Source organism: Nicotiana tabacum, chromosome 21 (assembly GCF_000715075.1).
Source record: "Nicotiana tabacum cultivar K326 chromosome 21, ASM71507v2, whole genome shotgun sequence".
Lineage (NCBI taxonomy): Eukaryota > Viridiplantae > Streptophyta > Magnoliopsida > Solanales > Solanaceae > Nicotiana > Nicotiana tabacum.
Window position 1 is genome coordinate 96,031,526 of NC_134100.1, and position 72,089 is coordinate 96,103,614.

Genomic DNA, 72,089 nt, shown 5'->3' on the forward strand with positions numbered 1-72,089 from the left:
CAACCACTTCTCAGGACGGGGGAGGCACTCAGACTCCCACCGCTCGCACACCCGAGCAGGTTGTTCAGGAACTTCAGACACCGGAGGCACCACCAGCCCATCCGGTTGTAGCTGCTCAGGACTATGTGGTTCCTGCTATGCCTGAGGATGATCAGCGTAGGTTGGAGAGATTTGGGATACTCCATCCTCTACCTTTCAGTGGCACAGAGAGAGAAGATGCCTAGGATTTCTTGGACAGGTGTCAGAGGATACTCCGTATTGCTGGTATTTTGGAGACTTGTGGGGTCTCATCCACTACTTTTTAGTTTTTCGGGGCTGCACTCAAATGGTGGGAGACTTACGAGAGGCGTAGGCCTGTTGGCGTAACACCCCTTACTTGGCATCAGTTCTCCCTGGTCTTTTTGGAGAAGTTCGTGCCTCAGTCCCGCAGAGAGGAGCTGCGTAGACAGTTTGAGCAGCTTCGTCAGGGTGATATGTCTGTGACACAATATGAGATGCGGTTCTCCGAGTTGGCCCGTCATGCTATCTGGTTGTTTCCCACAGACCGAGAGAGGATCAAGAGGTTTATAGATGGCCTCGATTTTCAGCTTCTGTTGCTTATCACCAGAGAAAGGGTGTTTGGTGTTACTTTTGATGAGGTTGTCGACATTTCTCGACAAATTGAGATGGTTCGCGGTCAGGAGAGGATTGAGAGGGAGGCCAAGAGGCCTCGTGGTCATGGTGGATTCAGTGGTGCTCCTTTTGGGGGTCAGTTCCAGCACGGTAGAGGTCGTCATTTCAGACAGGCTCAGTCAGCTCGACCATTTCACCGTGGTGCATCATCTGGCCATGGTTCTAATAGTTCTCATCAGGGCCACTCATCACTCGGGGCCCTTCCAGCTCAGAGTTCATCCCGTGCTCCACCAGTTCAAGGCTCCTCTATACCAGGTTCTTCTACCAGTTATCCCGATGCTAGGGGTTCCATTCAGTTCCCGCCACCAGCACCAGGGAGTTTTTTTGAGTGTGGGGAGTTTGGGCATATGTGGAGGCAGTATCCTCGTCGTCATGGAGGTCTATCTCAACAAAGGAGTCAGCCTTTGACTTCAGCACCAGTTACTTCACCACCCGCCCAGTCAGCTCGGGGTGGAGGCCGGTCATCTAGGGGTCGCCCTAGAGGAGGAGGCAGATTAGGGGGTGGCCAGGCCCGTTTCTATGCCCTCCTTGCTAGACCAGATGCTATTGCTTCGGATGCTGTGATTACAGTTAGTGTCTCAGTTTGTTATAGAGATGCCTTTGTATTATTTGACCTTGGTTCCACGTATTCATATGTTTCCTCGTATTTCACCCATTTTTTGGATATGCCTCGTGAGTCTTTAGTTTCATCTATTCATATATCTACTCCTGTGGTCGATACTATTGTTGTGGACCGCGTATATCGGTCATGTGTGGTGACTATTGGGGGTATGGAGACCTAAGTGGACCTTTTGCTGCTCAGTATGGTTGACTTCGATGTTATATTGGGTATGGATTAATTATCTCCATGCCATGCTGTTCTAGATTGTCACGCTAAGACCGTGATAATGACTATGCCGGGATTTTCGAGGGTTGAGTGAAGCGGTTCTGTAGATTATGTACCAAGTAGGGTGATTTCATATTTGAAGGCTCAGCGTATGGTTGAGAAGGGTTGCATGTCTTATTTGGCTTTTGTGAGGGATGTTAGTGCAGAGATTACTACCATTGATTATGTTTTGGTGGTACGTGATTTTCTGGATGTGGTTCTTGCAGACCTGCTGGGCATGCCGCCTGACAGGGATATTGACTTTGGTATTGATTTGGTGCCGGGCAATCAGCCCATTTCTATTCCACCATATCGTATGGGACCGGTGTGGTTGAAGGAGCAGCTTCAGGAACTCCTTAATAAGGGGTTTATTCGGCCTAGTGTGCACTGGTTCTATTTGTAAAGAAGAAGGATGGTTCCATGAGGATGTGCATTGATTACAGGCAGTTGAACAAGGTCACAGTCAAGAATAAGTATCCTTTGCCTCGTAATGATGATTTATTTGACCAGCTTCAGGGAGCGAGGGTGTTCTCCAAGATTGATTTGAGTTCCGGTTATCACCAGCTGAAGATTCGGATATTCTTAAGACAACTTTCAGGACCCGATATGGCCATTATGAGTTCTTAGTGATGTCTTTTGGGCTGACCAATGCCCCAGCAGCGTTCATGCATTTGATGAACAGTGTATTCCAACCCTATTTGGACTCATTCGTTGTTGTATTCATTGATGACATCCCGGTGTACTCTCGTAGCCAGGAGGAGCACGCTAAGCATTTGAGGATTGCATTACAGAGATTGAGGGAAGAGAAGCTTTATGCAAAGTTCTCCAAGTGTGAGTTTTGGCTCGGTTCAATAGTATTCTTGGGGCACGTGGTGTCCAGTGAGGGTATTCAGGTGGATCCAAAGAAGATAGAGGCGGTGCAGAATTGGCCTAGACCGTCCTCAGCCACGAAAATTAGAAGTTTTCTTTGTTTGGTGAGTTATTACCATCGCTTTGTAGAGGGATTTTCTTCTATTGCATCGCCCTTGACCAAATTGACCCAAAAGGGTGCTCCATTCAGGTGGTCGGACGAGTGGGAGGAGAGCTTTCAGAAGCTCAAGACTGCTTTGACCACAGCTCCAGTGTTAGTTCTGCCATCAGCTTCAGGTTCTTACACCGTGTATTATGATGCCTCGAGGTTAGGCATTGGATGTGTTCTGATGCAGGAAGGTAGGGTGATTGCCTATGCCTCGTGCCAGTTGAAGACCCATGAGAAGAACTATCCTGTCCATGATCTTGAGTTAGCAGCCATTGTTCACGCCTTGAAGATTTGGCGCCATTATTTGTATGGGGTTCATTGTGAGATCTATACTGATCACCGGAGTTTGCAGCATTTGTTTAAGCAGAAGGATCTTAATTTGCATCAACAGAGATGGTTGGAGCTTCTTAAGGACTATGATATCACTATTTTGCGCCATCCGGGGAAGGCCAATGTGGTGGCCGATGTTTTGAGTCGCTGGGTGGAGAGTTTGGGGAGTTTAGCATATCTTCCAGCAGCAGAGAGAACTTTGGCATTGGATGTTCAGGCCTTAGCGGGCCAGCTTGTGAGATTGGATATTTCGGAGACGAGTCAGGTGTTGGCTTGCGTGGTCTCCAGGTCTTCTCTTTATGACCGTATCATGGAGCGTCAGTATGATGACCCCCACTTACTCATTCTTCAGGACAGGGTTCTGAGAGGTGATGCTAGGGATGTGACTATTGATGATGACGGCGTGTTGAGAATACAGGGCCGGATATGTGTGCCTAATGTAGATGGGCTTCGGGAGTTGATTCTTGAGGAGGCCCACAACTCGCGGTATTTCATCCATCCGGGTGCCACGAAGATGTATCAGGATTTGAGACAGCACTATTGGTGGAGGCAGATGAATAAGGATATTGTTTGGTTTGTAGCTCGGTGTCTCAACTGTCATCAGGTTAAGTATGAACATCAGAGACTGGATGGCTTGATTCAGAGATTAGAGATCCCAGAGTGGAAGTGGGAGCGGATCACCATGGACTTCGTAGTTGGGCTCCCACGGACTTCGAGGAAGTTCGATGCTATTTGGGTGATTGTGGATTGGCTGACCAAGTCCGCGCACTTCATTCCAGTTGGTACTACTTACACTTCAGAGCGGTTGGCTGAGATTTACATCCGAGATATTGTTCGCCTGCATGGTGTCCCAGTTTCCATCATTTCAAATAGAGGCACTCAGTTTGCATCGCAGTTTTGGAGGGCTGTGTAGCGAGAGTTGGGTACTCAGGTTGAGTTGAGCATAACTTTTCACCCTCAGATGGACGGGCAGTCCGAGCGCACTATTCAGATATTGGAGGACATGTTGCGCGCTTGTGTCATTGACTTTGGGGGTTCATGGGACCAGTTCCTGCCACTCACGGAGTTTGCATATAACAATAGTTATCAGTCGAGTATTCAGATGGCTCCGTACGAGGCTTTATATGGGAGGAGGTGTAGATCTCCGGTTGGATGGTTTGAGCCGGGTGAGGCTAGGATCTTGGGTACACACTTGGTCCAGGATGCATTAAATAAGGTGAAATTGATTCAGGAGCGGCTTCGCATGACGCAGTCTAGGCAGAAGAGCTATGCGGATAAAAAGGTTCGTGATGTATCTTTTATGGTTGGGGAGAAGGTTTTGGTGAAGGTATCACCCATGAAGGGTGTTATGAGGTTTGGGAAGAGGGGCAAGTTGATCCCCCGGTTCATTGGGCCTTTTGAGGTGCTTTAGAGGATAGGGGAGGTGGCTTAAAAGCTTGCCTTGCCACCCAGCTTGTCGAGCGTGCACCTAGTATTTCATGTTTCCATACTCTGGAAGTATATTGGAGATCCGTCTCATGTTTTGGATTTCAGCACGGTTCAGTTGGAGGGTGATATGACTTATGATGTGGAGCCGGTGGCTATTTTGGATCGACAGGTTCGAAGGTTGAGGTCAAAGGACATAGCTTCAGTGAAGGTGCAGTGGAAAGGGAAGCCGGTGGAGAAGGCCACCTAGGAGACCGAGCGGGATATGCGGAGAAGATATCCACGCTTATTCAAGACTCCAGGTATGTTTTTAGACCCGTTCGAGGACGAACGGTTGTTTAAGAGGGGGAGGATGTAACGACCCAGCCGATTGTTTCGGGAGTTATAGCCCCGTTTCCCCCATTTCTGCTTCTTTATGTGTCTAGTTCTCGTCGACAGATGTCTAGTTCTCGTCAGCAGGAAAAATTTGGCTGAAACAAATATTAAAAGATGTAAGGTTCATGATCTAATATATGAGCTGTGCTTGAGAGAGTTAGCTCAAAGCCAAAATGTTTTAGTCATGAATGACATTGTATATGGTAATGAGCCAAACCACGTTCCTACAAAATGTTATCTTCGCGGCCACACAATTCAGCCCAGTAAGCGATGGGAAAATGATGTTATTGACCGTGTTTCTTATAGGGCCCTTCTTAACCCTGGACATCATAATTTGAAAAGGGGGCAATCAGATGATGACGACAAGAATCTCTTGAAACAAACTCGTTCTATTTTCTCTTCTATTAGTCATCTTCCAATTTTCACTCTCGAATCAAAGCTTATTTATTTCAATTTTCTAAGAATCTTGGACTTGAGTCGCGTATCTCTTAATAATTTCCCTCCACAGATACTATCCCTCATTTGGTTGAGGTACCTAGTCTTGAGCGGGAGTTTTATCATGCCTCCAGAAATTTGCAGGTTATGGAATCTACAAACATTCATTGTTGATTCATCATCTACTATTTTTCCTGAGCAAATTTGGGAACTAATGCAATTAAGGCATCTCAAAGTGTTTAGTTTTTATTTTCCAAATCCTCCAAGTGTAGCTTTTGACGAAGAAGAGAGGTACTTGGTTTTTTCAAACATACAAACTATTTCTGGCTTGTCTCCAAGTAGTTGCACGAAGGAGGTTATTTCAGGGATTCGGAATGTCAAAAAATTTAATCTATGGAAATATAGATGACTATGAAAGTTCTAAAGAATCTAGACTTTTGGAAAATCTTGTCCATCTACATCAACTTGAAACATTGAGTTTATGTGTCGAAAGTTGGCACTATTCAACAGTGACCATTCCAAGTGCAAAAGCTTTTCCACCAATGCTCAAGAAGTTAAAGTTGCTCCGAACTGGTCTAATGTGGGAGGACTTGAACATCATAGGTGAGCTGCCTACCCTTGAGGTGCTGAAGCTGATGTTAAGTGCTTGTCGTGGCGAAGAATGGCAACCAACAGAAGGGGGATTTACTCGGTTGAAGCTGTTGCTAATTGAGGGTAATCATCTTAAGTACTGGAAAGCCCCGGCTGACAATTTTCCTGTTCTTGAGCGCCTCGTGATTAGAGATTGTACTGAGTTGGACGAGATACCTATTGAGTTTGCAGATATCCTCTCACTACAACTAATTGAGTTGCAAGGCTGTAAGCTTGAACTCGAGGCTTTTGCTGCACGAATTCAACACGAACAAGAAGACATTGGAAACAAACCTGTGGATGTTCGTACCTCCAATACATACCTTCGATGTAAGTATAAATTTATCAAGGTTACACTTTATTTATCATTTCCACAAGGTTATGTTATGCAATTATACTCAGTTCAATTGTAGTGCTTTTGCTTGCTTCGCTTCAAGTCGCAGTATCAGACGAACCTCTAGTTATGAACTAGGTGTTCCAAATCACTCCTAAACCTCACGGGATCTTTTTCAACCATACTCGCAAGTCATAAATCACCAAATGAACCTGATTGGACGTTTCACGGGAATATAAATTTTGCTAAATAGTTAATTAAAATAATTATCAAATTGTTGTGGTCAAAATAGGTATTTTCTTCTAGATCAATATGATAATTAAATTAGTCTAATAATTAAAAATAAAATGGTCTTGAATGCCCTTATTTTGAGTAGTTGTAGGTGATGTAGTTTACTTTGAAGATTTGAGGCTTCCATGCATAGAAATTTATAATGTGAGAGTTCTAGTTTTGGGTTGTATAAAGAAAAGACCCTAATATATATTACTTTTGTGACTTCATTCAGATGCTTTTGGTTATGAATCTTATGAACTTGATGATTGTCCATATTGATGATGATGATGACGACGACGATGATCATGGATATGATGAGCTCCATAACAATTCTACACTAATCGGTATCTTTATTTTTATTTGTTCTCAATGAACGGATGTTAGAAACAGCCTCTACCCTCAAGGTAGGGGTAAAGTATGTGTACACATATCGTCTTCAGACTACACTTGTGGGATTATACTGAATTTGTTGTTGTTATTGTTGTTTTCAATGAACGGGTAAGGATCACAGACACAGACTAACCTCTGTTTTGCTGATCAGCCATTTAAATTTTAGTTTCTCGTCTTGTTATTTTATAAACTTAAAAGAACAAGAGCACTTGTAGATTCTGTTGAACACCCGAGCACAACTAAAATTCTAAAATTTGGACAGACCAAAACTTTTGGAAAATGCATAAGATGAAGATCGAACAAGTTATATCGAGATGGTAACAGTAACATGTAATGAGAAAAGGGAAATAATAGATTAATAATTTGAGACTGTTATAGATTGTTGATGCTAGTTCATCGTTATGTTTTTTATATGTAAATGTATATCGTTCTTTTCGAAGAGTATTATGAAATTATACATCAAGATTTGCAGCTCACTTCGTGAATCAGAAATAAATCCTAGTTGAGATGTAACATATATAAACATTTTGCCTCACTAGGCATGAGTTTACCATGGCGCGAAGTTTCAATTATAGTTACGGATAAGGGTCTGATTTGCCCATCTACTATCATAAATAGGCTTTATTTACCCTCCGTTTAAATTTTTTATCAAAAATATCCTTACAGTTATACATTAGGTTTATATTTACCCCCTTCACATTAAAACGGGTTACATTTGCCCTTTGTTATACTTTAGGATCATATTTACCCCTCTACTCTTAAAAAATGGTTACATTTGCCATCCGTTATACTTTCTTGACATATTTATCCTTACAATTATACTTTAGGATCATATTTGCCCCTCATCCGTTAGATCGCCATGTCCCACCTTTGTTTTCCTGCATGGTACCTTTGCACTTGAAGTAGCAAGCCGCTTCATAGAAGCTCCTACCTCCACTCATTTGAAAGTCACTAGAAGAATTCTTCGTTACCTAAAAGGTACAATTGACTTTGGATTATTTTATTCTTCTTCTAGTGATTTCAAGCTTATGAGATTTTGTGATAGTGATTCTGTGGGAGATATTGATGATAGAAAAAACATAACTGATTTTGTGTTTTTCTTGGGTGATTCTGTTATTTCTTGGAGTTCAAAGAAACAATCCATTGTTACTATCTCGACTTGTGAGGCTGAATATATAGCAGCAACATCTATACATGTCATGCTATTTGACTGAGAAGATTATTGAAGGAGCTCAGTTTGCCAAAATTTAAGCTATAGAGATTTGTATTGACAACAAATCCGCACAGGCACTTGCCAAGGATTCAGTGTATCATGATCGAAGCAAGCATATAGATACAAAGTGTTACTTCATCAGAGAATGCATTGCCAAGAAGGAGGTAAATATCAAATATGTGAAGTCTCGTGATCAAGTGAATATTTTTACAAAACCTCTCAAACTTGAAGATTTTCAGAGATTGAGATAAAGACTTGGAATGAAGAAGAAAAATCAAAATTAAGGGGAAGATTTGATGGGTCCATCCCATGTGTAATATGGCCATTAATTTGGCTTCTTTTCAAGCAGGGGCCAAGTTTTCATGACATTTTCCATAATACCATATCTACTATAACAAATTTGTGGACCAAATTTTCATGACATTTTCCATAACATCATATCTACTATAACAAATTTGTGGACCAAGTTTTCATGACATTTGACATCATATCCACTATAACAAATTTGTGGATCAAGTTTTTATAACATTTGACATGACATCATATCCACTATTAGGCCAAGTATTTCTTGCTATAAATAGAAGAGCTTCTCCTCATTTGAAAACGCACCAAAACAAAGAGAAGCAATTGAAGTTAGAGAGAGTAATCCACATATTGTAGTCTGTGAGATAAATAATGAGTGTCAGTAATATTGTAGTGAGCTATTTTAAATAAAGAGTATTATTTCTTTCAAAATTATAGTAGTCTCTTGACACTACTAAGTTGTAATATTATAGTGATAATATTGCTCCGCTCGGGTATTGTATTTACCTTGTTAAAAGAGTTGGTGTCGTTGTTACTCTCTTGTGTTATTATTATTTTCCGTGGATATATTTTTGGGCGGAATTATTATTTTTCCCAACATCTTTCAGTCGCGATTTATGCTAGAATTTTTTACCAAAACAAAAAAAAGCTTTAGAAACTTGTTATCTGAAATATGCTATACTTATTTGAAGAGGATGAAAATTTTGAACACGGAAGTTTAATTTCTTCATATATACTTGAGCTTTGGAGGACACGACCCAAACTCATGATACGTGTTGTCCGCTTTGGCCTAATAAACCTCACATATTTTATCCCTTGGGCTATGTCATTGTCGAGCCCAAAAGCGCGCGTACCATATGGACTTCTGTTGTGCCTTATAAAGCTCTTCATTTTGCTCTCCCATTCCGATGTGGGATTCGTCTAAGGTGACATGCGCAATCCCTCTTCAAAAGCTTACTGGGACATCATTATTATCAAATTAAAGTTGCTATACCCTTCCTAAGATGGTTTTGATATATTATACAGTGCTGCGCACATGTGAGAAAATGAGGATTTGAGACACATTTTAAGGTTTCACACACTTTCATTTCTTGGTTAAGACGACACTCCAGGGGGCAAATATTTAGGGGTACCAGACTCAGTTTTATTTGTTGTCATGTGTCATGAGTCACCTATAAAGTAAAGACGTTTAAAGAGAATCACTAATTGTATGGTAAGATAATTCAGATTCTTACGCATTTAATCAAAAGAATCGAATTCGAGAACTAAGAATAGAAAGCTTTTTGGTGGGCCAGTTGATATCTCACCACGAAAAAAAGGACAGAGAAATTTTTATTCTATTCCAGAGATTGTTTTCGAGATTTCCCACCCTTTATCATATTATATCTTCTTGACTTATAATTCACGATTTATGCTAGCATTTTTTACTTAAACAAAAAAAACTTTTGAAACTTGTAATCTGAAATATGGTATACACATTTTTTACTTAAACGATTTATGCTATGGCTATATAATCATGTCATTAGGATTAGAATAAAAAATTTAAAGTTACATTATCATTTTTATATATATATATATATGAAAAAGAGTTATCACATACCTAGATTATAAATACCATTTCAGCCGGTCAGAGGTAAGCCATTTTCCTCTTGATTTTAATCTTGGTTATGTACCAAATGTTCTGTGCTTTACCCATTTGTTTGTGGATACTCATATTTGTGTTTTTATTAATTCTATTTTTCTCAAATGTATTCTGTTGCAGTGATTTTGCAGCTGGTTTCCATTTCCCAACACTCCTGTATTGCTAATCTGCCATTGAAAGGTTAGTTGCCCTTAATTACTCTTCATTTGATTAAAACTTAAGAGCAAAAGAGAACACTTGTTGTGGCTGATTAAAATTTTGGAAAATGCAGAATTCTTAAAGAGAGATGCAAAAAGTTTTATCAAGATCTTAACTAGTAATAAAAAGCGGAGAAACTAGGGATTTGAGGTTTGAAACTTTTTTTATGGTTTTCATTTGTCAATGTATTTGTTTCTTTTATAGGCTATTGGAAAGAGCACTTAAAAAATAATTCTTCAACATTTGCAGTAGTGTTATCAAAGGCGAAAAGCGCAAAAACGCTCTAAGGTCCATTGGGGCTTTAAGCACAAAGCCCAAATAAAGCGTGATCTTTAATGAAAAAAGGCGCAACTGAAAAAAAGTAAAAATATGTATATGTAGTTGAAGACTAATAATTATAAGCATGAATAACAAATATATGAATAAAGAAATTGATTTTTTTTGCGACAAAGCAAGATATCAATTGTTTAATATCGCATTTTCAGGATTACACTCGTTGGCAAGGAAAAATATGTCATAAAGCCTTGATGTGATACTAAAGCGCCCACAAAGCAAGGCGAAACACTCAACATGTTTTGAGCCTCGCTTCAGGGCTTAAGCGCGCCTTTGACAATACTGATTTGCAGTTCAAATTCTGAAACAAAATAAATCCTAACTAAAATACATCATTGATCCTAGCGATAGTACTAGTGTTATCCTCGTGTTCGCTATTTTTAGATCGATATTATTACATGATGTTTTTCGTGCTTTGTTTTTATTTTTTCTGGCTGTTGTTACAATTTCGTTTTCCGTAGTTTGTTTTCATAATTGCTGGGATTTTTCTGTATTGAACCGAGGGTCTTCCAGAAACAGTCTCTCTACCTTCATAAAGTAGAGGTATGGACTGTGTACATACTACCCTCTCCAGATCCCATTTGTTGAAATATATTAGCTATGTTGTTGTTGTTTAATACATCATGAGCACTTTATCTTCACTAAGCATATGTATCTATGTGTGTGTGTATAGTAGTGTTGTATTTGCTTCTTCCTTGAGCATATTGAATATGAATCTTGTGTTTGGATGACAAGTGAGGCTTGCTCAGTTGGTAAAAGTACCTCCATCGACCGTTAGGTCCTGAGTTCGAGTCACACTGGAAGGGAAGTGTGGAAACCGAATCTTTCATCGAAAAAATAAAAGATACAACTATTCACCCTCAAACGTATAGATATATAAAACATATGAGGGGGAATATCTGAAAAAGTTGGAAAATCCAGGTTATAACAATAAATTAAGTTTCCTAATTGTGAAACGTTTAATTACTCGAATGCATCAACAGCTTTTTGGCAGCTATCTAGCATTGGGTGTATTGGGATTTCTTATTATCTAATCTTTTTATACAATACAACTAATACAAGAGCGTGACTGAAAGGTATGACGTTCGATTAATCAGAAGCATTGACTTCGTGGAACTTGCAGCTTTCAGGTCATAATTGGAAAACAGTAGATATGGCTTATGCTAGTGTTGCTTCTCTTATGAGAACAATGGAATCGGTCTTGACATCCAATTCGCTAATGCAATCTCTAAGAGAAGAATTTAGCGGTCTTCATGACAAAATTAGTTCCCTTGAAGTTTTTCTCAAAATTTTTGAGAAAGGCAATGTTTCTGGAGAAATGACAGACTTGGAGATACAGATAAAAGAAGTTGCAAATGCTATTGAACACACAATTCAACTGCGACTAATAGATTCTGTAATGGCAGATGATGAAATGCAGAAAGAAATGGCAGATGAGAGGCTCTATGATAGCCTAAAACAAGTATCCGAGGAATCTTTGGTTCAAGACTCAAGTTTAGGAAAACATACTCCGAATGTGGAGAACATGAATATGGTGGGACGTGATGATCAAAGAAAAAAATTGCTAGAAGATCTGACTAAAGGCTTCACTAGTGAATCCAAGGTCATCCCGATTGTCGGGATGGGGGCATTGGCAAAACAACTCTAGCAAGAGAAGTTTACAATGATGCATCCATTCGACTTCATTTCGATGTTCGTGAATGGGCTACTATTTCGCAACAACACAATGTAAACGAGATCTTGCTGAGCCTTGTGCATTCTACAAAGGGTGATTCATTTTACATGGAAGGTGAGGCAGAGCTAGCAAACATGCTACAAAAGAGTTTAAAGGGTAAGAGGTACTTAATTGTATTGGATGACATGTGGAAGAGTGAAGCATGGGATGATATTAGACTATGCTTTCCAATTCAAAACAATGGGAGTCGAATATTGTTGACGACTCGTAATGCTGAAGTAGTTTGTTCTGCTGGTACAAAGAATCTTTCTTTGAAGATGGATTTCTTGAATCCATATGAGAGTCGGAACCTTTTTAAAAGTGCAGCGTTTACAAATGAAGCATTGTCATATGAGTTTGAGATCATTGGGGAGTAAATTGTAGACAAATGTCAAAGGGTTACCACTAACTATTGTCGCGGTTGCTGGGCTTGTGTCCAAATGTAAAAGGACAATAGAAGTTTGGGGAAATGTTGCTAAAGATGTAAAATCATTTGTCACAAATGATCCCGATGAAAGATGTTTACATGTGCTCTGGTTGATGTTTAACCAAAGAATTAGAATCTCAGTCAAAGCCTATTTTTAGAAGTACTCGGGTTACTGATAATCAAGAAATTCAATGTTCTCTCAGAAATAAGAAAGGAAATTAGAATAAGAAATGACAAAGTAATTAATAGAAAGCACAAGAAAGTAATTATATTCCAATAATAATCAGAATATGTCTATACAAATGACATTTCTTTCCCTTATATAGAGGTCTTCAAGTACAATGTCTTTTCCCTTTTAAGACCGAGTCATTATGAGCATTAATGACATTAATGAAACGTTATAATTAATAATCGTAACTGTTAGTGAAGATTCTGTAACATTTGTAATCATCCACGCTTATTAATTGAAGATCCATGAATCTGCCCTTTTTACTGTCTTGGTTCATTCCACCAGTGCCTCTTCATATAATTTAAAGAGATTCGAGCAACCATTTCTTTTCACCTCGTGGGTGATTTGTTCGTATCTACTGCGACTCGTGTCTCTTTTAGTGCTCCTCTCCAGCTGTCGCTTTTCTAGTGATCCACGTGCCTTGCCATGTCAACCACATAATTAACTCCACATGTAACATTTATTTTTACCAATACAGATAGTCCCCCCACTTGTCAATTATTCAGCAATTGAATATTTGGAAAGTGGATCACATTTATGGCGGGAATTTTTTGCCGCCGTTTCTCACATACCATTGCATCTTCCTCTGAACCAATGCGTCGTATGTCACTATCATTTAATGCATGCGACACTTGGCAGTCATCGATTGGTTCTGCAACTCTTCAGCGGGTTTTAGGGCTTTTTTGTGGCTGCATCAGTCACGAAGTGACTGTTTTCATAATGACGTTTACATCTTTACCCTCTTTACATGACGGTTGCTTCTGCATATAAATACATCCTTTGCCTTTGCTTTTACGAAAAACTTTCTTCAGTGTTCTTTACTCACAACTTACTCTTGTTCTTCATTACGTACTACTTCCCCATATAACTATGTCTTCTTCAAATCTTGATCCTTGAAAAGTCGTCATAGTAGATGAACTTCCCCCTTCTTCCGCTCCTATCAGGAGTAGGAGAGGTGGTAGGTTACGTAGTTTAGGGTCAGTGTCTGTACGTGGTTCTCCTTCTCAACCCAGTACTACTCCTCCATCATCTTCTAGAACTAGGGCTTCTTCTTCACATAGATCTTTCGCTAGAAGTAGGGATTCTAGTGAACCGCTTCGTGAACCTACTGTCGACGAGATTATTCCCGCTGAACTTTCCTTTGTCACTGATAGAGAATTAATTAAAAATCAGATCACTTTCATGACTTCTCATAATCGTGTTGATGTTTACCCTTCCTAGATTATTGAGGGTTTAGTTTCTATTGTGCGGAGAGATTGCTATTGGAAATTTGACTTCCCGATTCTGGCCCCCATGAAAATCAAAGGATCACTTCCTTTAAAGCTGGTTTTTCTTTTGTGTATACGTATCTTTTCACATTAGGTTTTAAGCCACCTATTAATCCAGTTATCATTGAGTTTTATCGTTTCTTCGATGTGTGTTTAGGACAGATTGGTCCTATTGTATGGAGGGTTATGGCATGCCTTAGATACTTGTCAATTTTGGCTTTTTTACCCTTCACCTTTTACCATATGATTCATCTTTACTCTCCCAAATTATTTCGTCATGGGATTTTTACTCTCGTGGCGAGGAGTAAGAGGGTTTTGGTTAGATCTGAAGACGACAAAGATCATGGCTGGTATGCCTGATTTGTTGCTGCTCCTACAAGTGGGTTAGTAGGTGAAGAGAACATGCCCTTCCCTGAGAAGTGGAACTTTGCACGTAAGTCTTTCTTTCAATCTTTTATTTCTCTTCTTTTTTTGTGAAGAACTTGTAATCTCGTAACTGTTTTACTTTTCTTTTTTAGCAACCATGGGAACTGTTGAGGAGATTCCTGATCTCCGTGGTTGGGTAGAGAAATTGTTAACTGTTGCTCCTATGGAATAAAGGTCCTGGAAATACCTTTCAAACAGATTTGGATGGAAAGTTAAGACTCATGGTAACTTTCTCTTTCACTTTCTTCCTTACTTCCATGTTTATTTTGGAACTTATTAACCCATTTCTTTGTTAGGGTTTCCCATTCGAGGTGTGAGTGTTGCTTCAATCACTGCTTCGAGGCTCTCTCTATCAAAGGCTCAAGAGATAATCTTGAGTTCTTCGTCAAAAAGAAAAGCTGATAGACCACAGAACTCTGAGGATGAAGAAGAATGGGATGAAGGCTCGTTGGTTCGTAAGACACGGGCTAGGAGACGAGTCATTTCAGATGACGAAGCTACTCCCCCTCCTAGTTATGTTCCTATGTCCGAGCCTGAAGATGCTACTTTAGTGACATCTGATGAAGAGACGCCTACTGCACCCCGTGACTCTACCTAACAACTCATTTTTCGTGAGTTTGATGAAGAAAGCTTTTGCTTTATATATGAGGAAACGCCTCTTGCCACTTTTCATGCCTCTGGTCCGATTGAACCTCAGTTACCCATTCCTGCTACTGCTGCCACTATTCTACCCGTGGTTATGTTGACTTCCTTGACTGCCCCTACTGTTACAACTTCCCATGTTGAAGTTGGTTCCTCCAGTAATAGTAGGGCAATGAAACAAGTTACCATCGGAATTCCTGAAGATGGTAATCTTTTGAAGAAATCTGGCCAAGCTGATGTATGGCTGAAACCACTGATTGGCCTAGTTGAGAAGTCAAAACTGGAAAATCACAGCTTTCTAACGTGGATGAATGATATTGTGCATTCGTCTTTAAAGGTACAAACCTTGTGTTTTTATTTTACGTGATTTATCTTTTACTGGTATCACATTCCTCTTTTTATTGCGTAGATCAATCTCATCGGAACGGAAACGATGAAAAGGATCGTCCACACAGAGCAGTTGATGAATAATTATCACACTGAGGCGGATAACTAGAAAGAACAGTTCGAGGGGCTTCAACTTGAGATGGAGGTTTTAGAGGAAGAAAAGTGCACCTTAGAGCAGCAAGTAAAAGTTATGGTAGCAGAACTAGCGGATGAGAAAGTGTCACGACCCGAAATTTCCCACCGACGGGACCGTGATGCCGCCTAACATTTCACTTGCTAGGCAAGCCAACTTAAAAAAAATCGTTAAACCAATTCCTTATTTCCATTCGGTAAATAACAATAATTAACTAAGATGAAATATAATAAGTGCGGAATATCATAAAACTATATTAATTACTACCACCCGGATCTGGAGTTAGAATTCACGAGCATTCTAGAATTTGCTACAAGTAATAGTCTTAAAGATATATATAACTGTCTGAATGAAGGAAAACAGTAGGACATAAAATATAGACGGGGAGTTCAAGGTCTGTGTACGCCGACAGATCTACCTTTAGTCTCCGGACAGCGGACTAGTAGCACATCTCGATCATCCTGAGCCGGTATCAAAATCTGCACAGAAAGTGCAGAGTGCAGCATCAGTACAACCGACCCCATGTACTGGTAAGTGTCGAGGCTAACCTTGGCGAAGTAGTGACGAGGTTAGGACAAGACACCTACATATAATATGAACAATATAATCCTGCTAGTGGCACCAACAGTAAATAAAGAAATAACATGGAAATAATGGGAAAGAAACATAAAGTGGGGGAATACAACATAAAGAGAGAGAAAAATGAAAAGACAGAATTAAATCCGAAAATCCTTAAACGAATTGAGCAATTAAAACAACAAGAAAAACTGCACGGCATCACCCTTCGTGCTTTTACTCTTAACCTCACCAAATAATAAATAAGACTGCACGTCATCACCCTTCGTGTTTTTGCTCTCTTCCTCACAATATAAATAAGACTGCACGACATCACCCTTCGTGCTTTTACTCTCTTCCTCACAATATAAATAATTCATGCACGACATCACCCTTCGTACTTTACACTCTTCCTCACAATATAAATAAATCATGCACGATATTACCCTTCGTGCTTTACACTCTTCCTCACAATTCACAGAATCAATAACAACGGATAGAGAGAGGTTTCACAAAGAAATCAATATTTCATCAATGATTACTTTCACAATTTAACATCTCAACCTCGAATCAATATTCACAATTTTATCAACCTTGGTGGAACCGGATAGGAGTCTCCCAACATTTCAACAACAATAATAAGTATGGATAACATGATTTAAGACTACAAATTTGCAAGAATGGAATTTCACTCGCATGCTACGACTCGACTACAATGCATAGATGCTCGTCATCTCAATTATACATCGTATTCAACAACAAAACACGTAGCAAATAATCACACAATACCTATTCCCTCAAGCCAAAGTTAGACATGCCACTTACCTTGCTCCGAAGGGCACTTAATTCTCAATCACAGCTTTTCCTTTGGATTTCACCTCCAAACCACTCGTATCTATTCAAACATGACTCAATAATATCAAATATTGCTAAAGGAATCAATTATTTTCTTAAATTAAATTTCCCAAATTTTTCTCCAAAAAGTCAAAAAATCGACCCTGGGCCTGCTTGGTCAAAACTCGAGGTTCGGACCAAAATCCTTTTACCCATTCATCCCCAAACCCGAATATATAATTAGTTTTGGAATCCGACCTCAAATTGGGGTCGAAATTCTCAAATTCCCGAAATTCCTAGTTTCTACCCTAACCCCTAATTCTACCATGAAAACTCTTGAGTTTTGGTTGAAAATTCAAGAAATGTAATGGGTAATTGAAAGAAAATGGTTTAGAATCACTTACCAACAATTTGGAGAAGAAATGGCTCTTGCAAAATCGCCTTTCACTGTTTGGATTTTGAGAAAATGAATTTTTGGCTAAAATCCCGTTTTTGGATTCTGTTAAGTACTGGGCGACAGTGTTCATCGCGTTCGCGAGAGCACTGTCGCATTCGCGAAGGGCACTGGCTGCCGAGCCTATGTGTTCATGAGACCCAGCCTGCGTTTGCAATGGTTACTCCCCCTGGCCTTCGCGTTCGCGAGACCCAGCTCGCGTTCGCGATGAAGGAACGGTTGACTCCCCCTCCCCAATGCCTAACACTACGCGTACGTGATGGGTTTGTCGCATTCGTGAAGTGTGACGCCCCCATCGCTTCGCATTCGCGACCAATCCTTGGCGTTCACGAAGAATAAATCTTCAGCAGCCCAATTTACTCTTCGCGAACGCGAAGAAGGACATGCTAGAACACCTGCTGCAGCAAAATACCAGATTTCCAAAGTCCAAAATATCCCGTGGCCTATCCGAAACTCACTCGAGCCCTCGGGGCTCCAAACCAAACATGCACACAAGTCTAAAAATATCATACGAACTTGCTCGCACAATCAAATCGCCAATATAACACATAGAACTACGAATTTAGCACAAAATCAAATGAAATTCTCAAGAACACTTTTAAAAATTTCTATTTTCTCCGTTTCTCACCAAATTTCTCGGACAAGTCTTAAATATCATAATGAACATGTACCGGGCTCCGAAACCAGAATACGGATCCGGCACTAACAATGCCAAACACCAATCAATTCTTAAAAATAATTAATTTTTCAGACTTTTAATTTTCATAAAAAATTCATAACTTGAGCTAGGGACCTCCGAATTCGATTCCGGGCATACGCCCATGTCCCATAATTTGATACGGATGCACCGGGACTGTCAAAACACGGATCTGGACCCGTTTACCAAAACTATTGATCAAAGTCAACTAAAATCAACTTTTAAGGCATAAATTCTTATTTTCAGCAATTTTCAACGTAAAAGCTTTCCAGAAACCTGCCCGGATTGCACACGTAAATCGAGGAGGGTAAAAATGAGATTTGTAAGGCTTAAGAGCACAGATTCGAGTTCTAAAGCATAAGATGACTTTTTGGGTCATCACATTCTCCACCTCTAAAACAACCGTTCGTCCTCGAACGGACATACAAAAGTGCCTGGGCTGGTGAAAATGTGGGGATATCTACTCCGCATATCGGACTCGGACTCCCAAGTAGCTGCCTTAATAGGCTGAACTCTCCACTGCACTCAAACTGAAAGGTAACTCTTTGATCTCAAATGGCAAACTTGCCGGGCTTGAATTGCCACCGACTCCTCCTCGTAAGTCAAATCCTTGTCCAACTGGACAAAGCTGAAATCTAACACATGGGACAGATCGCCGTGATTTTTTTGAAGCATGGACATATGGAATACCGGATGAACAACTGCTAAACTAGGTGGCAACGCAAGCTTGTAAGCCACCTCTCCCACTCTCTCCAGAATCTCAAAAGGTCCGATATACCTAGGGGTCAACTTGCCCTTTTTTACGAGCCTCATTACACCCTTTATGGGTGATAACCGAAGTAACACTCTCTCTCCGACCATGAATGCAACATCACGAACTCTACGGTCGGCATAACTCTTCTGCCTGGAGAAGTTGATCCTGAATAATCTTGACCTTATCCAAGGCATCATGTACTAAGTCTGTGCCTAACAACTGAGCCTCTCCCAGCTCGAACCACCCAACTGGCGACCGACACTGCCTACCATATGACGCCTTATATGGAGCCATTTGAATGCTCGACCGGTAGCTGTTGTTGTAGGCGAACTCTGCAAGGGACAAAAATTGATCCCATGATCCTCTGAAGTCTATAACACGAGCACGGAGGATATCCTCCAAGATCTGAATAGTACTTTCAGACTACTCATCCATCTGAGGATGGAATGCCGTGCTCAACTCAACCTACGTACCCAACTCACACGGTACTGCCCTTCAAGAGTGCGAGGTAAACTGCGTACCTCGATCAGAAATGATAGACACTGGCACACCGTGAAGATGGACGATCTCCCGAATATAAATCCCAGCTAACCGCTCCAAGGAATAGGTAACTATCACAGGAATGAAATGCGCTGACTTAGTCAGCCTGTCCACAATAACCCAAACTGCATCGAACTTCCTCTGGGTCTGTGGGAGTCCAACAACAAAATCCATAGTGATACGCTCCCACTTCCACTCAGGAATATCTAACCTCTGAAGTAAACCACCAGCTATCTGATGCTCACACTTTACATGCTGGCAATTTAGGCACCGAGCTACATAGGCAACTATGTCCTTCTTCATTCGCCTCCACCAATAATGCTGCCTCAAGTCCTGATACATCTTGGTGGCGCCCAGATGAATAGAATACCAGAAACTGTGGGACTCCTCAAGGATCAACTCACGAAGTCCATCCACATTAGGCACACAAATACGACCCTGCATCCTCAAAACTTTGTTATCTCCAACAGTAACCTGCTTGGCACCACCGTGACGATCTCTGATGCGCTCAAACAAAGAAGACCGAGCGACTGTACAAGCTAGAACACAGTTGGACTTAGAAACATCTAACCTCACGAACTGGTTGGCCAAGGCCTGAACATCCAATGCAAGCGGTCTCTCACCAACTGGAATATATGCAAGGTTACTCATACTGACTGACTTTCTACTCAAGGCGTCGGCCACCACGTTGGCCTTTCTGAGATGATACAATGTGGTGATATCATAGTCTTTCAATAGCTCCAGCCACCTCCTCTACCTCAAATTGAGTTCCTTCTGCTTGAACAAATACTGCAAGCTCCGATGATCAGTGAATACCTCACATGGCACTCTGTAAAGGTAGTGCCTCCAAATCTTCAGCGCGTGAACAATGGTTGCCAGCTCTAGATCATGAACAAGGTAATTCTTCTCGTGAACCTTCAGCTGCCGTGAAGCATATGCAATAACCTTGCCACCCTGCATCAATACCGCACCTAGAACAATACGAGATGCGTCACAATATACTGTATAAGATCTTGAATCTGTGGGTAACACCAATACCGGTGCCGTAGTCAAAGATGTCTTGAGCTTCTGAAAGCTCGCTTCACACTCGTCTGACCACCTGAATGGGGCACCCTTCTGGGTCAATCTGGTCAACGGGGCTGCTATGGATGAAAACCCCTCCACAAATCGACGGTAATAGCCCGCCAAACCCAGGAAACTATAGATCTCTGCAGCTGATATGGGTCTAGGCCATTCTGTACTGCCTCAATCTTCTTAGGATCCACCTGAATACCCTGTGCTGATACAACATGACCCAAGAAAGCAACTGAACTCAACCAAAACTTGCATTTTGAGAACTTAGCATATAACTGGCTATCTTTCAGTGTATGAAGAACGATTTGAAGGTGCTGTTCATGCTCCTCTCGACTATGGAAGTAGATCAAGATATCATCAATAAACACAACCACAAAGGAATCCAAGTAGGGTTTGAACACCTGGTTCATCAAATCCATGAATGCTGCTGGGGCATTTGTCAGCCCAAATGACATCACTAGAAACTCATAATGACCATATCGAGTCTGAAAAGCTGTCTTAGGCACATTGGATGCCCTAATCCTCAACTGATGGTAGCCATATCTCAAATCAATCTTTGAAAACACCTTGGCACCCTGAAGCTGATCAAATAAATTATCAATCCTCGGCAATGGATACTTGTTCTTGATGGTGACTTTGTTCAACTGCCAATAATCTATACACAACCTCATCGATCCATCTTTCTTCTTCACAAACAACACAGGTGTACCCCAGGGCGAGACACTAGGTCTAATGAAGCCCTTATCAAGCAAATCTTGCAACTTCTCCTTCAGTTCTTTCAACTCTGGAGGGGCCATGCGATATGGCGGAATGGAAATAGGCTGAGTGCCCGGAGCCAAATCAATGCAGAAATCAATATCCCTGTCAGGTGGCATCCCCGACAGGTCTGCAGGAAACACCTCTGGAAAATCACAAATAACCGGTACCAAATCTATGGAGGGAACCTCCGCACTAGGATCGTAGACATAAGCCAAGTAAGCTAGACACCCCTTCTCGACCATATGCCGAGCCTTCACATAAAAGATAACCCTGCTGGCAGAATGGCTAAGATTTCCTCTCCATTCTAATCGAGGCAACCCCTGCAAGGCTAAGGTCATCGTCTTGGCGTCACAATCTAATATAGCATGATAAGGTGACAGCCAATCCATACCCAGTATGACATCAAAATCAACCATGTCGAGAAGTAGGAGATCTACACGAGTCTCAAAACTCCCAATGGTGACCACACACAAAGGATAAACACGATCTACAACAATAGCATCTCCCACTGGTGTAGACACATACACAGGAGCACTTAAAGAATCACGGGGCACAACCAAATAGAAAGCAAAATAGGATGACACATAGGAGTAAGTAGATCCTGGATCAAATAGAACTGAAGCATCTCTACTGCAAACTGTAACAGTACATGTGATAGCAGCGTCAGATGACTCAGCCTCAGGCCTGACTGAGAAAGCATAAAACTGGGGTTGGGGCCCACCACCTTGAACTACGTCCCTAGGGCGGCCTCTAGCTGGCTGGTCTCCACCTCTAATGGCCTGACCTCCACCTCTAACAGTTTGGCCCCTGCCTCTGGCTGCCTGACCCCTGCCTCTGGCTGGCTGAGCAGGTGGTGCAGCAACTGATGCCGGAATCACGACACGAGAACTCTGGTGCTGTGAGCTGCCTGTTGCCCGAGGGCAAAATCTAGCAATGTGCCTTGGATCACCACAAGTATAACATAACTTCGACTGCTGTGACTGCTGACCCTGAAACTGACCCTGTCGACCTGAATAACTACCCTGATAACTCTGGAGTGGAGGTGCACTAATAAGAGCTGGTGGTGTACTGTAGGCTAGCTGGTCGGAATAATGCATCTGAGGGCCACGACCACTTGAGGCATCGTGGGATGCTTGGAGCGCTGAATGAAATGGCCTGGAAGGATGGCCTCTACCAAAAGTACTCCTGCCTCTAGGCGAGGCACCGCTGAACTCACCGGAATGAGGAGGTCTCTTGTCAGACCCCTGACCTCCCTGACTAAGAACCAGTTCGACTCGTCTGGCGACATTAGCAACCGCCTGAAAAAAAATCTCACTCCTAGTCTCCTTAGCCATCTACAATCTGCTAGGCTGAGCTAGTCCATCAATAAACCTCCTCACCCTCTCTCTCTCTCGGTGGGAAGTAGAAGAATAGCATGACGGGCCAAATCCACAAAACGGGTCTCATACTGAGTAACAATCATACTGCCCTGCTGGAGATGCTCAAACTGACGGCGACGCTCCTCTCTCAATGTGATAGGCAAAAACTTCTCTATGAAGAGCTGAGAGAATTGGTCCCAAGTAAGAGCAGGCGACCCAGCTGGTCTGGTCAACAAGTAATCTCTCCATCATTTCTTGGCGGAACCAGTCATCTGAAATGCAGCAAAATTGACCCCATTGGTCTCTACTATACCCATGTTTCGTAGAACCTCGTGACAGCTGTCAAGATACTCCTGGGGATCCTCTGAAGGAGCACAACTGAAGTGAATAGGAAAGAGCTTGATAAACCTGTCCAATCTCCATAAAGCCTCAGAAGACATAGCTGGCCCATCTCCGACCTGTGTCGCAATAACCAGATGAACTAATCCGACTGATTGAGCTGCTGGAGCCTGATACTGGGAGCTATCTGCTCCGGAGCGGGAGTGGTAGGAGTCTGGGCTCCTCCTCCACCCTGAGAGTCTGCTGGAGCCATGGGAAATGCACCAGCCTGGGCCACACTCTCTATAAGGCCCACCAAATGGACCAAAGCGTCCTGAAGTACTGGGGTAGCAATGAACCCCTCCGGAACCTGAGCTAGTTCGACAGGAATAGTCTTGGCTGGAACCTCCTCGTCAAGCTCTATCTGAGGCTCCACTGTTGGGGCTGCTGCTCGGGCTCTAGGTTGAGCCCTGCCCCTGCCTCGGCCTCTAGCACGGCCTCGGCCTCGACCTCTGTCCCGCATAGGAGCTGCCACTGGAGGCTCTGGCTGCTGCTCAGCTGATGAAGCGGTATGTGTTCTCTCCATCTGCGAGAGAATAAGAGTAGAAGAGTTCAATCAGTATTGAAAAAGCAAAATCGCATGACAAAGAAGAATAGAAGGGAAACTTGTTCCTAAACTTCATAGCCTCTGGAAGATAAGCTTAGACGTCTCCGTACCGATCCTCCAGACTCTACTAAGCTTGCGCGTGAATCGTGAGACCTAGGCAACCTAGTGCTTTGATACCAACTGTCACGACCCGAAATTTACCACCGATAGGACTGTGATGGCGCCTAACATTTCACTTGCTAGGCAAGCCAACTTAAAAAAAATCGTTAAACCAATTCCTTATTTACATTCAGTAAATAACAATAATTAACTAAGATGAAATATAATAAGTGCGAAATATCATAAAATTGTATTAAATACTACCACCCGGATCTGGAATCACAATTCACGAGCATTCTAGAATTTACTACAAGTAATAGTCTAAAAGAAATATAACTGTCTGAATGAAGGAAAATAGTAGGACATAAAATATAGACGGGGACTTCAAGGTCTGTGTACGCCGACAGATCTACCTTGAGTCTCCGGACAGCGGAACAGTAGCAAATCTCGATCAACCTGAACCGGTATCAAAATCTGCACAGAAAGTGCAGAGTGCAGCATCAGTACAACCGACCCCATGTACTGGTAAGTGTCGAGGCTAACCTCGGCAAAGTAGTGATGAGGCTAGGACAAGACACCCACATATAACATAAACAATATAATCATGTTAGTGGCACAAATAATAAATAAAGAAATAACATGGAAATACTAGGAAGGGAACATACAGTGGGGGAATACAACATAAAGAGAGAGAATAATAAAAAGACAAAATTAAATCCGAAAATCCTTAAACAAATTGAGCAATTAAAACAGCAAGAAAAACTGCACAGCATCACCCTTCGTGCTTTTACTCTTAACCTCACCAAATAATAAATAAGACTGCACGTCATCACCCTTCGTGCTTTTACTCTCTTCCTCACAATATAAATAAGACTGCACGACATCACCCTTCGTGCTTTTACTTTCTTCCTCACAATATAAATAATTCATGCACGACATCACCCTTCGTGCTTTATACTCTTCCTCACAATATAAATAAATCATGCACGGCATCACCCTTCGTGCTTTACATTCTTCCTCACAATTCACAGAATCAATAACAACGGATAGAGAGAGGTTTCACAAAGAAATCAATATTTCATCAATAATTACTTTCACAATTTAACATCTAACCTCGAATAAATATTCACAATTTTATCAACCTTAGTGGAACCGGATACAAGTCTCCCAACATTTCAACAACAACAATAAGCATGGATAACAAGATTTAAGACTACAAATTTGCAAGAATGGAATTTCACTCGCATGCTATGAGTCGACTACAACGTATAGATGCTCGTCACCTCAACTATACATCGTATTTAACAATAAAACACGTAGCAAATACTCACACAATACCTATTCCCTCAAGCCAAAGTTAGACACGACACTTACCTTGCTCCGAAGGCCACTTAATTCTCAATCACAGCTTTTCCTTTGGAATTCACCTCCAAACAACTCGTATCTACTCAAAAATGACTCAATAATATCAAATATTGCTAAAGGAATCAATTATATTTCATAAATTAAATTTCCCAAATTTTCTTTCAAAAAGTCGAAAAATCGACCCCGGGCCTGCTTGGTCAAAACTCGAGGTTTGGACCAAAATCCTTTTACCTATTCACCCTCGAGCCCGAATATATAATTAGTTTTGGAATCCGACCTCAAATTGGGGTCTAAATACTCAAATTTCCGAAATCTCTAGTTTCTACCCTAACCCCTAATTCTACCATGAAAACTCTTGATTTTTGGTTGAAAATTCAAGAAATGTAATTGTTAATTGAAACAAAATAGTTTAGAATAACTTACCAACAATTTGGGGAAGAAATGGCTCTTGAAAAATCGCCTTTCACCGTTTGGTTTTTGAGAAAATGAATTTTTGGCTAAAATTCCGTTTTTGGATTCTGTTAAGTACTGGGCGACAGTGTTCATCGCGTTCGCGAGAGCACTGTCGTGTTCGCGAAGGGTACTGGCTGCCAAGCCTATGCGTTCGCGAGACCCAGATCGCGTTCATGATGGTTACTCCCCCCTAGCCTTTGCGTTCGTGAGACCCAGCTCGCGTTCGCGATGAAGGAACGACTGACTCCCTCTCCCCAATGCCTAACACTACGCGTTCGCGATGGGCTTGTCGCGTTCGCGAAGGGTGACGCCCCTATCGCTTCGCGTTAGCGACCAAGCCTTGGCATTCGGGAAGAAGAAATCTTTAGCTGCCCAGTTTACTCTTCGCGTTCGCGAGAGTACCTTCGTGAACGCGAAGAAGGACATGCCAGAACACCTGCTGCAGCAAAATACCAGATTTCCAAAGTCCAAAACATCCCGTGGCCTATCCGAAACTCACCCGAGCCCTCGGGGCTCCAAACCAAACTTGCACACAAGTCTAAAAATATCATACGAACTTGCTCGCATGATCCAATCACCAAAATAACAACTAGAACTATGAATTTAGCAACAATCAAATGAAATTCTCAAGAACACTTTTAAAATTTTTTATTTTCTCAGCTGGACGTCTGAATCACGTCAAATCAACTCCGTTTCTCACCAAATTTCACAGACAAGTCTTAAATATCATAATGAACCTGTACCGAGCTCCAGAACCAGAATACGGACCCGGCACTAACAATGCCAAACATCAATCAGTTCTTAAAAATAATTAAATTTTTAGACTTTTAATTTTCATCATAAATTCATAACTTGAGCTAGGGACCTCCGAATTCGATTCCGGGAATACGCCCATGTCCCATAATTCAATACGGACCCATCGGGGCCGTAAAAATATGGATCCGGGCCCGTTTACCAAAAATATTTACCAAAGTCAACTAAAATTAACTTTTAAGGTATAAATTCTTATTTTCATTAATTTTCAACGTAAAAGCTTTTCGAAAACTTGCACGGACTATGCACGCAAATCGAGGAGGATAAAAATGAGATTTTTAAGGCTTAAGAGTGTAGATTCGAGTTCTAAAGCATAATATGACCTTTTGGGTCATCACAGAAAGCCTCATCCAATCAGGCGGGCAAAGACAAGAATCTTCTCGAGTCTTCATTTGCTAAGCAGCTTTCCAAGGCTTCTGAAGAAATTAGGAGCTTAAAGGATTTGCTAAACCAAAAAGAAGCTTACTCTGGGGAGCTTGTTCAAATGCTCACGCAAACTCAAGAAGATCTTCGTGTATCCTCAGACAAGGTTTAGTATTTAGAGAGATCTCTTGCCCCCATACAGGTTTCTTAAGATGCTTCCTTGAATGAGAAGGATGAATTAAGAGCTGAGGTTGAGTAGTAGAAAAAGGATTATGAGGCCCTTGAAGATAAATCCGTTATTGATGTTAGCTTGACTTTTTTGAACACTCACCTCGAAACGTTAATGGAAATAAGCTGGGAAGGCTTTGACTTAGATGCTGAGATTGCAAAGACTAGAGAGGCGATTGAAAAGACCCAGCAGAGTCAAAGAATTTCTTCACCTGAGGTTGGCATTCCCGAGGGTGATAAAATCGCTCCTGGTGAGGTTATTGTTCAACCTTCTCTTGCTCAAGTTGCTCTTCCTTCTGGTGATGATGCCACTCTTCATCCTACATGTTCAGATTCTTCCCCACAGTAAAAGTTAAAAAGTTTGAAATGTTTCTTTGTTTTTTTATTGGTGGAACATTTGGAGATTTACCCCTGGTCCCATTTGGGGTTAATATTTTGGAAAATCTTACCCCTAGTCCGTTTTGGGGTTTTTTGTATAAGACAATTAGGTTGGAACTAAGTTCATACTTAGTTTTAACCAAGTTATTATAATATCATCTTCTAAGTCTTTGTTCAACTTCTATGATATTTTATTCTGAGTTTCTTTACTACTCTTTTGTTATGCATTAAAATGCTTCAATACTTCGTGACTTTTTGAAACAAGTACGATTTATAAAAGAGGGCCCTTTTATAAACGACACTTAATGAAGAAGACGTCTCAACTTCATAATTGTGTAAACATACGAAAGAAGAAATAGGAACACATACGTTTCTTTGAATAACTTTGAGGAAGTTTTGTATCTTTCGAACTGTCAAATTGTATAATACTTTACATGTATTCAAGTATCATCTATAACTCTTTTGTAACAGTTTTCTTTACAACAGATTTTACAAAATTCAAGGGTATATCTTGCAACCCATGACTAAATATTGCCATTCGTAAGATTTTGAAATTTACATCCACGAGTATATTCTTCATAGGTTTTTGAATCATGCTTGCATTTTTGGCTCTTGACTTTGCTCTTAACTATCGATTTGTTGGGTAGACCATAGGCCCCCAAGTGTTTGAGCTTTGAAGTATGAAATCTCGAGCACTTGATTATTCCTTCCATGTGGTCCATTTCCTGAAAAGGAAAAATATACGGGACTCGGAGGTATATATAATTTAGACGATGACTGCTTCACCCTTTATATTTCCATCAGAAAGGTTGCAACCCTAGACCGGGAATAATGTTGCTTCCGCGTGTCTTTCAGGTCTAATATCATCATTTGGTGTGGGCTAGATTTTTGCCTATCATCTAAAATTGTTAGTATAATTTTAACTGTACAAAACAAAATTCGTAATTGAACGATACCTGACCGTGGGTATTTCTTTTGCTCAGAAATAGTATTTCTTTAAATGAACAACATTCCAACTCGAGGGTAAAACCTTGCCATCCATGGTTTCTAACTCGTAGGCACCTTTTCCAGTGATACCTTCTTCCCAATTTGGATTTAACTTTCCTGCTCCGGTTGTTTTCATTGATTGGAAAACCTTTTTAAGAACGAAGTCCCCAATTTTGAAGTACCTGAGGTGAGCATTTCTGTTGTAGTATCGTTCTATGATTTGCTTTTGTGCTGCCATCCGTATTAAAGCTGCTTCTCTTCTTTGTTCGAGTAAGTCCAAGTTTGTTCTTAATTCCTCATCGTTCGACTCTTCCGTTGCCAATGTGAATATTGTGCTTGGTTTTCCTATTTCAACTGGGATTAAAGCTTCTGAACCATACACAAGCGAAAATGGAGTTTCTCCCGTGGTTGTTTTTGCTGTGGTTCTATAAGCCCATAATACTCATGGTAATTCTTTAGGCTAATTCCCTTTTGATTTGTCTAGTCTCCTCTTCAATTTATTGATGATAATCTTATTTGTTGATTCATCTTGTCCATTTGCCACGGGATGGTAAGGTGAAGAGGTTATTCATTTGATTTGCTAACTTTGAAAGAACTCCGTGATTTTCGAGCCTATAAATTGTGGGCCATTATCACATACGATTTCTTTTGGAACTCCAAACCGGCATATAATGTTTCGCCAAATGAAGTCTTTCACCTCCTTTTCTCGTACCTGTTTGAAAGCTCCTTCCTCTACCCATTTTGAAAAGTAATCTGTTAACACTAATAAGAACCGTACCTTTCCTTTAGCTTGTGGTAAAGGCCCTACTATATCCATTCCCCATTTCATAAATGGTCATGGGGAAATAACTGTATGTAATAACTCTGCAGGTCGATGCATATTGTTGGCATAGTTGACACTTATCACATTTGGCTACAAAAGTTTCTGCATCTTCTTCCATTTTAGGCCAGTAGTATCCTGCCCTGATTAGTGTTTTAACTAAAGATCTTCCACCTGCGTGATTTCTGCAATGTCCTTCATGTACTTCCCTCATCACGTACTCTGTTTGATTGGGTCCAAGGCACCTTTCTAAAGGATCACCAAACATTTTTCGATATAAATTATCTCGAATTAGGCAGTAACGAGTAACTTTTTGTTGAAGCACTTGAGATTCTTTCTTGCCTTCAGGTACGATCCCGTACTGCAAAAAATTAACAATCTCGTTTCTCCAATCCCTGGTTAAATTATTAAAGATTACCTCATATTTATCCTGGTCAAGTGCTGAATGAAATAAATGTATTATAATAGCATTTTCTTCACTCGTTACTTCTGTAACTGAAGCAAGGTTAGCCAATGCGTCTGCTTCTGCATTTTTTCCCTGGGTATTTGCACATTCTTCCATGATTGGAATTGCATGACCAGTTCTCGTGCCTTTTCCAAGCATTGTTGCATTCGTGCCTCTCTAGCAGTGTAAGTCCCCTGCATCTGATTGACTACCAGTTGAGGGTCACTTTTAATCATGATTTTCTCCATGGAGAGTTCTCGTACTAGTTCCAAACCTGCAATTACAGCTTCATACTCTGCTTCATTGTTAGTAATTGGGTAACATTTAATTGCTTGTCTTATACTCTCACCTGAGGGCGGGATTAAGACAATACCTAAAACGACTCCTTTGACATTTGAAGAGCCATCAGTAAAAAAAATCCACGTACCTGGATTAGCTCCAGTAAAAATTTGTAATTCCTTTTCTACTTCAGGAGTTATTTTTGTATTAAAATCTGTGACGCAATCTGCTAAAATTTGAGACTTTATTGCTGTTCTAGGTTGATAAATAATATCATATTCACTTAGTTCTATTGCCCACTTGGCTAGTCTGCCTGACAATTCTTGTTTATGCAAAATATTTCTTAATGGATATGCATTTACTACGGAGATAGGATGTCATTGAAAATATGGTCTCAATTTCCTAACTGCCATGACTAATGCTAAAGCTAGTTTCTCTAGATGAGGATATCTAGTTTCAGTATCTAATAAAGATTTACTAACATAATAAGTAGGAGATTATTTACCTTTGTCCTCCCTTACTAAAACTGCACTTACAACTACTTCTGCAACTGCAAGATATACAAATAGTCTTTCTCCATCCCTTGGTTTAGACAATAGGGGAGGATTTGTTAAGTATGCCTTCAAGTTTTTGAGGGCTTGTCGGCATTCCTCAGTCCATTCAAACTGATTTTGCTTCTTCAATATTGAAAAGAATTTAACGCTTTTCTCTGAAGATCTAGAAATGAATCTTCCCAAAGCTGCAATCTTACCTGTCAATCTTTTTACACTTTTTTGCTTGTGAGTATATCAGGTATTTCTTCAATAGCTTTAATCTGTGCAGAATTTACTTCAATTCCTCTATTAGATACGAGAAATCCTAGAAACTTACCTGAAGGTACGCCAAAAGAGCACTTTTTTGGGTTAAGTTTCATATTATATTAGCATAGGATCTCGAAGGTAGTTGAAATATGTTGAAAATGATCTTCTGCTTGTGTAGATTTAACCAACATATCAGTAATGTACACTTCAATCGTCTTCCCCATGTGTTCTTAGAACATCTTGGTCACCAACCTCTGATACGTGGCTCCAACATGTTTCAAGCCAAAAGGCATGACTTTGTAACAATAAGTCCCCCTGTTTGTAATAAATGAAGTTTTGTTTTGTCTAAAGGGTCCATTTTTATTTGATTATAACCATAATACGCATCTAGAAAGCTTAATAATTCGTGGCATGTGGTAGCATCAATCAATTGATCTATATGCGGTAAAGGGAATGAATCCTTCGGGAATGCTTTATTTAAGTCAGTGTAATCCACACAAACTCTCCATTTACCGTTCTTTTTCGGAACTACCACAATATTAGCTAACCAATTAGGATATTTTACCTCGTGTATTGAATCGGTCTTTAAGATTTTCTATACCTCTTCATCGATCACTTGATTTTTGAATGATCCTTGCTTCCTCTTCTTTTGTTTGGCAGGTATGAATAATGGATCTTCATTTAATTTATGAGGCATCACCTCCAGAGGTATACCTGTCATATCTGAATGGGACCATGCAAAATACTCTGTGTTAGCTTTTAAATATTCAATTAACTTACCTCTCCTACCTAGGTTTAACCTTGCTCTGATATGAATTCTTTGATCCGGACATTGTTCGAATAGTGGAACAACTTCAAGCTCCTCAATCGTTGTTTTAATATTTTTGTTCTCCTCTGGCTATTGAATTACATACGGTCTGGAGTCCACGTATGTTTCTTTTGATACAATTTCTATTGAAATTTGATTTACCGCATCTTTCTCACTTGCACCCGCATCTTTCTCACTTGCACCCGTTTCTTTTTAACTTGCATTCGTATCTTTTTGACTTGGCTGTATCACCGAATTGATGCTCCTTGAAGTTTGTTGATCTCCTCAAATCTGTTGAATTCCCCATTTTGAAGGGAATTTGATAATCTGATGTAATGTGGATGGCACAACATCCATATCATGAATTCACGGCCTCCCAAGAATTACATTATAGGCCATATCCGTGTCTATCACTTGAAATTTTGTTTCTTTGATGACCCTTTCTGCGTATGTGCTTAGTTCAATCTCGCCCTTTATAATAGCGGCTGAGTTATCAAACCCAGATAAGGAACGTACTTTTGGAACTACACGATCGCCCATCAATATTTCGTTCATCACTCGTAATAGAATGATATTCACAGAGCTACCTGGGTCAATCAAAACTCGTTTTACATTAATATCATGTATAAGTAAAGATATTACCAGTGCATCATTGTGAGGAATCATTAATCCATCTGCATCTGTATCATCAAAGGTTATGTTGTCGTCTTCCAAAGTTTGGCGAGTTCGCTTCCCGTGAGTTATTGTGAACTTTGTTGTTTTTCTCGTGGTTGTATAGGCTATGCCGTTGACTTCTGCTCTGTCGTTTATCACATTTACTGTTCTCTTTGGAGACGGAGGTTTTGGGGGCTCTTTCCTATTTTTCATGTAAGCTTGTTTTCCTTTTTCACCGAATAATTCTGTTAGATAGCCCTGCTTCAATAAATGTTCCACCTCACCTTGTAATAATCTGCAGTCTGATGTTCCATGGCCGTGATCATTATGGAACTCACACCAAAAATCTTGGTTTCTTCTATTTGGATTTGGCCTCATCTCTTTAGGACATCGTACCTTATCCCCCATTCTTCTTAAAACAGTGACCAACTCGGAGGTACTCACGTTAAAATTGTAGTCCCTAATCTTTGCGTTTGTATTAGCATCTCTGTTGCATTCACCTCGATCTTTTCTAAATCTCGACGATGATGAACCTGAATCTCTATTTGCGAACCCATGATCAACCTGCACGTTTTCGAATTTGGAACGAGCTTCTTGCCCTGAAGGTCCCATATAAGGCTCGTACCTATTCTTACCGGACCTCTTCTCAGATTCTGACCGCCTCGAACCTATTTTTTCTTCAACTCTTGACTGAGCTACGATATCTTCTTCGATCCATAACTTGGTACTGTACCTATTATAGACATCATTCCATGTCGTGGCAGGGAATTCTTGTAGGATAAATTTTCTCGTTTAAATTGCTTGCAAATGCCATGGGTGCCCAATTGCCAGGTACTCTTGGTAGCAATATTCTTTCACGTTGGAATCTGTCTACGAATTCTCGAAGAAATTTTGTATCTCTTTGCTTTACTTTGAATATATCCTCTATTCTCTTTTCAACTTTTTGTGTACTCGAGTGTGCTTTTATAAATAGATCTGCAAACTCAGCAAAAGAGTCAATAGAATTTTCAGGTAAAAGAGAGTACCATATTAACGCTCCTTTAGTAAGTATTTCCCCAAACCTTTTGACCAACACAGATTTAATATCCCGCTTGGTTAAATCATTGCCTTTTACTCCCGTGGTGAATGCAGTAACGTGGTCACGTAGATCGGTCTTTCCATCGTATTTCGGGATGTCAGGCATTTTGAACTTTTTGAGAATTGGTAATGGACCTGCGCTTGATTTCCATGGTTGTTGTGAATATTTGTCGAAATCAACTCCTTTGATCATAGGTGATACGCCGAGTATTTGCTCAATACAGTCGTTTTGTTCTTTCACCTGTTTCTGCAAGGTTAGTATTAAAGTTTGTAAATCAGAATTATTAGGCGTACCTGGTCTCCCATCACGTGACTCGTTGGGAGTTCCTCCGCTTCCAGAATTAGCCAACCCTGATCGTGAAATTTCCACAGTTGCAGTATTGTTTGGTGGAGGTGTGGGTGGCACAGCTGGTAGTCCCCTCACGAAAGCCTGGAGAGCATCATTCACGTACTCAGCAATTAATTACTTCACAGAATCCTGCTCGACAGTTTGTTCATTTTCATGTTCTTCATTGTTATGAGTAGTGGATCTTTCTGGTGATGCTTCTCTTGAATTGCGTGGGATTCCTTGAGGTGACGGAACTGGAGTTCCTTTCACCTGCTAGTTGTTGTCATTGACATTCGACATGATTCAGTTGAGAGAGAGTGATTTGGAAAGTAAGAGAATAATATCAGATTTCCGGTAACGGAACCAATTTGTTTAACCAAAGAATTAGATTCTCAGTCAAAGCCTATTTTTAGAAGTACTCGGGTTACTGATTCAAGAAATTCAATATTCTCTCAGAAATAAGAAAGGAAATTAGAATAAGAAATGACAAAGTAATCAATAAAAAGCACAAGAAAGTAATTATATTCCAATAATTATCAGAACGTGTCTGTACAAATGACATTTCTTTTCCTTATATAGAGGTCTTCAAGTACAACGTCTTTTCCCTTTTAAGACCGAGTCATTATGAGCATTAATGACATTAATGAAATGTTATAATTGGTAATCGTAACTGTTCGTGAAGATTCTGTAACGTTTCTAATCATCCACGCTCATTAATTGAAGATCTATGAATCTGCCCTTTTTACTGTCTTGGTTCATTCCACCGGTGCCTTTTCATACAACTTAAAGAGATTGGATGTTTCGGATACAGAAAAAGCTCAGAGCCATGACATTGAACTTGATGATGGGTTATATTCTGTCGCTCCAGAATGTAATCATATTAGTAGGCATAAGATGCGGCCCTTTAAGCGATGGATTGATGGTGATGATATTGACTATGGATCTTTTAGGGTCCTTCTTACCCGTACACATCATCATTTGATTAGGAGGCATACAGATTATGTCGACAACAATCTCTTGAAACGAACTCGTTCTATTTTCCTTTTAACTTCATCTCTTGTGAACTGTACTCTTGGATCAGAGTTTATTCAATTCAGTTTACTCAGAATCTTGGACTTGAGCCTCATACATTTAAGGAGTTTCCCTCCACAGATACTATGCCTCATTTGGTTGAGGTACCTAGTACTGTCCAGTCGCGGTGGAGGTTTTGACATACCTTCAGATATTTGTACGTTATGGAATCTGAAACTATTCATTGTTGAACAAGATGGTTCAAGACGTGAATGTTTTCCCCAACAAATTTGGGAACTATCGCAGTTAAGTCATCTCAGACTGCGTAACTTTTATTTGCCAAATCCTTCAAGTGTATCTGATGACGAAGAGAGGTACTTGACTTTCTCAAACGTACATGCTATTTCTGGATTGTCTCCAACTAGTTGCACAAAGGAGGTTATTTCAGGGATTCGGAATATTAAAAAATTAGGATTCTTCGGAAGTAAACGCGACTATGAAAGGTTTGAAGAATATAGACTTTTCGACAATCTTGTTTATCCACATCAACTTGAAACATTGAGTTTTGTGCACGAGTGACCATTCCGAGTGCACAAGTTTTTCCAACAACGCTTCAATACATTAAAGTTGGTCAAAACACGTCTAAGGTGGGAGGACTTGGACATCATAGGTGAGTTGCCTAACCTTGAGGTGCTGAAGCTGAAACTGTATTCTTGTCAAGGCGAAAAATGGTGTCCAATTGCAGGGGGATTTAATCAGTTGAAGCTTTTACTAATCGAGAGAAATAATTTCAAGCACTGGGAAGCGACAGATGACACTTTTCTTACTCTTGAGCACCTCATGATTAGAGATTGCCGTAAGTTGCAAGAGATGCCCTTTGAGTTTGCAGCAATCAACACACTACAACTAATTGAGTTACAAGGTTGTAAGCCCAAACTCAACACTTCTGCTGCACAAATTCAACAAGAACAGGAAGACATCGGAAACGAACTTGTGCATGTTCGTATCCTACAATCAGATTCAGGTGAGTATAACATTACATGAACTTCCCATAATTGGTTATAATTTATTAAGGTTGCACTCGTTAGATGTTAGATTAAAAAGCAAATTAAATTAGAAAAATAATACAGGTTAAAATGGTGTTAGATGTTGTTATTTTGTGTAGGCGTAGATGAATATTTTCTGTTGAAGATTTGACACCTTATGTGCTTATAATGTTGGAAGTCTAGTTTTAGCTTGTATAAAGAAAAGACCCCAAGATATTTTAATTATATAACCTCATGATGATTCAGATGATGATGCTTCAGATGATGATTAATAATTAGAAGATGATGATGACGACACCAAAGAAGAAGAAGAAGAAGAAAAAGCTGCTGATGATGATGACGGACGAATTGATCAGATTTATCATGGATAGTGCAAACTTAGATTTATTCATAGTTCATAATGTAAAAATAATAAATATATGTTCTTACTTTCAAGTAAAGAGATTGTTGAGTCTCCCACATCGGCTAAGAGACAGGGGACTTGGTCTCCTTGTATGGCTTTGGCAATTATTTCTCGTAAGCTAGCTTTTGGGATTGAGTTCGATTCAATGTCCATATTTTTATCATGGTATTAGAGCTGGACTCATCCCAATTCTTTGTTTCATCAATATAAGGCACCCATCTTATATTGTTTATGTTCCAGTTGATAGACCTGGGCGGGGGTGTTGAGTCTCCCACTTCGGCTAAGGGATGGGGCACCTATGCTCCAGTTGGCAGGCCTGGGCGTGCGAGGGTGTTGAGTCTCCCACATCGGCTAAGGGATGGGTGAGTTGGTCTCTTTATATGGACTAGGCAATCTTCATCTCATAAACTAACTTTTGGGGTTGAATTAAGTTCAATGTTCATATCTTTAACATAGTATCAGAGTCGGACTCATCCTAATTCTTTGTTTCACCGATGTTAGGCCCTCATATTATATTGTTCATGTTCCAGTTGACAGGCCTGGGCGTGCGGGTGTGCTTGAGTCTCCCATGTCGGTTAAGGGATGAAAGACTTGTTCTTCTTATATAACTCGGGCAATTCTCACCTCATGAGCTAGCTTTTGGGGTTGAGTTAGGTCCAATATCTATATCTTTATCAGAGATCCGTTCAATATCCCCCAGATTCTTCATCTTGTATCTTTATTTTTATTCGTTTTCAAACAGGTAACGATCAGAGCCTAACCTCTATTTTGCTGTATTGCCATTGAAAGTTTAGTTTCCCTTGTCATTTTATTAGACTGAAATGGAAAAGAGCATGTAGTACATTCTGTTCAACATCCTTGCATAAGTAGAATTCCAAATTTAGGACAGATCAGAACTTCTAAATTGGAAAATGCGTAAGATGAAGATTGAACAAGTTATATCAAGATGTTATGTAACGAGAAACGGAAAACCATAGATTATTACCAATTTGAGATTGTTATAGACTAATAATGTTAGTTCATCTTTATGTTTTTTCATATGTAAATGTATATGAAATTATATATAAATATCTGCAACTTACTTGTCACGACCCAAACTAACCCTGTCGTGATGGCGTCTATCGTGGAACTAGACAAGCTGACTCATTTCCAAAACAAAACCGATATTTTCATTTCAAAAATAATTTCAAGGCTATTTAACATAAAAACCTTCGTAAAGGAGTTCAAATCAAAACAAAAGTGCGGAAAAGAAAAGCCCGACATCAGGGTGTCACTAGTCATGAGCATTTACTACAATTTTTCTGACAATATCGAGACTAACATAGTCTGAAAAATAGCTAAATACAACTAAAGGAAGATAAGAGGGGGAAGAGCAGAGCTACGATCGCCAGGCAGCTACCTTGCTATCCCCGAGAAAATCTGTAACCAGAATAGTCAACAGCCGCTACCGTGTCCAGATACACCTGGATCTGCACACAAGGTGTAGAGAGTAACGTGAGTACGCCAACTCAGTAAGTAACAACAATAAATAAAGACTGAGAAGTAGTGACGAGCAATAATGCAAGTAAAGTTCATATCACAAAAAAAAAATTCAATAAAATACAACATGCTTTTAAAACCAGGGTTTGAATCAAATCAGCTCTTTTAAATCTAGTTCCAGTAAAATCATTTAAAGACATCTTTCACCAGTTTTCAAACAAAGGCTCAATGCAAAGGTGAGCAAAAATAATAAAATCATAATCAGCCCCTCGGGCAACATCACTCATATACAGCCTCTCGGGCAACATCACTCATATACAGCCTCTCGGGCAACATCACTCATATACAGCCCCTCGGGCAAACCTCACAATCACTCGTATATAGTCCCTCGGGCAGACCTCACCATCACTCATGTCTCCCAGTCACTCAGCACTCGGCACTCGGCACTCGACACTCAGTAGGTACCTGCGCTCACTGGGGTATGTACGGACTCCGAAGGGGCTCCTTCAGCCCAAGCGCTATATCAAGCCAATCATGGTATAAATCAATGAGGCCCTCAGCCTATATCAAACAGGCTGCGGCGTGCAACCCGATCCCATAAATATCCTCACAAATCAGGCCCTCGACCTCACTAAGTCATAAACCTCTCCAGCCTCTCGGGCTATCAGAAAATAAAGTATTCAGCCCAAACAATATTTATATGATGCATCAAAATAGAGTAATAGAGACTGACTTATGCTGTAAATATGTATAAACATGACTGAGTATAGATTTTTAATCGAAAACAATGAGAGGATAGCAAGAAAAGACCTCTAAGGGTCCGAACAACACTTGCATAAGGCCTACACATGGCATCCAACCCGACTTACAGAAACTCTTTCTAAAACACATAAGAATCCTATAGTTTCAACAAAATATTCAACTTTACAGTTGATACAGGACATACCAAGTCACAATCCCTAACGGTGCACGCTCACATGCCCATACGCCCGTCACCTAGCATGTGCGCCACCTCCAAATAGTAAAATGATACAGTATTCCGGGGTTTCATACCCTCAGGACCAGATTTACAATCGTTACTTACCTCAATCCGAGCAAATCTCTACTCCGCAATGCCCTTGCCTCTCTAATCGGCCTCCGAACGTCCCGAATCTAGCCACAAGCAGTACAATACGATCAAAATAGGCTAAAGGGATCAATTCCACAAGAAAAATACCAAATTATAGCCAAAATCCGAAATCGGCCCAAACCTAATCCCCGGGCCCACGTCTCGAAATCCGACAAAATTTGCAAAACTTGAAAGCCCATTCACTCACGAGTCTAGTCATACCAAATTTACCAAAATCTGATAACAAAATCCCCTTCAAAATCTCAAAATTCCATCTCAAGAACTCTTTCACTTTTTCCCCAAATCATAATTTAGATGATAAAAATCAAAATATAATCATGGAATTTAACCAAAATCAAGTGAGAAACACTTACTCCAATCAACTCCCTAAAAATCCCTTCAACAATCGCCTAAATCCATGGTCTCTAGCTCAAAATATAAAAAATGGGTTCAAACCCTCGATTTTGAAATTTAACATTACTGCCCAGATTTTCTTAATCGCGATCACGGAAAAGGCCTCGCGATCGTGAAGAACAACTTCGCTCCCTAAGAATACTTACTCTACGCGAAAGCGTAACACCTCATGCGAACGCGATGCACTAGCCGCTCGCACCTACGCGATCACAATTTTCCTCACGCGACCGCGAAGAGTAACACTCAAACTCCACTGCTGCCTCACTTCTTCTTCGCGAACGTGGCCTAGCCCACGCGTTCGCGGTGCATTGCCTGATAACCTTACGCGATCGCGTCTTCATCTTCGCGAACGCGAAGAGAAATTTTAGCTGACCTCTCAGATGACCTACGCGATCGCGAGATCTCCCTCGCGAACGCGATGAAGAAAAATGTCTGCAATAACACCAGAAAATCTACCAACTCCCTAAATCCAAAAACTGACCCGTTGAGCATTTGAAACACGCCCGAGGCCCCCAGGACCTCAACCAAACATACCAACCAATCCTAAAATACCATACAAACTTAGTCGAACCTTCGAATCACTCAAAACAACATCAAAACACCAAATTACCCCCGGATTCAAACCTAAGAACTTCTAAACTTCCGAATTCTACCAACGACGCCAAACCTACCAAATCACGTCTGAATGACCTCAACTTTTGCACACAGGTCTGAAATGACACCACGAACCTACTCCAACTTCCAAAAATCCAATCCGACCCCGATATCAAAATTTCCACTGCCGGCGAAAATCACCAAAATTCTAGCTTTCGCCAATTCAAGCCTAATTCTACCACAGACCTCTAAATCACATTCTGAACACACTCCTAAGTCCAAAATCACCTAACGGAGCTAACGGAACTATCAAAATTCAAATCCGAGGTCATTCACATATAAGGCAATGCCCTATTGACTTTTCCAACTTAAGCTTTTACTTTAGAGACTAAGTGTCTCAATCCACTCCGAAACTATCCCGGACCCGAACCAACTAACCTGATTTATCATAATATAGCTGAAAAGAACAAAAGGAAGCAAAAATGAGGAAAACAAGGCTATAACCCTAGAAATGACCGGCTGGGTCGTTACATCCTCCCCTCTTAAACAACCGTTCGTCCTCGAACGGGTCAAGAAACATACCTGGAGTTTCAAATAGGTGTGGGTATCTGCTCCGCATCTTCCGATCGGTCTCCCAGGTGGCCTCCTCCATAGGCTGACCTCTCCACTGCACCTTCACCGAAGCTATGTCCTTTGACCTCAACTTCTGAACCTGCCGATCCAAAATAGCCACCGGCACATCATAAGTCATATCACCCTCCAACTGACCCGTGCTGAAGTCCAAAACATGGGACAGATCACCAATATACCTCTGGAGCATGGAAACATGAAACATTGGGTGCACACTCGACAAGCTGGGTGGTAAGGCAAGCTTATAAGCCACCTCCCCTATCCTCTGAAGCACCTAAAAAGGCCCAATGAACCAGGGGCTCAACTTGCCCCTCTTCCTAAACCTCATAACACCCTTAATGGGTGATACCTTCAGCAAAACCTTCTCCCCAACCATAAAAGACACATCACGGACCTTCCTATCCGCGTAGTTCTTCTGCCTAGACAGCCCCATGCGAAACCGCTCCTGAATCGATTTCACCTTATCTAATACATCCTAGACCAAGTCTATATCGAAGAGCCTAGCCTCACCCGGCTCAAACCATCCTACTGGAGATCTACACCTCTTCCCATATAAAGCCTTGTACGGAGCCATCTGAATACTCGACTGGTAACTATTGTTATATGCAAACTCCGCGAGCGGCAAGAACTGGTCCCATAAACCCCCAAAGTCAATGACACAAGTGCGCAACATGTACTCCAATATCTTAATAGTGCGCTCGGACTGCCCGTCCATCTGAGGGTGAAAAGTTGTGCTCAACTCAACCTGAGTACCTAACTGCGATGTAAATTGAGTACCCCTATCTGAAATGATGGAAACTAGGACACCATGCAGGCGAACAATCTCTCGAATGTATATCTCAGCCAACCGCTCTGAAGAGTAAGTAGTGCCAACTGAAATGAAGTGCGCGGACTCGGTCAGCCGATCCATAATAAACCAAATAGCATCAAACTTCCTCGAAGTCCGTGGGAGCCCAACTACGAAGTCCATAGTGATCCGCTCCCACTTCCACTCTTGGATCTCTAACCTCTAAAGCAAGTCACTCGGTCTCTGATGTTTATACTTAACCTGCTGACAGTTAAGACACTGAGCCACAAACCCAACTGTATCCTTCTTCATCCGCCTCCACCAATAGAGCTGTCTCAAATCCTGGTACATCTTTGCGGCACCTGGATGGATGGAATACCGCAAGCCGTGGGCCTCCTCAAGAATCAACTCCTGAAGCCCATCTACATTAGGCACACATATTAGGCCCTGCATCCTCAACACACTGTCATCACCAATAGTCACATCCCTAGCATCACCCATCCGAACCCTGTCCTGAAGAACGAGCAAGTGGGGGTCATCATACTGACGCTCCCTGATACAGTCATAAAGAGAAGACCTGGAGACCACGCAAGCCAACACCCGACTCGTCTCTGAAATATCCAATATCACAAGCTGGCCCGCTAAGGCCTGAACATCCAATGCCAAAGGTCTCTCTGCTGCTGGAAGATATGCTAAACTCCCCAAACTCTCCGCCCAGTGACTCAAAGCATCGGCCACCATATTGGCCTTCCCCGGATGGTACAAAATAGTGATATCATAGTCCTTAAAAAGATCCAACCATCTCTACTGACGCAAATTAAGATCCTCCTACTTAAACAGATGTTGTAGACTCCGGTGATCAGTACATATATCACAATGAACCCCATACAAATAATGACGCCAAATATTCAAGGCGTGAACAATGGCTGCTAACTCAAGATCATGGACAGGATAGTTTTTCTCATGGGTCTTCAACTGGCGCGAGGCATAGGCAATCACCCTACCCTCCTGCATCAGAACACAACCAATACCTACCATCGAGGAATCACAATACACGGTGTAAGAACCTGAAGCTGATGGCAAAACTAACACTGGAGTTGTGGTCAAAGCAGTCTTGAGCTTCTGAAAGCTCCCCTCACACTCATCCAACCACCTGAATGGAGCACCCTTTTTGGTCAATCTGGTTAAGGGCACTGCAATAGATAAAAGTCCTTCCACAAAGAGACGGTAATAGCCCACCAAACTAAGGAAGCTCCTAATCTCCGTGGCTGAGGACGGTCTAGGCCAACTCTGCACCACCTCTATCTTCTTTGGATCCACCTGAATACCCTCACTAGACAACACGTGCCCCAAGAATGCTACTGAACCGAGCCAAAACTCACACTTGGAGAACTTTCCTTAAAGTTTCTCTTCCCTCAATCTCTGTAATGCAATCCTTAAGTGCTGGGCATGCTCGTCCTGGCTACGAGAGTACACCAGGATGTCATCAATGAATACAAAACGAATGAGTCCTAATAGGGCTGGAATACATTGTTCATCATATGCATGAACGTTGCTGGGGCATTGGTCAGCCCAAAAGACATCACCAAGAACTCAAAATGGCCATAACGGGTCCTGAAAGTTGTCTTAAGAATATCTGAATCTCGAATCTTCAGCCGGTGATACCTGGACCTCAAATCAATCTTAGAGAACACCCTCTCTCCCTGAAGATGGTCAAATAAATCATCAATACGAGGCAAAGGATACTTGTTCTTGACTGTAACCTTGTTCAACTGCCTGTAATCAATGCACATCCTCATGGAACTATCCATCTTCTTTACAAATAGAACCGGTGCACCCCAAGGTGATACACTAGGCCGAATAAACCCCTTATCAAGGAGTTCCTGAAGTTGTTCCTTCAACTCCTTCAACTCCACCGATGCCATACGATACGGTGGAATAGAAATGGGCTGAGTGCCCGACACCAAATCAATACCGAAGTCAATATCTATGTCAGGCGGCATGCCCAGCAGGTCTGCAGGAAACACATCTGGAAAATCACTCAACACAAGAACAGAATCAATAGCTGGGACATTTGCACTAACATCCCTCACAAAATCCAAATAAGATAAGCAACCCTTCTCAACCATCCGCTGAACCTTCAAGTATGAAATCACTCTACTGGGAACATCGTCTATAGAACTGCTCCACTCAACCTTCGGCAACCCCGGCATCGCCAATGTCACAGTCTTAGTGTGACGATCTAGAATAGCATGACATGGAGACAACCAATCCATACTCAATATCACATCACAATCGACCATACTGAGAAGCAAAAGGTCCACTCGGGTCTCCAGACCCCCAATAGACACCATACATGACCGATACACGTGGTCCACAACAATAATATCGCCTACCAGAGTAGATACATGAACAGCTAAAACTAAAGACTCACGGGGCATATCCAAAAAATGAGCAAAATACGAGGAAACATATGAATAAGTGGAACCAGGGTCAAATAATATAGAGGTACTATGACAAACTGAGATAATATCTGTAATCATAGCATCTGAAGCAATAGCATCTAAAGCAATAGCATCTGGTTTGGCAGGGAGGGCATAGAAACGGTCCTGACCACCGCCTGATTGGCCTTCCCCTCTAGGGCGACCCCTGGCTGATTGACATCTACCCCGGGCTGACTGGACGAGTGGTGAAGTAACTGGTGTTGCAGTCGAATGATGACTCCTCTACTGAGATAGACCTCCATGACGATGAGGACACTTCCTCCACATATTCCCAAACTCCCCACGCTCAAAACAACTCCCTGGTGCTGGTAGCGGGGATTGAAGGAAACCTCTAGCACCGAGATATCTAGTAGAAGAACCTGACACGGAGGAGCCCTGAACTGATGGAGCACGGGATGAACTCTGGGCTGGTAGGGCACTAAGGGATGAGTGGCCCTGATGAGAACTATGAGAACCATGGCCCGATGATGCACCACGATGAACTGGGCAAGATAACTGAGCATGCCTGAATGGACGGCCTCTGCCGTGCTGGAACTGACCCCCATGAGGAGCACCACTGAATCCACCCTGACCACGAGGACTCTTGGCCTCCCTCTCTACCCTCTCCTGACCGCGAACCATCTTAATCTATCGAGCAATGTCGATAACCTCATCAAAAGTAGCACTAGATACTCTTTCTGGTCATAAGCAACTGAAGCTAAAAGCCGAGGCCATCTATAAGCCTCTTGATCCTCTCTCGGTCTGTGGGAACCAACCAGAAACGCATGACGGGCCAACTCGGAGAATCTCATCTCATACTGTGTCACAGACATATCCCAAACTGTCTGCTCAAACTGTCTGCGCAGCTCCTCTCTACGGGACTGAGGCACGAATATCTCCAAAAATACCACAGAGAACTACTGCCAAGTAAGGGGTGTTGCGTCAACAGGCCTACGCCTCTCGTAAGTCTCCCACCATCTGAGTGCAACCCTCGAAAACCGAAAAGTAGTGAATGAGACCCCACAAGTCTCCAGAATACCAGCTGTACGAAGAATCCTCTGACACATATCCAAGAAGTCATGGGCATCCTCTCTCTCTGTGCCACTAAAAGGTGGAGACTGGCATCTCCCAAACCTCTCCAACCTACGTTGATAATCCTCAAGCATAGCAGGAACCACATAGTCCTGAGCAGCTACAAGTGGATGGGCTGGTGGTGCCCCCGGTGTCTGGAGTCCCTGAACAACCTGCTCCGGTGTGCGAGCGGTGGGAGTCTGAGTGCCCCCCGGCCTGAGAAGTGGCTGCGGCCGTTGAGATAGAGACCGCCTGGGCAAGGCTAGTACACGTTGTCAGAATCTGAGCTAGGGCCTCCTGAGGACCTGGAATCACAATAGGCACAGGTGGTGCCTGAGCTGGTGCATCAAAAACTCGAATCTGATCCTGATCTGGGGTATCTGGTGGATCTGCAGGTACTGCCCCAACTGCTGTGCGTGCTGCACCTCTGCCCCTACCGCGGCCTCTACCACGACCTCGGCCTCTCGCGGCCCTGGATAGTGGTACTGGTGGTTGGTCCTCCCGTCCGGTAGTGCGAGTCTTCACCATCTATGAGAGAATGAAACAACAAAAATTTAGTTACTGGGATCAACAGATTCGCACGATAAGAATTCAAGAATATGGAGTTACCTAAGGGTTCTGCAGCCTCTCGAAGATAAGTACACACGTCTCCGTATTGATCCGCAAGACTCTACTAAACCCGATCATGACTCGTGAGACTTATGTAACCTAGGCTCTGATACCAACTTGTCATGACCCAAACTAACCCTGTCGTGATGGCGCCTATCGTGGAACTAGGCAAGCCGACTCATTTCCAAAATAAATCGATATTTTCATTTCAAAGATAATTTCAAGGCTATTTAACATAAAAACCTTTGTAAAGGAGTTCAAATCAAAACAAAAATGCAGAAAAGAAAAGCCCGACATCGGGGTGTCACTAGTCATGAGCATTTACTACAATTTGTCTAACAATATCGAGACTAACATAGTCTGAAAAAATAGCTAAATACAACTAAAGGAAGATAACAGGGGGAAGAGCAGGGCTGCGATCGCCAGGCAGCTACCTTGCTATCCCCAAGAAAATCTGCAACCGTAATAGTCAACAGCCGCTACCGCGTCCAAATACATCTGGATCTGCACATAAGGTGCAGGGAGTAACGTGAGTACACCAACTCAGTAAGTAACAACAGCAAATAAAGACTAAGAATTAGTGATGAGCAATAATGCAAGTAAAGTTCATATCACAAAAAACAAATTCAATAAAATATAGCATGTTTTTAATACATAATTCATCAAAATAGAGTAATAGAGACTGAGTTATGCTGTAAATATGTATAAACATGACTGAGTATAGATTTATAATCGAAACCAATTAGAGGATAGCAAGAAAAGACCTCTAAGGGTCCAAACAACACTGGCATAAGGCCTACACATGGCATCCAGCCTGACTTACAGAAATTCTTTCTAAAACACATAAGAATCATATAGTTTCAATAAAATATTCAACTTTACAGTTGATATGGGACGGACCAAATCACAATCCCCAATGGTGCACGCCCACACGCCCGTCACCTAGCATGTGTGCCACCTCCAAATAGTTAAATGATACAAAATTCTGGGGTTTCATACCCTCAGGACTAGATTTACAATCGTTACTTACCTCAATCCGAGCAAATCTCTACTACGCAATGCCCTTGCCTCTCGAATCAGCCTCCGAGCGTCCCGAATCTATCCACAAGCAATACAATACGATCAAAATAAGCTAAAGGGATTAACTCCACAAGAAAAATACCAAATTATAGCCAAAATCCGAAATCGGCCCAAACCCGGTCCCACGTCTCGAAATCCAAAAAAAATTACAAAACTTGAAAGCCCATTTACTCACGAGTCTAGTCATACCAAATTTACCAAAATCCGACAACAAAATCCCCTTCAAAACCTCAGAATTTCATCTCAAGAATTCTTTCACTTTTTCCCAAATCACAATTTAGATGATAAAAATCAAGATATAATCATGGAATTTAACCAAAACCAGGTGAGAAATACCTACCCCAATCAACTCTCTGAAAATCCCTTCAAAAATTGCCTAAATTTGTGGTCTCTAGCTCAAAATATGAAAAATGGGTTCAAACCCTCGATTTTCAAATTTAACACTGTTGTCCAAATTTCCTTAATCGCGATCGCGAAGAACAACTTCACTCCCATAGAATATTTACTCTACGTGAACGCGTAACACCTCACACAAACGCGATGTACTAGCTGCTCATACCTACGCGATCGCAATTGTCCTCACGCAATCGCGAAGAGTAACACTCAAACTCCACTACTGCCTCACTTCTTCTTCGCGAACGCGGCCTAACCCACGCGTTCGCGGTGCACTGCCTGATAACCTTACGTGATCGTGTTTTCATCTTTGCGAACACAAAGAGAAATTTTAGCTGACCTCTCAGATGACCTACGCAATCGCGAGATCTTCCTCGCGAACACGATGAAGAAAAATATCTGCAATAACACCAGAAAATCTGCCAACTCCCTAAGTCCAAAATATGACCCGTTGAGCGTTTGAAACAAGCCCGAGGTCCCCGGGACCTCAACCAAATATACCAGCCAATCCTAAAATACCATACGAACTTAGTCAAACCTTCGAATCACTCAAAACAACATCTAAACACCAAATTTCCTCCGGATTCAAGCCTAAGAACTTCTAAACTTCTCAATTCCACCAACGACGCCGAAACCTACCAAATCACGTCCGAATGACCTCAAATTTTGTACACATGTCTGAAATGACACCACGAACCTACTCTAACTTTAGGAAATCTAATCCAACACCGATATCAAAATTTTCACTGCCGGCCAAAATCGCCAAAATTCTAGCTTTCGCTAATTCAGGCCTAATTCTACCACGGACCTCCAGATCACATTATGGACGCGCTACTAAGTCCAAAATCACCTAACAGAGCTAAAAGAACCATCAAAATTCTAATCTGAGGTCGTTCACACATAAGTCAACGTCCGGTTGACTTTTTCAACTTAAGCTTCTACTTTAGAAACCACATAGTTGTTCACTCATAGTTGATGTCCGGTCTCAATCCACTTCGAAATCACCTCCGGACCCGAACCAACTAACCCGACGTATCATAATATAGCTGAAAAGCACAAAAGGAAGCAGAAATGGGGAAAACGGGGATATAACTCTTGAAACGACCGGCCGAGTCGTTACATTACTTCTTGAACCAGAACTAAATTCTAGTTGAGATGTAACATAAGCATTTTACCTCAGAACTAAATATGTTGGGAAAAATAATAATCCCGCCCAAAAATAATATTCACAGAAAATAATAATAAGACAAGAGAGTAACAACGACACCAACTCTTTTAACGAGGTAAATACAATACCCGAGCGCAGCAATATTACCACTATAATATTACAATTTAGTAGTGTCAAGAGACTACTACAATTTTGAAAGAAATAACACTCTTTATTTAAAATAGCTCACTACAATATTACTGACACTCACTATTTATCTCACAGACTACAATCTGTGGATTACTCTCTCTAACTTCTATTGTTACTCTTTGTTTTGGTGTGTTTCCAAAGATAAATGGAGCCTGCTATTTATAGAAAAACTTGCCTATCATTGGACCAATCAGAATGGTTTATTCTTTGAAATTTGCAGTGCAAATTTCCATCCGTCAAAACATGTTTTTTTGTGACTTGTAAATTTCAGCCGCCCAACTTTCAATTTTTTTAATCTGCCACCCAACTTACAACTTTCCATCTTTTTAATCTGCCGGTCATAACATGTTTCTTTGAAAACCTGTTGCTCCTGATAACCCGAGGAATTAATTGTAGAGGCCTGAGCAGATGAGGCATGATGAGAACTCTGTGATGGTAGTGCACTGAATGAAGACTGGCCTGAGTGAGCACAGTAAGAACCGTGGCTAGCTGATTCACCACGATGAGCTAGACGAGTCGCGTGAGCGTGTCTAAAAGAACGACCCCTACCGCGGTAAAAATGCCCCCCTGAAGGAACACCGTTGAAATCAGCTGAACCACGAGGCCTCTTAGCCTCCCTCTCAACCCGCTCCTGACTGCAAACCATCTTAATTTGACGAGCGATGTCGACTATCTCGACAAAAGTGTCACCAGACACTCTCTCTCTAGTCATGAGTAATCGTAGCTGAAAAGTAAGGCCATCTATGAACCTCCTGATACTTTCTCTGTCTGTGGGAATCAACCAGATAGCATGATGAGCCAACTCTAAAAATTGCATTTCATACTACGTCACGGACATATCACCCTGACAAAGCTGCTCGAACTGCCTGCGCAACTCCTCTCTGTGAGACTGAGGTACAAACTTCTTCAGGAATAGACCGTAGAACTGCTTCCAGGTAAAGGGTGCTGCACCGACCAGCCTACGCCTCTCGTAAGCCTCCCACCATCTGAAGGCAGTCCCAGAAAATTGAAAAGTAGTGAACGAGACCTCACTGGTCTGCAGAATACCCGATGTCTGAAGCATCCGTTGACACCTATGAAGAAAGTCCTGAGCATCCTCTGACTCAGTACTGCTGAATGGTGGAGGTCGAAGCCTCTCAAATCTATCAAGTCTCCTCTGCTCATCCTCTTCCATAACATGAACTACCGGGGCTTGAGTAGCTGCCGCCGGCTGGGCCGGTAGTGCCCCCGGTATCTGAAGTCCTTGTACTACCTGGTCTGGAGTACGGGCAACAGGGGTATGAGTACCTCCTTCGGCCTGAGAAGTGAAAGGTGCAGCCTGAGCCGAAACCACCAGAGCAAGATCAGTACAAACTGTCAATATATGGGCTAGAGCCTCCTAAAGGCCTGGAATCACAATAGGTGTAGCTGGTGCCTGAGTTGGTCCTGCCGGCTCAACTGTATCCGGAATCTGCTCCTAAGCTGGAGCAACTAGTGGTACTATAGTTGTTGCTTTAACTGCTGCATGAGCTATACCTCGACCTCTACCTCGGTCCCGGCCTCTACCACAGCCCTGGCCTCTCGCGGCCATTACTGGTGGCACTGGTGGATGGCCGTCTGATCCGGTAGTACATGTCCTCACTATCTATGAGAGAATAGAATAACAAAAATTTAGTTTTCGGAATCAGCAAATTTGCACGATAGAATATAAGAAAGTACAAATGTCTCCCTACCGATCCGCAAGACTCTACTAAACCTGCTCATGACTCGTGAGACCTATGTCACCTAAGGCTCTGATACCAACTTGTCACGACCCAAAATCCTAGCCTGTCGTGATGGCGCCTATCTTGATATTAGGTAAGCCGACAATCTCAGTAAACCACAATTTCTTATAAATTCAAAAACAGGATGATTAAATTCAGTGGAAGAAATCTCACAAGTACAAATATAAATAGTCCCAAAACCTGGAGTCAGTGAGTACATGATCATCTATTATGAATACAAGTCGAGAAAATACGGTCTATAATAGTCTAAGACCAAATACAATAAACAAGGAGATAGGGAAGGAGAGACAAGGTATATGAAATACGACAGCTACCACAGAATCTCCAGAAAATCAACTGCGCGAAAGGATCAACACCCACTATGTCCGGGAACACCTGAATCTGCACACGAAGTGCAGGGTGTAGTATGAGTACAACCAACTCAGCAAGTAACAATAATAAATAAGGAACTGAAGATAGTGACGAGCTACACAGTTATAATTCATTTTTCAGTAATTCCAGCAGAGAGTAGACATACTTTCAATTCCATAAGCTTGAGTCAAATCAGTTTTACATAGTTCAAATTCATGTAATAGGAATATAAAATCTTTCAGAGAATTTCACAACAATGACAGATAGCAACTAAAGGCAACAACAAATGAAAAGCAAGTACAGCCTCTCAGGGCAACAATCACTCACTGGGCTCCCAGCCCTCAGCACTCACACTCAATGAGTACCCGCGCTCACTGGGGGTGTACAGACTCCGGAGGGGCTCCTACAGCCCAAGCGCTATAATCCACACGGACAACTCACGTGCTATAGTATCAATATTTGGATCCGCACGGACAACTTATGTGTCGCACAGACAACTCACGTGCTATAGTATAATATCTCCCAATCAGGCCCTCGGCCTCGCTCGGTCATAAATCTCTCCGGTTTCTCAGGCTCTCAACAATCATGAAATCAGCCCAAACAACAATGATATGATGCATCAATAATGAACAATAGAGACTAGGATAAAATAAACAAGTAAACTATGACTGAGTACAAAACAACAATTAAGCAGATAGTTCAACATGTACACGACCTCTATGGGTCCCAACAGTACCAACATATAGCCTAAACATGGTTTCTATTATGACTTACAGTCTAATTTCCACAACACATAGCTAACAACAAGTTATTCAACTTTACAGTTTCTACGGGACGGACCAAATCACAATCCCCTCGGTGCACGCCCACACGCCCATCACCTAGCATGTGCGTCACCTCCAAAATAATCACATGACACAAAATCCGGGGTTTCATACCCTTAGGACCAGATTTATAACTGTTACTTACCTCAAACCGTAAAATTCTTTACTCTACAATGTCTTTTCCTCGTGAATTGGTCTCCAAACGCCTCGAATCTAGCCACAAATAATTCGATTAAGTCAATAAAATTTATTGGAATTAATTCCATACGAAAATACTAATTTTCCATAAAACTCCGAAAATTAGCTCAAAAATCGTCCGTGGGGAACACGTCTCAGAATCCGGCGAAAGTGACAAAATATGAATGCTCGTGCAACCACGAGTCTAACTATACCAAAATTACTAAATTCCGATAACAATTCGGCCCTCAAATCCTCAAATTTATCCAAGAGGGTTTTCAAACTTTTTTAACTTAATTCACCAATTAAATGATAAAAACAACCATGGATTTGGGTAATTTAACCAATATTGAGTTACGAACACTTACCCCATTGTTTTCTTTGAAACATTCCCGAAACTAGCCTCTTCCTCAGCTCCAATCAGTCAAAAATTGGAAAATGGGACGAAGTCCTATTTTCAGAACTTAAACTCATTGCCCAGTCATTTGCTCTACGCGATCGCGAACATTCACATGCGATTGCGAAGCACACTTTTTCCACTTCCCAAATCAACTCTACGCGATCGCGGACCTGACCACGCGATCGCGATGCACAACTTCACAGACCTACGCGATCGCGGACTCGTCCATGCGATCACGAAGCACAAAATGCGTGACTTCTATTTCCGCTCCACTTACTCTACACGAACGCGACCTTCTTCATGTGTTCGCGAGTCACAAATTCCCAGAGCTACGCGATCGCATCCCTCTTCACGCGATCGCGTAGAACAAAACTCAGCAGCCCCCAATTCACCCTACGCGATCGCGGATATCCCCACGCGATCGCATAGAACAAAACCTCTACTGCCCAACTAAGCCTACACGATTGCGTCCCAATCTTCGCGATCGCGAAGAAGGTTTGAAACACCTGCAAACAGCAGCTACCAGCAGTGCCAAAATGAAGGCAAATAATCTGAATACCATCTGAAACACGCCTGATCCCCTCGGGACCTCAACCAAATATACCAACAAGTCCTAAAACATCATACGAACTTAGTCGAGTCTTCAAATCACATCCAACAACGCTAAAACCACGAATCATACCCCAATTCAAGCCTAATGAACTTTAAAATTTCAAGTTTTCACAAACAACGCTGAAACCTATCAAATCATGTCCGATTGACCTCAAATTCTGCACACAAGTCATAAATGACATAATGGACATATTAAAATTTTCAGAATCGGATTTCGACCCCGACATCAAAAAGTCAACCCCTAAGTCAAACTTCTCAAAAGTTTGACTTTTGCCAGTTTAAGCCTAATTCCACTACGGACCTCCAAATAATTTTTCGAACATGCTCCTAAGTCCAAAATCACCATACGTAGCTATTGAAATTATCAAAATTTAAATCCGGGGTCGTTTACACATAAGTCCACATCCGGTCAACTTTTCTTACTTAAATTTTCAATTATGAGACTAAGTATCGCGTTTCACTCTGAATTCTTTCCGGTCTTGAACCAACTAATCTGGTAAGTTATAAAATAACTGTAAAGCATAAATTGAGTAGTAAATGGAAAAATGGGATTATAATACTCAAAACGACCGTCCGGGTCGTTACAACGCCCCAACTCCAAAACGCATTATTTTTTACATCCTCAATTAAATATACTTTCTCAACCTCAACATCTTCCACAAGAACATGGTCTAATGACTGGTATTCTCATTTTAGATACTCAATTTTGTCTATAAAATCTTTTTCAGCTTCACACAAGTCATCACTAAATTGTTGTGCGTTAGACGCAACAACCTTTGCACTTAATTGATCCTCTAAGTCGCGAACAGAACTGCCAAATTGGTCGATCTCTTGTCCGAGTTTAGCTCTTCCTTCTATAAAGTGTTGTATCCCATTTGTCATTTTCTCACGAAAACCTCCATATTCCACTAATAATTTCCTATGCATATCAAGAATGCGAACATCATGTTCCACATCAATAAATCCGTTACTCCTGTCAAACTCACAAGAATTATTAGAATCAACATAAGAAGGGATTGGAGTAGGAAAACAACACTTAGGGCAATTATTCCAATTACCACTACAAATAGTACAAGATTGAGATGGTGCACACAACTCGATCCTGGAAATATTTTTACAATATTGCCATACGTGGGGTCCTTTACAATATGGACAAGGATCACAAAAACAATAATACTTACTATCCCGCTACTTTTCGTTCAAAGATGTCATGTAAAAAAATGTATTACTAACTACACTAAACTAAAATTAAAAACTAAAATAGATAAAAAGTAAAAATCTAATCTAGTAGAATAGTTAATTCTAAGTCCCCGGCAACAGCGCCAAAAATTTGTTGCTCCCAAACGCACACACAAGTATACGTGGTCGACAAGTAATATAGGATTGTAAGTCCAGATATCGTACACACATGGACTTGTGATTAACTATCAACTAAATTAAACTAAGACAGTTAATCTACTCAAGCAATTTTCTAAAGTATGAATACTAAACTAAAACTAATCTAGAATAGTAAACTATGAAATTAAAGGAAACAAGTCTGCAATCTTAGAGATGAATTCAATGGGAGAAAATATTCTAGAACTATGGGTTAGCTAACAATCCCGTTGAGTTTTTCACTTAAATCGTCTAATTAATTTATCTGGTTTATTGGTTGATACGGTTAATATTGCTCGTAGCCTTCTCCCGAAGTACTACTCGCCTATTCAAGCTAATCTAACGCCTATATTCCTATGGAATTAGAATTAACAAGAACTTATTAATAATTCATGTATAGTAACCAAGCAAAGCGATTAGGTATATTCATATCCTAACTGCAAATTCGTCCCCCACTCAGATTTAAGATCATGCTCTATTCAATTTTATATGCAATCTAGAACTCCCTCTCCCGAGTTCAATCCTAGATTCGAAGATAGTATTCAATTGGTGATCAAGCAATCAAATAATTAAGCACAAAATTGAATAAATAAACCAACATGATAAAATAATAAGAACAATTTAAACTTCAAACTACAACGTTCATGTAGCACCCAACAACTCAAGAACTAATAAACTATAAGATTAAAGGAAGAGAAGAAAAGAAAAACTAATTAAAAGCCTCCTCCAAACGTGGTGTGTATTCCCCACGTGAATTCTCCTTTAAAGTATGTTAGCTCTCCCCCAAATTAGGTTTAGGACCCCTTTTATACGAATTGAGACCGTGTAGAACCGAAATAACCTTGTCTCGAACGAAATTGGAAAAATCACGTCACCTAGCATCCAGGGCAGCGCCTCGCACTCGCCCTGAGTCCAATAACGTTTGCCTACGTTTTTGTTTATTTGAATTGTAACTCTTTTCTTGTCTTCGACTTGGGGGACAGCCCAAATGGTGTCCCCCCATTTTTTTTCTTTTTTATTTTAGTTTATTTTTCTTCCACGTTTTATTTAATTTTTCTCCAAATTTCTTCATCTTCATACCGCTTCATTCCTACACAATTAAAATATAATATTAAGCATAAAGTAATATAATTAATACTCAAGAGATGATTAAAAATGCAAAAATGTGAGGCAACAATGGATAAATATATACATTGTTTGCCCAATATCATGAAACAAAACTTAATTAATTAAAAGGACATCAATTTACTAACAAACGGCATATCCATTAAGTAAAATATCTAGTTTCTAGGGATTGATTTAAAAAAAGAAAAATTTGTCGATGGAAAACAATTATTTCACCTTTCGTGCTGCCTCACTAATTGGTCTGGTTCTCTATTTTCTCTTCAATTTCTTTCTTTGTATTAAATGAAATAGCAGCTACCACCTTCAAGCAGATAAAGTCCAAGAGCTCGCATGTAGCATGATCACCTCTCTTTCTTGCATTTTTCTTCCATTATCATGTTCTGATTTTTTTTTTTCTCGTAGAAAGAAAGAAAAAGATTTGTATTTGTGTATGCATAGAAAGAAAAAGAAACGAAAAAGGAAAGGCATGAAATTGATCATATTGTCACGACCCCAAATTCCCTCCGTAGGATGTCGTGATGGCACCTAGTCTCTAAGACTAGGTAAGCCTATTAATGCGGAATAATAATAAATATCTGAAATAAATAAACTACAATTTAAACAATTTCAACTCCCAAAACCCGGTAGAAATAAGTCATAAGATTCTAAGAATTTTATCTCCAATGTCTTTATATCAAGGTCTAAAGAAAAATAAGAAAGCAACATAATAATGATAGAAGGGGACTCCGGAGTCTGCGAACGCTGGCAGATATACCTCGAAATCTCCTCATATACCTGGATCTGCACAAAAAGATGTGCAGAAGCGTAGTATGAGTACACCATAGCGGTACCCAATAAGTGCTAAGTCTAACCTCGATAGAGTAGTGACGAGGTCAGGTCAGGCTCTGCTGGAAAATAATAAATGGCATGGTAAAATGTTTCACAATATAATAAAATAAAATGACAATGGAATTGAATCAAGTAGCATATGACCATTTAATTACACCAAATAATGGCAAATAATATCTCGTGGAAACAAAACAAAATTTCTTTTCAACTTCAAGAAAAATCACAACAGATAATCAAAGGCAACAGCGGCCATAAATCAATATCAGCAAGGGCACTCCCGAGGTACCGCCCCGTAGTCCCAAATCATAAATAAATTCACAATATCTCATTTCCTTATCTCACCGCAGAAGCCTTCACAATTTATTTTAAAGAAAATATTTTTTCTGAAATAACATCCCGCGTTTTAGTCTTCCTTATCACACCGCATGACTTCTAGTAGTTTCCCCTACTAGCCACGCGTATCAAGCCACACTTATCTCACCGTATGTGTTTCAATACACAGACCTTATACCACCGAATGCGTATCAATATCACAATATATCATAATTTGCATCTCAAATGCTCAAATAATTTAACTTGCCAAAATAATTCAACAACAATATTTTTCCACAATAAAGAGCTCATGGCTCATGCCAAAATAAATCATCAATAATATTTTTCCACAATAAAGAGCTCACGGCTCCATCACAATGAGTATGAAAATCTTATAAAAATATTCATGTATAAATAATTTAGGAAAATAATATTTCAAAATCTTTAATACGTTGATTCAATATCAAATTTAAAAAAGTCAAATACTTCATATAAATAATATTTAATTTAAGAAAATCAACCTTCAAATAATGCACAGAATAAAAGAAACCAAGTTTCAACTAAACAGGTAAAACAATTGACAGGAAAAGGTCAAACAAATTTAAAGTATATATCTCAAATTAATGATGAAGAATACAACAAGATAAAATAATTTAATAAATGCGCAGCAGTGATCTACATAATTTAAAAATATAATCTTTCACATTTATCTCGTGTACACACTCATTACCTCGTGTACACGACTTTCAATACATTTCAATAATCACATCAATACCAATCCTAGGGAAAATTTTTTCCACACAAGGTTAGACAAGTGAGGGATGGTTTAGCAATGTTTTGAATGATGTCTACATTAAAGGTTCTAGTAGGGAAGGATCTGTGCTTACAAGATCACAAAAAGGCACAGGCTGGCCTTTGCCTTGCAAAGTCTTCTTAAAGCCAGATTATTCCTGGCTTTTGCCTTGTAAAGTCAGCCTAAAGCCAGCTCATGCCTGGCTTTTGCCTTGTAAAGCCTGGCTAAAGCCAGCTCATGCCTGGCCTTTTGCCTTGTAAAGCCTGGCTAGAGCCAGCTCACCCCTGGCCTTTGCCTTGTAAAGCCTACCGAAAGCCAGCTCACGCCTGGCCTTTGGCCTGTAAAGCCTGCCTAAAGCCAGCTCATGCCTGGCCTTTGGCCTGTAAAGCCTGCCTCAAGCCTGGCTTTTGCCTTGCAAAGCCTGCCTAAAGCCAGGCTCCTCTTCTACACATAAATCTTGATGAGTGAGCACATGATTAATACTTGAACAAAATCAATCTACTGCATATGGAGATCATATAGTAGCGACACTTGGAGGATGATGCGGACTTCAACTCTGCTGTGGAGATGTTTGGAATTCATTTTAGACTATGGACAATATACCCTGACGCCTGGTGAGAGCTTGATAGGTGCTGCTTGGTATTTGTCAATGACAATTGGATTCACATGCACTAATAGGAGAATGAAGCATTCAACTTATCTTGTTGTAATAGTTAGTTAATTAGTTTTTAACTTTTTTATCTTTTTTAATAGCTAGTGACTTCATGCAACTTCTATTTTAGTTTTTGGTTTGGAAAAAAAAAAGTCACTTACCTCGACTTGCTCCAATTTAACCAAGTATTATGATTTTTTTCTCGATTTTCCGACTCTGATCGACTCGTATCTAGTCATAATTAATTCGATACAGTCAACAAAAATTATAGGAATCAATTTCATAAGAAATTATTACACTTTTCAATAAAATCCGAATTTAGCTCAAAAATTGCTCGTGGGACCCACGTCTCGAAATCCGGAAAAACTTATAAAATCTAATAACCCATTCAATTACGAGTCCAACCATACCAGTTTCACTCAAATCCGACTCCGGGTCGACACCGAAATCTCAAAAATTCGTTTCTATGAGATTTCTAAATTTTTCCCAAATTTCAATCTCAAAACACTTATTAAATGATAAAAACTATGATATATTTGTATATATTGACCAAATCCGATTTAGAATCACTTACCCCAATATTTTTCCTTAAAAATATATCAAAATCGCCTCTCCTCAAGCTCCAATTCGTCAAAAATGGCAAATTATAACTTACAGATCGGTCAGGAAGCTCGATTTGCCAAGGAGCCCGATTTGTCAAGGAGCCCAATTGTCACGGAGCCCGAATTGTCACGGAGCTCGATTTGTCAGGGAGCCCGATTTGTCAGGGAGCTCGATTGTCAGTGAGCCCGATTTGTCAGTGAGCCCGATTTGTCAGGGAGCCCGATTGTCAGGGAGTCCGATTTGTTAGGGAGCTCGATTTGTCAGGGAGCCCGATTTGTCAAGGAGCCCGATTTATCAGTGAGTCCGATTTTGACAGTATTTCCAGCAGAAATATTGCAGCAGCTAAGTCCCACTTTTGATCCGTTAACCATCCGAAACTCACCGAGGCCCTCGGGACCTCAACCCAATACACCAACAAGTCCTAAAATATCATACGAACTTATTTGAAACCTCAAATCACATCAAACAACGCTAAAATCATAATTCACACCCCAATTCAAGCTTAATGAAACTTAAGCATTTTCAACTTCTACATTCGATGTCGAAACCTATCAAATCAAGTCCGATTGATCTCAAATTTTGCACACAAGTCATAAATGACATAACGGAGCTGTGAAAATTTTCAGAACTAGATTCCGACCCCGATATCAAAAAGTCAACTCCCCGGTCAAACTTCCAAACTTAAATTTCTATTTTAGCCATTTTCAAGCCTAATTTCACTACGGACTTCCAAATAAAATTTCGATTATACTCTTAAGTCCAAAATCACTATACAGAGCTGTTGTAATCATCAAAATTCTATTCCGGGGTGCTTTGCATACAATTCGACATCCGATCAATATTTGAACTTAAACTTTTAATTTTCATCAAAATTTTATACCTCGGGCTAGGGAATTTGAAATTTAATTCCGGGCATACGCCCAAGTCCCAAATTACGATACGGACCTACCGGAACTATCAAAATATTAATCCGAGTCTGTTTGCTCAAAATATTGACCAAAGTCAACTCAATTGAGTTTTAAAGCTCTAATTCACATTTTAATCCATTTTCATATTAAAACTTTCCGAAAAATTTTACGGACTGTGCACGCAAGTCGAGGAATGATAAATTGTGATTTTCGAGGTCTTAGAACACATAATTAATTATTAAATTTAAAGATGACATTTTGGGTCATCACATTCTCCACCTCTAAAACAAATGTTCGTCCTCGAACGGAGTTAGAAAAGTACCTGAGCTGGTGAATAAGTGTGGATAATAGCTGCGCATATCATGCTCGGTCTCCCAAGTCACCTTCTCGACCGGATGACCCCTCCACTAAACTTTCACGGAAGCAATGTTCTTTGACCTCAGCTTTCGAACCTGCCTATCTAAAATAGCCATTGGTTCCTCAACATAAGACAGATCATTGTCCAATTGAACTGAACTGAAGTCTAACACATGAGACGGATCGTCGTGATATTTTCGAAGCATGGAAACATGGAATACCAGATGAACCGCAGAGAGACTAGGTGGTAGTGCAAGTTTGTAAGTCACCTCTCCAACTCTCTCAAGAATCTCAAAAGGTCCAATATACCTAGGGATCAACTTGCCCTTCTTCCCGAACCTCATCACACCCTTCATAAGCGAAACCCAGAGCAATACCCGCTCACCAACCATGAATGCATCATCACGAACCTTCCGATCCGTATAACTTTTCTATCTAGATTGGGTTATACGAAGTCGATCCTGAATCAACTTAGCCTTTTACAAGGCATCCTGAACTAAGTCTATACCCAATAGTTAAGCCTCGCCCGGTTCGAACCAACCCACTGGAGGCCGGCACCTCCTACCATACAAAGCCTCATATGGAGCCATCTGAATGCTTCACTGGTAACTGTTGTTGTAAGAAAACTCCACAAGTGGAAAGAATTGATCACAAGCACCCCAAAACTCTATCACACACGCACGAAGCATATCCTCTAGTATCTGAATAGTGCGTTCAGACTGCCCGTCCGCATGAGGGTGAAATATTGTACTCAACTCTACCCGAGTACCCAACTCACGTTGTACTGCCCTCTAGAACTGTGATGTAAACTGCATAACCCGGTCAGAGATGATAGATACAGGTACGCCGTGAATTCTGACAATCTCGCAAATATAGATTCGAGCCAACTACTCGGAAGAGTAGGTAGTCATCACAGGAATGAAATGAGCTGACTTGGTCAATCTATCCACAATTACCCAAACTGCATCGAACTTCCTCTGAGTCCGTGAGAACACAACAACGAAATCCATAGTGATTCGCTCCCATTTTCATTCTGGAATTTCCAACTTCTGAAGCAATCCACCCGGTCGTTGAAGCTCATACTTCACTTGTTGACAATTTAGACAACGAGCTACATACTCCACTATGTCTTTCTTCATCCACCTCCACCAATAGTGTTGTCTCAAGTCCTGATACATCTTTGCAGCACCCGGATGAATGGAGTACCGCGAACTATGAGCCTCCTAGAGAATCAATTCACGTAAACCATCTACATTAGGCACACGTATCCTGCCCTACATCTGTAATACATTGTCATCTCTAATAGTGACTTCCTTAGCATCACCGTGCTGAACTGTATCCTTAAGGACAGGAAAATGGGGGTCATCATAGTGACGCTCCCTAATACGATCATAAAGAGAAGACTGAGAAACCACACACGACAAAACTCGACTCGGCTCGGAAACATCCAATCTGATAAACTGTTGGCCAAGGCCTAAACATCCAAGGCTAAAGGCCTCTCTGCTACCGGTAAATATGCTAAGCTGCCCCAAACTTTCTGCCTACGACTCAAGGCATCGGCCACTACATTGGCCTTCCCAGGATGATAAATAATGGTGATATCATAATCCTTAAGCAACTTCAACTATCTCCGCTGCTGCAATTAAGATCCTTCTATTTAAACAGATATTGTAAACTCCGGTGATTGGTGTAGACCTCACAATGGACACCGTACAAATAATGCCGCCAAAATCTTCAAGGCATGAACAATAGCTTCTAACTCAAGGTCATGGACCAGATAATTCTTCCCATGTACTTTAAACTGTCTGGATGCGTAGGCAATCACCCTACCGTCTTGCATCAACACCACGCCGAGACCAATACGCAACGCGTCACAACACACAGTATAAGACCCCGAACATGTAAGCAATACCAATACGGGTGCCGTTGTGAAAGTGATCTTGAGCTTCTGAAATATCAACTCACACTCGTCTGACCCTATAAGCGGGGCACCCTCTTGGGTCAATCAGGTCTTAATAGTTGTTCATAATCAATTACAGAATCGTCAATTAACCTCATGTTAACAAAAATCTCATTGCAAACCTTCTCAATACTGATAACGAGATGCAAGGCATGATGTAACGAGCCGTCCGGTTGTTTCAAGAGTTGTAACCTTGTTTTCCACATTCCTACTTATTTTTGTGTTATTCAAATATATTATGTTATATCGGGTTAGTTGGTTCGAGTCCGGAAGGAACTCGGAGTTAAACGAGACACTTAGTCTCATAATTGAAAGTTTTGAGTTAGAAAAGTGGACCGGATATGGACCTATATGTCAATCACCTCGTATTTGAATTTTTATGATTCCAATAGCTCCGTATGGTGATTTTGGGCTTAGGAGCGTGTCCGAAATATTATTTGGGAGTCCGTAGAGGAATTAGGCTTGAATTGGGGTGTAATTCATAGTTTTAGCGTTGTTTGAGGTGATTTGAGGATGCGACTAAGTTCGTATGATATTTTAGGACTTTTTGGTATATTTGGTTAAGGTCCCGAGGGGCTCGGGATGATTTCGGATGGTTAATGAGATGTTTGGAAGTTGGAAATTTCATAAGACTAAAGTTTCAAGTGAGTTCGCATAAGACCTAAATTCTATTGAGAATAACTCTCATTATACGAAGTGTTATATGGTTTATTACCTATCAAATGAAAGATCTTTGAGTTTAGTTTCTAACGCTTCAAACCGTTCATCATTTGGACATTCCTACAAGAGGTTATGACCAAATTACCAAAGGCTGGCGGAGAAGCCTGCAGATGCGAAGTATCCGAGGCCGCGTCCGAAAGAGAGGCTAGTAGTGAAGTGCTGCCATAGCATCCAGGTCCGCATCCGACCTTCAAAGAGGAGTGAAGTGGGGATGCGAAGCATCCAGGGCCGTATCCGAAACCCAAAAATCTGGGCCTATAAATACAAGGTCGGGTAAAGAGGGTATTTTGTGTATTTGGGGGTTAGGTTTCTTGAAGTGAAGGGGCGATTTTGAGCTCAGGTCTAGTCCAATCAACCAAGGTAAGTTGTTAATGATGTTTTGGGTTGATTATCACTCAATATACATGAGTTCTAACATCATTTTTACATCCAAATACAAGATTTCATCATCAAATCCTCAAGAACACGAAAATCACCAAAGTTGTGATTTTTCAAGATTGATCTACTAGAGGTAATTCCAATGCTTCAAACTCATTTATTATGAGTAGCTAGAAGTATTTGAAGTATTTGTTACAAGTTTTAATGGTTAAAATATTGGATTATAAAACTCTAGTTCATGGCATGAATAGTACTTTTTGAGAAAATAAGAGAGAAGGTGAATGGTAATCTTGGCGATGAAATATATGAATACAATGAACCTATGGGGATTTGTTACTAATATTGGTCCCAATGGATGTTGATATTGTAGATTGAAGTTTCTTAGTATAGTAGATAGTTGTATTATCATTAAGGGGTGAATTTCAGTTTCGGATCGTTGGCATTGAATTGAGGAGACAAGAGGGCATTCAGAGGTGGATACGCACGGAGTGGAAATTTCCTGAGTATTGATTAGCTTGCTCGACGTTGGGTTCATATTGTTGAGGTAAGTAACGATTGTAAATCTAGTCCTGAGGGTATGAAACCCCGGATTTCGTATCATTCTATTATTTTGAGGTGACACACATGCTAGATGACGGGCGTGTGGGCGTGCACTGTTGGGGATTTGTGACTTGGTCCGTCCCATGGAAACTGTAAAGTTGCATACTTTGTTAAAACCATTTGATACTTATATGTTTTAGAAAGAATTTATGTAAATTGGGTTGAATGCCATGTTTGGGCCTTGCGCCAATGCTGTTTGGACCCTCAGGGGCTGTTTCTTACCATCCTCTCATTGTTTTTGATTCAAAATCTATACTCAGTCATGTTTATACTTGTTTACCGCATAACTCAGTTTTATGACTCTATTTTGATGCATATAAATGTTTTGGCCTTGTTTTACTGCAATGCCCGAGTGGCTTGAGATATTTGTGACTGAGTGAGGCCGAGGGCCTGATTTGTGAGGATGAGTGTGGATCGGGGCTGTCCGCCTGCAGAATACTTATGACTGAGTGAGGCCGAGGGCCTGATTTGTAAGGATGAGTGTGGATCGGGGCTGCCCGCCTGCAGCATACTTGTGACTGAGTGAGGCCGAGGGTCTGATTTGTGAGGTTGAGTGTGGATCGGGGCTGCCCGCCTGCAGCATACTTGTGACTGAGTGAGGCCGAGGGCCTCATTTATGAGGATGAGTGTGGATCGGAGCTGCCCGCCTGCAGCATACTTTATTATTATCGCACGTGAGTTGTCCGTGCAAATTATAGTGCTTGGGCTGAAGGAGCCCCTCCGGAGTCTGTACACACCCCCAGTGAGCGCAGGTACCTACTGAGTACGAGTGCTGAGTGTCGAGTGCTGAGTGACTGGGAGGCAAGACTGATTGTGAGGTATGCCCGAGTGGCAAGAGTGATTGTGAGGTATGCCCGAGTGGCAAGAGTGATTGTAAGGTATGCCCGAGTGGCACGAGTGACTGTGAGGTCTGCCCGAGCGGCTGTTATGATTTCATCATTTTTTGCTCACCTTTGCATTGAGCCTTTGTTTGAAAAACTATTGGAAAAATGTCTTTAAAATGATTTTTATTGGAACTGGGTTTAAACGAGATGTGTGATTTAAATCCTGATTTTTTTAAGAGCATGTGATATTTTATTGAGATTTCCTGATATGACCGTTATATGCTTTATTGCTCGTCACTTCTGCTCAGACTTTATTTATTATTGTTACTTATTGAGTTGGCGTACTCACGTTACTCCCTGCACCTTGTGTGCAGTTTCAGGTGTAGCTCGACACGGTAGCGGTTATTGAGTGTTTTGGTTACTGGTTTTCTTTGAGATAGTAAGGTAATTGTTTGGCGATCGCAGCCCCTGCTCTTCTCCCTCTTATCTTCCTTTAGTTGTATTTAGCTATTTTCCAAGCTAAGTTATCCTTGATATTGTTAGACAGATTATAGTAGCTGCTCATGACTAGTGACACCCCGATGTCGGTCTTTTCTTTTTCGCACTTCTATTTTTCTTTGATTTGAACTCTTTAAATGGAGGTTTTACCTTGAAATTATCTTTGAAATGAAAATATCATTTTGTTTTGGAAATGAGTCGGCTTGACTAGTTCTACGATAGGCGCCATCACGACAGGGGGTTAGTTTTGGGTCGTGATAGATTGGTATCAGAGCCTAGGTTACATAGGTCTCACAAGTCATGAGCGGGTTTAGTAGAGTCTGCAGATCGGTACGGAGACGTCTGTACTTATCTTCGAGAGGCTGCAGAACCTTTAGTAAACTTCACATTCTTGTATTCTATCATGCGAAAATGATTCAGCTTGAGACATAACTCTTTGAATTCCTTCCACGCATCTCGTATGCGCACATGAGCGCTCGTATTAGTTGTGCATCGCCGGCTTGTGATTCTATGAATAAGGTTGAGATGTGTATTCTGTGTTATGGTGGTGGGCCAGTCTGGAGGACTTGAGGCCATGGTTAGACCGCAACTTAGGCTCGGTAGCTTCAGTTGTAACCTATACATTTGGACTCATATGTCCGATAATGTCACTACGAGTTGAATTGTGGCTCGATGAGCAGTGGAATGGCTTTGTGGTGAGTATGACGTAACTGCTAGATGTGTTAAGACTATGTGAATGTGATGAGAAGTGTTTTCTTTGAATGTAAAGGAAGGCCATTGGGTGCTTGAATTTTCATTTTGATACGACGTACCGTCTCGAGTGTGAATGTTTTGAAGCATCTTTCACGTTGTTAAATTTTAGGGCAAATTAAATTCTCATGTATGTCAATGAGTTTGAACTCAAGAAGAGTAAATGGTTATGTAGTAATGGTGGTTGCGAATGGGTATTTTGATGTTGATGGCTCGGGAAAGATAAACTTTGAAGAGACTTAGAGTCGGTAACATTTTATTAGTTTAGGTGCGACAGAGATACATTTTGATTTGATGCAGCGGTTGGGTAGAAAAGTATGAGGGAAGACATGACGGGAAGTGTTTTGTGGTGGTTGAAGTACTAGCAGGTCAAGTAGGAGAAGTAGAGTTTGAGAAGTTTTTTAAAGGAGATGATTTAACCGAAGTAAGAGTGGCAGAGTAGCATATGAATTCACTAGTAGGGTAGTCGTGTGCCTTGATAAAGTGTAGAATGGTTTGGAATCGTGTTAGTATGTGAATCAGCCTGCAAACTCTATTTGGAGTGATGGTTAGTATACAAAGGAAAAAATTAATATGGCAGAAAGGAGTGTGTTTGAAATGAATAGTGGCGTGGAGATCTGATTATCATGTCAGGTGCAATATGACTTGAGTTCGGAAGGTATTGTTGACGTATAGTTGATGTCAATAGGGAAAGTGCAAATTTATACAAATGGTGGGCGAGCATGAACTCAGGAGAATTTACGGATTTAGTGGTCGTTGCACTCAGTGCAGTGTCATTGGGAAATGTCGGTAAGGAATTCCACATGTGGGTTATCTCCTATGTGCAGCTAGCGGTGGCGTGATGTTGATGAATCTTTGCAAGGAATATTACTTGCTGACCGATAGGAGGTCGTGTGTGTGATTTTGGCTGGAGATTCAGAATGTTCATGAAAGGCTTAATAAAAGACTTCGAGAAGTCTGGCAGGTTAACGGTGCGAGACCTTGGTAATTGAGAAGGAGAAATCCTTACGGGTTCTAATTTTATATAATTACAGCTTAAGGCTAAGTGGGGGAGTCTGCTATCGACGAGTTGATTGCACGGTTATGGGTCGTATTAGTTTCGGTTCGGGGTATGATCGATTATTTGTGTACTTATGATGTGGCTAGTATCTACAAGTGCTTCATGGCAATGCTCCCGAATTTGGCAACTTGTGTGGCTTGGTGAAGTTAGAGGAATTCGGTTCAGATAGCTTGATTATGTGCAAATGGATTTCAAAGTGTTCATGATGGGTTCTACCGTGGTTTAAACCGGATAATTTCTACCGATGTACGGAGCGGGCTGTGTGTTATGATTTTCTCCTAGAAAGAAGCAAGAAAGAGGTTTCTGACTAATAAGGTATGTAATTTCTAGTGACTCAGAGTTGATAATGGAATTCTTATGCTTGTCACATGATGGCATAATAGACGTGGTGTGTTGTGCGGGAATAGGATTTACATATACCAGGTCACAGTTCAGTTTTGAAGGGAAGGACATAAATTCTTAGGCAGCATGAACGGTTTTCGATGACTAGGTAAATGATATTACTATCTGGTATAGCTTGATGAGAGTGTACATTTCAGAAGGGGCAGTGTGTTTTGATTTATGGGTACTTCACTGGTATTGCGACACTCTCCTGGTTGATAGACTGTTGATATTCAAATTTTTGCCAGGTGGCACGGAAGAAGTTTCAAAGTATTTCTCGTGGGAGGATTGTGTATGAGAGAGGTATTAGGCATTCGGGCGGTGGAGGTGGAATCAAATAGGGTGATTCATGTGTTCTATGGAATTGAAGATTGGGAGTTCTCACGAGCAGATTGTTTCATGGTGGTGGACTGTGAAGTTGTGGCTGGAGCTAGCCAGATGATAGAAGGTGTTATGATTCCGTCATTGTGGACTTTCGGAGGTTGTTTATCTATTGGTGGCTAGCCATAGTTGATTCGGGGCCCATTGGTAGGCCCAATTAGGATGTGTATTCTACACCGAATCGGATTGATTGGCTCCATACTGCTATTATTGAAGGATGTGCCATTCGGTTGATGTGAGGCTTATTCGTGCTCTGAAATGATCGGTGAGTTACTCTTCTAGGCTACGAGGAATTGGGATTCGTGGTTATATGCACATATGGTGCGGTTCTATTGTGGCCTTATAGCGGAATTTGAGCAAGAATAGCATTGGAGATTGCTAAGTTGATGACGTATTGGTCGTGTTCTTTCGGGTTTTATGTGGCATGGTGTCGTTTGCTTCTCTGTGGTTATGGTAATGCACTTTGGGTACTTGATGTCGAATTGCGCATGGTTATTGATTTTTAGTAGGGTGACTTGAGGTGTTTCATATGGACCAGTATTTGGATAGGGTCGCGTATTGCAGCAGAGTTATGTGGAAATATGATCCCTCGTGTAAGATTCGTGTGTAATGGTTCTGCGGTGTGTGATGGGTTCTTAGCATTGCGTCGGGGTGGTACTCGTCGAGCTTATGGAACGGTTCTCCTGTTTGGGTCATTGTTACGATTAGGTACATTTAGAATGTTGCTATCTGGTGCACGGATTGCACGAGTTGTGGCTTTAGATTGTATTGATATGTCATGTCATTAGAGTGGCCGTGTTGGATGAGACGAGGTCATTGGGCCTAGAATGGATGCTATCAAATTTGATTGTGGTATAATTGGGAGGAGCTGTAGATCTCCGGTTGGATGGTTTGAGCCGAGTGAGGCTAGGCTCTTAGGTACAGACTTGGTCCAGGACGCATTAGATAAGGTGAAATTGATTCAGGAGCAGCTTCGTACGGCGCAGTCTAGGCAGAAGAGCTACGCGGATAGGAAGGTTCGTGATGTGTCTTTTATGGTTGGGGAAAAGGTTTTGCTGAAGGTATCACCCATGATGGGTGTTAGGAGGTTTGGGAAGAGGGGCAAGTTGAGCCCCCGGTTCATTGGGCCTTTTGAGGTGCTTCAGAGGATAGGAGAGGTGGCTTATAAGCATGCCTTGCCACCCAGCTTGTCGAATGTGCATCCAGTGTTTCATGTTTCCATGCTCCGGAACTATATTAGAGATTCGTCCCATGTTTTGGATTTCAGCACGGTTCAGTTGGAGGGTGATATGACTTATGATGTGGAGCCGGTGGCTATTTTAGATCGGCAGGTTCGAAGGTTGAGGTCAAAGGATATAGCTTCAGTGAAGGTGCAATGGAGAGGTCAGCCTGTGGAGGAGGCCACCTGGGAGACCGAGCGGGAGATGCGGAGCAGATATCCATGCCTATTCGAGACTCCAGGTATGTTTCTAGACCCGTTCGAGGACGAACGGATGTTTAAGAGGGGGAGGATGTAACGACCCGGCCGGTCGTTTCGAGAGTTGTAACCCAGTTTTCCCCATTCCTACTTCTTTTTGTGTTATTCAACTATATTATGTTATATCGGGTTAGTTGGTTCGAGTCCGGAAGGAACTCGGAGTGAAACGAGATACTTAGTCTCATAATTGAAAATTTTAAGTTAGAAAAGTGGACCGGATATGGACTTATATGTAAATCACCTCGGATTTGAATTTTTATGATTCCAATAGCTCTGTATGGTGATTTTGGGCTTAGGAGCGTGTCCGGAATATTATTTGGGAGTCCGTAGAGGAATTAGGCTTGAATTGGGGTGTAATTCATAGTTTTAGCGTTATTTGAGGTGATTTGAGGATGCGACTAAGTTCGTATGATATTTTAGGACTTGTTGGTATATTTGGTTAAGGTCCCGAGGAGCTCGGGACGATTTCGGATGGTTAATGAGAAGTTTGGAAGTTGAAAATTTCATAAGACTAAAGTTTCAAGTGAGTTCGCATAAGACCTAAATTCCATTGAGAATAACTCTCATTATACGAAGTGTTATATGGTTTATTACCTATCAAATGAAATATCTTTAAGTCTAGTTTCTAACGCTTCAAACCGTTCGTCATTTGGACATTCCTACAAGAAGTTATGACCAAATTACCAAAGGCTGGCGGAGAAGCCTGCAGATGCGAAGCATCCCAGGCTGCGTCCGAAAGAGAGGCTGGCAGTGAAGTGCTGCCATAGCGTCCAGGTCTGTATCCGACCTTCAAAGAGGAGTGAAGTAGGGATGCGAAGCATCCAGGGCCGCATCCGAAACCCAGAAATCTGGGCCTATAAATACAAGATCGGGTAAAGAGGGTATTTTGTGTATTTGGGGGTTAGGGTTCTTGAAGTGAAGGGGCGATTTTGAGCTCAAGTCAAGTCCAATCAACCAAGGTAAGTTGTTAATGATGTTTTGGGTTGCTTATCACTCAATATACATGAGTTCTAACATCATTTTTACATCCAAATACAAGATTTCATCATCAAATCCTCAAGAACACGAAAATCACCAAAGTTGTGATTTTTCAAGATTGATCTACTAGAGATAATTCCAATGCTTCAAACTCGTTTATTATGAGTAGCTAGAAGTATTTGAAGCATTTGTTACAAGTTTTAATGGTTGAAAGATTGGATTATAAAACTCTAGTTCATGGCATGAATAGAACTTTTTGAGAAAATAAGAGAGAAGGCGAATGGTAATCTTGGAGATGAAATTTATGAATACAATGTACCTATGGGGATTTGTTACTAATATTGGTCCCAATGGATGTTGATATTGTAGATTGAAGTTGCTTAGTATAGTAGATCGTTGTATTATCATTAAGGGGTGAATTTCAGTTTCGGATCGCTGGCATTGAATTGAGGAGACAAGAGGGCATTCAGAGGTGGATACGCACGGAGTGGAAATTTCCTGAGTATTGATTAGCTTGCTCAACGTTGGGTTCATCTTGTTGAGGTATGTAACGATTGTAAATCTAGTCCTGAGGGTATGAAACCCCGGATTTCGTATCATTCTACTATTTTGAGGTGACGCACATGCTAGGTGACGGGCGTGTGGGCGTGCACTGTTGGGGATTTGTGACTTGGTCCGTCCCATGGCAACTGTAAAGTTGCATACTTTGTTGAAACCATTTGATACTTATATGTTTTAGAAAGAATTTATGTAAATTGGGTTGAATGCCATGTTTGGGCCTTGCGCCAATGCTGTTTGGACCCTCAGGGGCTGTTTCTTACCATCCTCTCATTGTTTTTGATTCAAAATCTATACTCAGTCATGTTTATACTTGTTTACCGCATAACTCAGTTTTATGACTCTATTTTGATGCATATAAATGTTTTGGGCCGAATGCCCTGTTTTACTGAAATGCTCGAGTGGCTTGAGATATTTGTGACTAAGTGAGACCGAGGGCCTGATTTGTGAGGATGAGTGTGGATCGGGGCTGCCCGCCTGCAGCATACTTGTGACTGAGTGAGGCCGAGGGCCTGATTTGTGAGGATGAGTGTGGATCGGGGCTGCCCGCCTGTAGCATACTTGTGACTGAGTGAGGCCGAGGGCCTGATTTGTGAGGATGAGTGTGGATCGGAGCTGCCCGCCTACAGCATACTTGTGACTGAGTGAGGCCGAGGGCCTGATTTGTGAGGATGAGTGTGGATCGGGGCTGCCCACCTGTAGCATACTTGTGACTGAGTGAGGCCGAGGGCCTGATTTGTGAGGATGAGTGTGGATTAGGGCTGGCCGCCTGTAGCATACTTTATTATTATCGTACGTGAGTTGTCCGTGCAGATTATAGCACTTGGGCTGAAGGAGCCTCTCCGAAGTCTGTACACACCCCCAGTGAGGGCAGGTACCTACTGAATGCGAGTGCCGAGTGCTGAGTGACTGGGAGGCAAGAGTGATTGTGAGGTATGCCCGAGTGGCACGAGTGACAGTGAGGTCTGCCCGAGCGGTTGTTTATGATTTCATCATTTTTGCTCACATTTGCATTGAGCCTTTGTTTGAAAAACTAATGGAAAAATGTCTTTAAAATAATTTTTATTGGAACTGGGTTTAAACGAGATGTTTGATTTAAATCCTGATTTTTTTAAGAGCATGTGGTATTTTACTGAGATTTTCTGATATGAATGTTATATGATTTATTGCTCGTCACTACTGCTCAGTCTTTATTTATTGTTGTTACTCACTGAGTTGGCGTACTCACGTTACTCCCTGCACCTTGTGTGCAGATTCAGGTGTAGCTCTACACAATAGCGGTTATTGAGTGTTCTGGTTACATGTTTTCTTGGAGATAGTAAGGTAGCTGTTTGGCGATCGCAGCCCTTGCTCTTCTCCCTCTTATCTTCCTTTAGTTGTATTTAGCTATTTTTAGGCTAAGTTAGCCTTGATATTGTTAGACAGATTATAGTAGCTGCTCATGAATAGTGACACCCCGATGTCGGGCTTTTCTGTTCCGCACTTATGTTTTTCTTTGATTTGAACTCTTTAAATGGAGATTTTTACCTTGAAATTATCTTTGAAATGAAAATATCATTTTTTTTTGGAAATGAGTCGGCTTGCCTAGTTCCACGATAGGCGCCATCATGACAGGGGGTTAGTTTTGGGTCATGATACATGAAGACATCATAATTATTTACCCGAATTAATGAGTCATATTAATGCCACCTGGGCGGGCACCTACCTCGTAGGTTAAAAATTAATAATTACAACACGAATTTGACAAGTATGTACATAGAATTTCATATAAGAATTTTCAAATAATCCTAACAGGCATGACTCCCTATTAGTACTATAGTACAAATTTAATTTCACAAGGGAGAACTTAAACACAAGAATTTTCTTCACAAGGATCTCTCCTTATATAACTTCCACCGCAGCTCGTAGCCCGATTTAAACATATCACTTTATCTTAAAATGCGAGGATCTCGTCCTCAGTTCTGAATCACAAGTAATTTGCACATCGTGCCAATCGAAGTTTTTTATTTTCTCCTTTTAAATAATTTCCGTTAAACAAAATCACAACACATAATGAACCCCACACCGGTAGGGCATATAATTCACAATTTGCAATTAATTATTCAGAATTTACATCAAAACTTACTGAAATGAGTAACAGAAAGCCACATTTAGCCTCGCAGCTCTTATTAGTGACCAACACGAAATGATAGGCGTAGTTATCTCCATAAAATCTCCCAACAAGGGTAAACACATAAGTAGATTATAGAATTATGAATCTCACTCATAAGTAGAGCACAATAGGAGGACTCATCTCGATACTCAGAACTGAATCAAGTTAAGGAAATTATTCCTTTATATTATATCAATGTCGTACCTGTAACGACACCAATTGATATAGCGACCTCTGCCATACCATAAAACAAATATATCAACGGCTGGGTCTCCACCTCTAGGACGCCTTCTACCCGTCTGTCCTCCACCCCTAACTG

At 41.1% G+C, this 72,089-nt stretch overlaps 2 protein-coding genes and 1 pseudogene across 2 annotated transcripts; 2 read left to right on the forward strand and 1 right to left on the reverse strand.

Annotated features, from left to right (window-relative positions):
• Positions 1-5,016: 5,016 nt before the first annotated feature.
• On the forward strand, positions 5,017-8,414 carry LOC107784063 (putative late blight resistance protein homolog R1A-4). Its single transcript, XM_016605124.2, has 2 exons — positions 5,017-6,080; positions 6,590-8,414. Exons 1-2 carry the CDS (start codon positions 5,495-5,497, stop codon positions 6,634-6,636), a joined length of 633 nt encoding a protein of 210 aa, XP_016460610.1. The 5' UTR covers positions 5,017-5,494; the 3' UTR covers positions 6,637-8,414.
• Positions 8,415-9,722: 1,308 nt separating this feature from the next.
• On the forward strand, positions 9,723-13,329 carry LOC107784065 (late blight resistance protein R1-A-like; annotated as a pseudogene).
• A 14,961-nt stretch (positions 13,330-28,290) lies between these two features.
• Positions 28,291-30,755, reverse strand: LOC142175376 (uncharacterized). The gene is made up of 5 exons (XM_075241960.1): positions 30,713-30,755; positions 30,348-30,593; positions 29,606-30,155; positions 29,364-29,513; positions 28,291-28,723 (listed from the first exon to the last, which is right to left on the reverse strand). The coding sequence occupies exons 1-5, from the start codon at positions 30,753-30,755 to the stop codon at positions 28,291-28,293; spliced, it is 1,422 nt and encodes a 473-aa protein (XP_075098061.1).
• Positions 30,756-72,089: the final 41,334 nt, after the last annotated feature.

Bases quoted from the DNA above. Each gene is read 5' to 3' on its own strand.
- LOC142175376 (XM_075241960.1), bottom strand. From the start codon at position 30,755: ATGAAACTTAACCCAAAAAAGTGCTCTTTTGGCGTACCTTCAG. The intron at 30,156-30,347 runs GTAAATAATCTC...AAGAATTGTCAG, and splicing joins TTTAGTAAGGGAGGACAAAG to GCAGACTAGCCAAGTGGGCA. The intron at 29,514-29,605 runs GTAACGAGTGAA...TAATTTAACCAG, and splicing joins ACCTTGCTTCAGTTACAGAA to GGATTGGAGAAACGAGATTG.
- LOC107784063 (XM_016605124.2), top strand. From the start codon at position 5,495: ATGTCAAAAAATTTAATCTATGGAAATATAGATGACTATGAAAGTTCT. The intron at 6,081-6,589 runs GTAAGTATAAAT...GACTTCATTCAG, and splicing joins CTCCAATACATACCTTCGAT to ATGCTTTTGGTTATGAATCT.